Here is a 72,089-nt window from a genome sequence, read left to right on the forward strand (position 1 = left end):
GTGAGAGCTTCATGATGAACTATAACATATCAAGGATGGATACAATGATCCTTGAGTGATTCGTAATGTTTGACAATGCGAAAGTAGAAATCAAGAAGGAGCATCAATTGTTGATGGTTAGTAAAACCACTAACTTTCAAGAAAGGCAAGGGCTAGAAGGGATACTTCGTGAAACGGCAAAACAATTGCTGTACTAATGAAGAGACCCAAGATTAAACCCAAGCCCGAGACTAAGTGCTTTTGTTATGAGGGGAACGGTCACTGAGGCGGAGCAACTCTAGATACTTGGTAGATAAGAAGGCTGGCAAAGTCGAAAGAAGTATATTTGATATACATGATGCTCATGTGTACTTTACTAGTACTCCTAGTAGCGCGTGGGTATTGGATACCGGTTCGGTTGCTAAGTGATTAGTAACACGAAATTAAAGCTACGGTATAAACGGAGACTAGCTAAAGGCGAGGTGACGATAAGTGTTGGAAGTGTTTCCAAGGTTGACGTGATCAAACGTCGCATGCTCCCTCTATCATCGGAATTGGCGGTAAAACCTAAATAATTGTTATTTGGTGTTCGAGTTGAGCAAGAATATGATTGGATCGTGTTTATTACAACACGATTATTCATTTGAAGAGAATAATAGTTGTTCTATTTTCTTGAATAATTACCCTCAATGGTTTATTGAATCTCGATCGTAGTGTTACACATGTTCATGATGTTAGTGCCAGAGATACAAAGTAATAATGGTAGTACCACTTAGTTGTGGCACTGCCACTTAAGTCATGTTGGTATAAAATGCATGTAGAAGCTCCATGTTGATGGATCTTTGTACTCACTCATTTTTGAAATGTTTGGGACATGCAAACCATACCTGTTGGTATAAATGCATGGATCGTTTGGACTCACTTGATTTTGAATCACTTGAGACATGCAAAACATGCCACATGAAACAAGAGAGTAACTTGTTGGAAATAATACATGTTTGATGTGTGCAGTCCAATGAGTGCTAAGGCACGCAGTGGATATCGTTATGTTCTTACTTCACTGACAATTTGAGTAGATACAGGAGTATTTACTTGATGAATCACAAAATCTAAAATATTGAAAAGTTCAATTCTGTTTCAGAGTGAAGTTCGTCGTAACAAGAGGATAATCTGTCTACGATGTGATCATAGAAATGAATATCTGAGTTACGAGTTTTGGTACGCAGTTAGGACAATGTGGAAATTGTTTCGCAGTTCATGCCACCTGGAACACCATAGTATGATGATGTGTCTGAACGTCATAGCCACGCCCTATTTGATATGGTGCATATACTATGATGTCTCTTATTGAATTACCACTATCATTTATGAGTTATGCATTAGAGACAACCGCATTCACTTTGAATAAGGCACCGCGTATTTCCGTTGAGATGACACAGTATAGACCGAGGTTTAGAGAAATCTAAGCTGTCGTTTCTTGAAAGTTTGGGGCTGCGATGCTTATGTGAAAAAGGTTTCAGTCTGATAATCTCGAACCCAAAGCGGATGAAAGCATCTTCATAGGATATCCAAAACAGTTGGATACATCTCCTATCTCAGATCCGGAAGCAAAGTGTTTGTTTCTAGAAACAGATCCTTTCTCGAGGAAAGGTTTCTCTAGAAAGAATTGAGTGGGAGGGTGGTAGAACTTGATGAGGTTATTGAACCATCACTTCAACCAGTGTGTAGCAGGGGGCAGGAAGTTGTTCATGTGGCGCCTACACTAATTGAAGTGGAAGCTGATGATGGTGATCATTAAGCATTAGATCAAGTTACTACAAACCTCGTAGGTCGACAAAGGTCGTGTACTGCTACAGAGTGGTACGGTAACCCTGTCTTGGAGGTCATGTTGTTGAGCAACAATGAACCTACGAGTTATGGAGAAGCAATGGTGGCCCCGGATTCCGACAAATGGCTGGAGGCCATGAAATCCGAGAGAGAATCCATGTGTGAGAACAAAGTGTAGACTTTGGAAGAACTGCTTAATGGTAGTAAGACTATTAAGTAAAGATGGATCTTTAAAAGGAAGACAGACGATGATGGTGATGAGTCACTATTAAGAAAAGCTCGACTTGTCGCAAAGATGTTTCCGACAAGATCAAATAGTTGACTATGATGAGATTTTCTCACTCGTAGCGATGCTAAAAATCTATTAGAATTATGTTAGTAGTTGTTGCATTATTTATGAAATATTGCACATAGGATGTCAAACATTGTTTCCTCGACGATTTCCTTGAGGGAAGATTGTATGTGATACAACCAGAAGGTTTTGTCGTCCTAAAGATACTAACAAATATGCAAGCTCCAGCGATCCTTCAATGACTGGTGCAAGCATCTCGGAGTTGGAATATACACTTTGATGAGATCATCAAATATTTTGGGTTTGTACAAGGTTTATGAGAAACTTGTATTTCCAAATAAGTGAGTGGGAGCGCTATAGAATTTCTGATAAGTATATGTGTTTGACATATTGTGGATCAGAAGAAATGTAGGATTTCTGTAAAGCATAAAAGGTTGTTTGAAAGGAGTTTTTCAAAGGAATACCTGGATTGAGCTACTTGAACGTTTAGCATCAAGATCCATGGAGATAGATCGAAACGCTTAATAGAAGTTTCAACAAGATGCATGCCTTGACAAGTTTTTGAAGGAGTTCAAAATAGATCAGCAAAGAAGGAGTTCTTGACTCTGTTGTAAGGTGTGAATTTGAGTAAGACTCAAAACCCGACCACGGCAGAATAAAGAGAATAGACGAAGGTCGTATTCTATGCCTTAGCCGTAGACTCTAAAGTATGCCATGCTGAGTACCGCACCTGATGCGTGCCTTGCCTCAAGTCTGTTAAGAGGTACAGAGAGTGATCCAGGATTGAATCACTAAACAGCGGTCAAAGTTATCCTTAGTAACTAATGGACTAAGGAATTTTTCTCGATTATGGAGGTGGTTAAAAGAGTTCGTCGTAAAAGGTTACGTCGATGCAAGCTTTGACACTAATCCGAATAACTATGAGTAGTGAAACGGATTCGTATAATAGAGTAGATATTTGGAGTATTTCCGAATAGCACGTAGTAGCAGCATCTATAAGATGACATAAAGATTTGTAAAGAACACACGGATCTGAAAGTTTTTAGAACCGCTGATTAAAACCTCTCTCACGAGCAAGACGTGATCAGACCCCAGAACTATATGGGTGTTGGATTCGCTAGAATCACATGGTGACGTGAACTAGATTATTCACTCTAGTGCAAGTGGGAGACTGTTGGAAATATGCCCTAGAGGCAATAATAAATTAGTTTTTATTATATTTTTTTGTTCATGATAATCGTTTATTATCCATGCTATAATTGTATTGATTGGAAACACAATACTTGTGTGGATACATAGACAAAACACTGTCCCTAGTAAGCCTCTAGTTAACTAGCTCGTTGATCAAAGATGGTCAAGGTTTCCTGACCATAGGCAAGTGTTGTTACTTGATAACGGGATCACATCATTAGGAGAATCATATGATGGACAAGACACAAACTATGAACGTAGCATGTGATCGTGTCATTTTGTTGCTATTGTTTTCTGCGTGTCAAGTATTTGTTCCTATAACCATGAGATCATATAACTCACTGGCACCGGAGGAATACCTTGTGTGTATCAAACGTCACAACGTAACTGGGTGACTATAAAGATACTCTACAGGTATCTCCGAAGGTGTCCGTTGAGTTAGTATGGATCAAGAATGGGATTTGTCACTCCGTGTGACGGAGAGGTATCTCGGGGCCCACTCGGTAATACAACATCACACACAAGCCTTGCAAGCAATGTGACTTAGTGTAAGTTACAAGATCTTGTATTACGGAACGAGTAAAGAGACTTGCCGGTAAACGAGATTGAAATAGGTATGCGGATACTGACGATCGAATCTCGGGCAAGTAACATACCGAAGGACAAAGGGAATGACATACGGGATTATATGAATCCTTGGCACTGAGGTTCAAACGATAAGTTCTTCGTAGAATATGTAGGATCCAATATGGGCATCCAGGTCCCGCTATTGTATATTGACCGAGGAGTCCCTCGGGTCATGTCTACATAGTTCTCGAACCCGCAGGGTCTGCACACTTAAGGTTCAACATTGTTTTATGCGTATTTGAGTTATATGGTTGGTTACCGAATGTTGATTCAGAGTCCCGGATGAGCTCACGGACGTCACGAGGGTTTCCGGAATGGTCCGGAGATGAAGATTGATATATAGGATGACCTCCCTTGATTACCGGAAGGTTTTCGGAATTACCGGGAATGTACCGGGAATGACGAATGGGTTCCAGATGTTCACCGGGGGGGCAGCCCACCCCGGGGAAGCCCATAGGCCTTAGGGGTGCCGCACCAGCCCTTAGTGGGCTGGTGGGCAAGCCCAAGGAGGCCCCTGCGCAGGGAGATAAGGAAATCAAAGAGAAAGAAAAAAAAGGGAAGTGGGAAGGAAGGGAAGGACTCCACCTTCCAATCCTAGTTGGACTAGGATTGGAAGGAGGACTCCTCCCCCCTTCGGCCGAACCCCTTGGGGCTCCTTGAGCCCCAAGGCAAGGCCCCTCCCCTCCCACCTATATATACAGAGGTTTTAGGGCTGATTTGAGACAACTTTTCCACGGCAGCCCGACCACACACCTCCATGGTTTTTCCTCTAGATCGCGTTTCTGCGGAGCTCGGGCGGAGCCCTGCTGAGATTAGATCACCACCAACCTCTGGAGCGTCGTCATGCTACCGGAGAACTCATCTACCTCTCCGTCTCTCTTGCTGGATCAAGAAGGCCGAGATCATCGGCGAGTTGTACGTGTGCTGAACGCGGAGGTGTCGTCCGTTCGGCACTAGATCGGAGCGGATCGTGGGACGGATCGCGGGATGGTTCATGGGACGGTTCATGGGGCGGATCGATGGACGTGAGGACGTTCCACTACATCAACCGCGTTTCTTAACGCTTCTCCTGTGCGATCTACAAGGGTACGTAGATCGGAAATCCCCTCTCGTAGATGGACATCACCATGATAGGTCTTCGTGCGCGTAGGAAAATTTTTGTTTCCCATGCGACGTTCACCAACACTCAGAAGAATCCAGCGCACTGCCGGCCAGCACAAGCTCTCATCCCCATGGGAGAGACCCTTCATCATCAGTAGGGCGTTGCACAACAATGCTTACTACTTGATCGATGCCCAAAAGCCAAGGAAGCGCAAGAGGGACGACTCCGGCCAGGAGACGAAACGTCCATGGAACGCGGCGCTACTTCGCCCGTTCTACTGCTAGAAGGCAAGTATCAGACACGGAAAGAGCATGCGCAAATGTATTTTTCACTCTCTTCAGGGATCCTCGATGAATACAAGGAAAAGAGCATGCTTCATGCTTCTTTTTAAAAAATTCATATATAGAGTGTTCACTCTGCGACGCCCCTTGCTGGCTCTGATAAGCTCGGGGGCTCGCTAGCCGCTCGGACACCTTCCTTGTGTTGCAGAAGAACACATAGTGTAAGCCGGACCGATCCCTGGTCACCTCGTATCAGCTTGCAGACCGGCTCCAGCCGTCCGGCTTGTGAGGCGACGCCACGTAAGGCCGGATGCATGCAAAGTTCGACTACAAAAAGGTTGCCGACTCGGGTTGGCTCGATCAATTTTACGATCTAATTCAGGCCGGCCTCTGCTGGTTTATGTCTTAATTTTTAAGTCTTGATGGCTTCAAAAAATCTAAGTCTTGTGTTCTAAGGCCAGAAACCTCGACCCAGTCACAGACCGGCTCCCGGCTGTCGGGTTGGCGGGGTGGAAACTTGGGAGTACAGGGATTGGAGAAAAAGAAGTCAACCAGGAATCAAAAGATAAAGATATAAAACGGCATGCATGGCAATACGAATATAATGCTGAATACATACATTCAAAATGCATTGGCCCACGGCCGAGGTTCATTACACCACCCAGTGGGTGGAACTGTTGGACTGACAAGAAAATTGCAGACAACAAACAGGACACCGGCTACGGGGTTGCGGCCTCATCGGTCGCCCCGGCTGCTGCTCCTGAAGTGGTGGCTTCACCATCCCCGACTGCTCCCGAGGCGGTTGCGTCGTCTCCTTTGCGAGGGCTCCCGGCTCCATCCGCACCGGAGTCGGCGTACGCCGCACCGCTGGAGGCGGCATCAGAATCCACACCGTGGGTCGTCTCACTGGAGCTGCCATCGGGGTCATAGGGCTGAAGGCCGTGTAGATCTTCAGGGATCACACCGCCATCTTCACCCCGCTCCAAAACGAGCTCGTCCCAAGCGGCGTACTCAGGGATGCCGCTGGCCCTCACGCGCAGCACCTCCTCCACGGCCTGCAGCTCCGCCTCCGAGCCGTCGCGCTGAGCGACGAGCTTGCCCAAGTCCATGTTTCAATACCAAGACTTGGCCAAGCGCAGGGCCATGTAGTCTCTAGCGCGCGGGGCCGAGGCGCGCCAGGCATCAAGGCGATCCTCGCCAGCTGCAAGCCAGTGGGCGAGTCGGCTCATCGACGCCGGCTCCAAGCCAGCCGGCCACAGGGCCGCCACCATTGACGAGCCTGCGACCTGGAGCCGAGCCACAGACTCGCCCAGGGCGTACAGGCGGGCCCGGTGACCCACTCCTATATCCTCCATGCTCCAACCGGAGGTAGCATCTACCTCCTGCCCAGCCGCGCGGCGCTCCTCACAGCTCACCTCGTCGGCCGTGTCGGCCGAGCCCTGGGTCTCAGGAAAGAGGCCTGAGACAGGATAAGAGGCGCGGAAGCAAGTAAGAAGAGGAGACGGCCAAGAAAGTTCAAGAAAAATCCAAATAAGAAAGATACTCACGATGGAAGGCGCCATCGATCTCATGGACGCTCTCGGGGACCTCGCGCTCCCGCACCTTGCTCGCTTGAGTAAGGCGGGCAACTTCCTCCTGGAGAGCCTTCGCAGACTCCAGGGCCTTGACTAGTTGCGCATGCTTCTGGACAAGGGCCTCCTCCTTCTCCCTCAAGGCGGTGTCCTTGAGCTCCATCTCCTTGATATGAACTGACACAAGGCGTTCCACGTCGGCAGAATAGGAGGCTTCCTTCTCCTGCAGCGTGCCGCACAACTGCTCCAGCTCGACCCGGCTGGCCGCCTCGAGCTCCTTCTTCTCCATCTGGAGAAGAGTCAGTTGCTCCTGGAGCTGGTCGCCAACGCCTCGCAAAGTGTCCCGCTCCATGGCGACTTCACCCAACTAGATTTCGAGCCCGGCAATCTGGCCATCAGCAGCCTGGTGCTGAGTTCGCAGCTCATTGTAAGCCTGCGCCTGGGCATCATAAAGCTCCTGTGAAAAGCAAAGAAGAAGCAGGAGTAAGATTCGGCCTGGTTAAGTCATAATCAGCCCGATTCTCGGGGGCTACACCCAGTGGGTGTGCTAGCGCGCCCCCACTAAAGGAGCAAAACAAGAAAAGAGACTCAAAGAGATTCGGCCCGGCCGATGATCGGCCAACCCGATTCTCGGGGGCTACACCCAGTGGGTGCGCTGTCACGCCCCCACTGACGCAACAAGAAGAAAGAGAAAAAATTCAAAACCAAGATGAGGCACTTACCCTGGTGCGGGCTTCCAGGCGCTCCAAATCGCCGCCCACCACGCGGGCCGACTGCTCCACCTTGGACCGGCTGCTGGAAAACAGCGACACCAGCTCCGGGACACCGGTGAGCGCAGTGCCGGCGGGCAGTCGCGTGCGCGCCAAATTGGCCGGCCGCCACGACTTCATGGGCCGGCTCCCGACACGGCCTCTAGCTCCCGGCGCAGCTGGACCGTGGTGGGGGACGATGATGGCGTCGGCTCCAGGTACCGGCTCGGCAGCCGGTTCCGCCAATATCCCGGCCGGCGCTGCCTCCTCAATGGGAGGTGGATGGGCCGCATCCAGCGCATCCATGGCCACCCCTCGCGCATCAGGGGCTGCGTCCGGCACGTCCAGGATCAGATCCTGCGCGACGGTTGCCCTGGCCCTTTGACGTCAACCCCGCGTCAGCGGCGGACTGGTAACCTCCTCCACCCCATCGTAGTCTTCGTCGAAGGATGCATTAGAGAGGAATGAGGGAGTCTCCTTGTCATCCGTCCAGTCTGCGACAGAGGGCCGTGGGTACTCACCAGACGGCTCTGGCCCTTCCGACTCCAACGTGTTCTCCGAGCCCGCGGAGGAGTCCGAGCGGGACTCGATCATGCCCTCGTCCTCGATCTCCGAGGCGTCGAACGTGGCCACGTCGGGAGCGGGCGGGCGGAGAGACGCCTGCAGCTTCTCGAACATCTACGAAAAAGGATTCGACAGCCGGCTCAGCGAGTCGGCCAGTCACAAGACAAACATCAAATAACAAAGAAACCACATACCACCGGAGGCGGGCAGGACATGTTGAAGGGGTCATCCCCCAAGACCAGTTCCAGTTGTCGTCCATGTGGGCAGTGAAGATCAGGTTCACCCTTCGCGCTACCGCGCTTGGGGTGAACCTCTTCGTGGACATCCGGCAGGGGTCATGCCCGCCGCTCATCTGGCAGACCAGATGCAGCTGCCTTTACAGCAGCAGGATCCTGCGGGTCACCATGGTGGTGAGCAGGTCGCGGCCAAGGAGGCCGCTCTTCTCCATGATCTCGAGGTAAGTGATGTCCCACAAGTGTATGGGATCGCAGCAGTTTTAGAGGGTAGAGTATTCACCCCAAATTTATTGATTCGGTCACAAGGGGAAGCTAAAGGATATTCTCAAGTATTAGCAGTTGAGTTGTCAATTCAACCACACCTGAAAGATTAGTGTCTGCAAGCAAAGTATCAGTAGCAAGGTAGTATGATAGCAACGGCACCACAAAAAGCTTTGACAATCCCCACCAACGGCGCCAGAAAAAGCCTTGTTGACCGGATGTTAGCGCCAACAAAGTCTTGCAACAAGTAACAGCGGAGTAGCAAGGAACAGTAGTAACAGCAACAACAAAGTAACAAGTAACATCAGTAGCAGCAGCAGCAAAGTAACAGCAGTAGTGACAGCAGCAAAGTGGCCCAATCCCTCTTGTAGCAAGGGACAAGCCTAGGCAAAGTAACGTAGCGAGGACCAGTAGTAAAATACTCGTAGGCAGTGGATCGGTGATTGATGAGTGTGACGGATGTGATTCATCATGTAACAGCTAAAACACGGAGAGATATGTGGCTAGCTCCCGTTCGTCAATCTAATGTAGGCATCTATTCCGTATGTAGTCATACGTGCTTAGGGAAAAGAACTTGCATGACATCTATTGTCCATCCCTCCCGTGGCAGCGGGTTCCTAATGGAAACTACGGGATATTAAGGTTCTCCTTTTAATAAAGAACCGGACCAACACATTAACACGCGGTGAATACATGAACTCCTCATACTATGGTCATCTCCGGGAGTGGTTCCGGCTATTGTCTCTCCGGGGTTGCCGGGTCATAACACATAGTAGGTGACTACAACTTACAAGATAGGATCTAAAACACACATATATTGGTGACAACATAATAGGTTCAGATCTGAAATCATGGCACTCGGGCCTAGTGACAAGCATTAAGCATAGCCAAGTAGTAGCAACATCAATCTAGAACATAGTGGATACTACGGATCAATCCCCATCAAGAACTAACTCGATTACATGATAGATCTCATCCAACTCATCACCGTCCAGCAAGCCTACGATGAGATTACTCACGAATGATGAAGAGCATCATGGAATTGTCGATGGAGAGAGGTTGATGATGACGATGGCGCCGATTTCCCCTCTCCGGAGCCCGAAACGGACTCCAGATCTGCCCTCCAAATGAAGAACAGTATGTGGTGGCGCCTCCGTATCGCAAAACGCGATGAAACCTTCTCTTTGATTTTTTTTCCAAGCGAAACAGAAGATATAGGACTGATATTGGGGGCGGTGGTGCCACGTGGGCCCCACAAGCCCTCATGGCGCGGCCATAGGGGGTGGTCGCGGCCCAGGGGCTTGTGGCCCACTGGCACGCCCCCTCATGTGGATCTTTGCGCAAGTATTTTTCTTTTATTCCAGAAAAAATCTCCGTAAATTTTCAGGACGTCCCGAGAACTTTCATTTCTGCACAAAAACAACACCATGGCAATTCTGCTGAAAACAGCGTCAGTCCGGTTAGTTCCATTCAAATCATGCAAATTAGAATCCAAAACAAGGGCAAAAGAGTTCGGAAAAGTAGATACGACGGAGACGTATCAACTCCCCCAAGCTTAAAGCCTTGCTTGTCCTCAAGCAACTCAGTTGACAAACTGAGAGAGACAAAAGAAAAACTTTGATGAACTCTATTTGATCTTGTTGTTGCAACTATGTCTAACTCACAACCAGAATTTCAGCAACATCACAAGCAAACTACATAAGCAAATGTCATCTAGGTCTCACGGTAAACTCATATCAATGGCATAATCAGCTAGCGAGCAAATAATAATAAGCCTCAAACGTCAACACTTCAATCAAAACAACATGAAGCAGTACGAATAGATGGTATCTCGCTAGCTATTTCTCAGACCGCAAAACATAAACGCAGAGCACCTTCAAAGACCAAGGGCTGACTAAACATTGTAATTCATGGCAATGAAGATCTAGTTATAGTCACACTCAACACAGTTAAAAGCAAAGCATAAAAATAACAGAGGTGCTCTCTAATTGGTACTTTTGTAAGAGGAGGATGGCTCAACAGGAACATAAATAGACAGGCCCTTCGCAGAGGGAAGCATTGATTTGCAGAGGTACCAGAGCTCAAGCTTTTAAAACAGAGATAATAATTTTGGGTGGCATGCTCTCATTGTCAACACAATGACTAAGAGTTCTCAACATCTTCCACGCTACACATTCTATACGCGGTTCCCAAACAGAAAAGTAAAGTTTTGACTCCCCCACCACCAATCAATCACACTCCAGGCTAGCCGAATCCTCGGGTACCGTCCATACCAACACCAATCCTGGGGGAGTTTTGTTTGCAATTATCTTTTCGATTTGAGCATGGAACTGGGAATTCCAATTACCGGCCCCTTTCTCGTGAATGATAGTGAATAAACACATATCGAGGATAACACGCCTAGCATGGAAGATACCAATAGCCCCCTGTCACCACATGAGCGATTCGGGCATGCAAAACAGATTATTTCTTGAAGGTTTAGAGAGTGGCACATGCAAATTTACTTGGAACGGCAGGTAGATACCGCACATAGGTAGGTATGGTGGACTCATATGGCACAACTTCGGGTTTATGGGAGTGGATGCACAAGCAGTATTCCCGCTTAGTACAAGTGAAGGCTAGCAAAAGACTGGGAAGCGACCAATTAGAAAGCGACAACAGTCATCAAAATGCATTGAGATTAACTAACATTGAGTTCAAGCATGAGTAGGACATAAATCACCATGAACATGAACATCATAGAGGCTATGTAGATTTTGTTTCAACTACATGCGTGAACATGCGCCAAGTCAAGCCACTTGAAACATTCAAAGGAGGATACCATCCTATCATACTACATCATAGTCATCTCAACATTCATGTTGGCAACCAAGACAAACCATTATAAGCTCCTAGCTAATTAACCATGGCATAAGCAACTATGATCTCTAAGTTGTCATTGCAAACATGTTTCTCTCGCAACAAAGCTGAATCAGGCAAGATGAGCTAGTCATATTTACAAAAACAAAATAGATCGAGTTCATACCAGCTTTTCCAGGCTCAGTCACTTCATCATATATCGTCATTATTGCCTTTCACTTGCACGACCAAACGATGTGAACAATAATAAGCGTGCTCGTGCATTGGACTAAAGCTGGAACCTACAGGCAGACACAAAGGAGAAGACAAAGTAATATGGCTCTTTGAAAGCTAAACAGGTATGCATGCAAGAGCCACTAAACATTGTAACAAATATCTTCTACCTTGACCCAAAGAAAAAGAAAACTATCTACACGGGAAAGCTCCCAACAAGCAAAAGAAGAAAAACAAAATCTTTTTGGTTTTTCTCAAACTACACAGACACACGAAAACAAAATGAGAAAAAGAAAATAAACTAACATGGATGATACAGTGGCTACGTGTGAACACCGGCTAACAAAGTGAAAGCATAAGCAAGAATGTAAAGTCGGTGAGAACACGTACTCCCCCAAGCTTAGGCTTTTGGCCTAAGTTGGTCTACTCCCATGGAGGGAAATAACCAGCTCCACGGTACTCCGGAGTGGACTGAGGATGCCACTGCTGTGTGAGCTCCTATGGCTCCCACTGATAAACTGACGTATGGTACTCGACTGGCGGCTCGGGCACGGGCACCTGTGGTTGGGCCAAGCCCCAATATGCGTAGAGGTCCGAGGGCATAATAGTGTACTTGCCTGCATGAAGATTGAACAAAGAAGGAGGAGCCAAAGTAATAGTCTCACGAGTACCCTGACTAAATACCAGGTTATAAATCATCCTCCCACCTATTTCTCTATCAAGAAAGTCATGGCGAACCATGCTATCGTAATTTAGATATCTCTCGCGAAGAAGCATCTCTTCTTCTTCCTCCAGTCTAATAGGTATCTCAAAGTGTCTAGAAAGACGAGTAGCGTAGATACCTCCTTAGACAACACCTTTAGAACGGTTCAGGTTCAACCGTTGAGCTATTATGGCGCCCAAGCTATAAGTTTTATCGTTATAAAGGGCTTCGCGCAAGACCGCAAGATCTGGGGAACTAAGTGACCCAGCTTTCCCACGACCAATCAAACATTTTCCCACAAATAGTGAGAAGTACCGAAGCACGGGAAAATGAATGCTAGCAGCTCTAGCGCAAGACACTCCTCTCTCCTCTCCTACAGCAATAGTACCGATAAAAGCTTCCAAGTCCCGTGGACGAGGTTCATGAATATCCCCTATGTAAGGTAATTTGCAAACATTGCGAAAATCCTAGAGTGACATGCGCTGGGGGACATCATAAAGTTTAAACTCAACCATAGGAGGATTCTTCCTCGGATAGAAGTTAAAGCTTTGTACGAAGATATTAGTGAGGAGGAGGTATTGCGAACACTTATCTTCAACGAAGGCGGTAAGGCCTGTGTTCTCCACCAAATGATAAAAGTCCTCATAAATTCCAGCAGCGCGTAAGAACACGTCACTTGGTCACTCGCACGCTTGAACTTCCATGACTCGAGGGAGCGGATACTTGGGCTTCTTCTCACTCCCATCATCCTTGGGGTCACGGCTTGACGAGCCTCTCAAGAACCTCCTCATCTTTTCCCTTTTCTATCTCTGAAATTTTCAGAAATTTTTAGTGATTCTAAGGAAAAGTGAATAAGGCTCAACAAAACTCGTAGCAACTACTTCCACAAGTGCCTAGAGACCATATTATGCATCAAAACTACTTGGGACCATCTAGAATCAGCATGCAAAGCTCAAGAACAAGGTCACCAAGGCACCAAAAATACGCGGAGTATAAGGCACTAGAGCAAAAATTAATTGGACCAATGGAGGAGTCACTTACCAAGGAGTAATTTCCCCAAAACAGTTTGGAGAACGGTGATTTGAGCAAAGAGATCGAAAATCCCAACAAGAGGAGCAAGAACACGGGTTTGAGTTGCGAAACAATTTTTTCTGGAGGTAGGAGAAGCAGATGGGAGCAAGAATGAGTGGAGGGGTGCCTGTGGGCCCCACAAGCCTGGGTGGCGCAGCCAGGGGGGTGCCCGCGCCCCTAGGGCTTGTGGCCCACTGGTGTGGCCCCCAGACAGACTCTTTGTCCCAGTATTTTTCAAATATTCCAGAAAAAATCATACTAGATTTTCACAGCGTTTGGAGAACTTTTATTTTCGGGGTACTTTTCTACCGGACGCTAAGACAGAAAACAGGGAAAACTAAACTAAATCTATCATTTTACTTCTAAGCAACCTAAAGTGAAATCTTGGAACAGAGGTTTGTGACTCCTTGATTCATTCATCTCATGATCATTGAAAGAAATCCGTCAGTGGGGTTGATCAAATCCCCTCGACAAAACTTTCTCGAATCGCAAAAGAGAACGGAGAATTTTCGAATAGTCACTAAGTCACCTCAATGGGGATGTGTATTTCCCCAACAAGAAAATCATACTTCGTCTTGACACGAGGAATAGGACATTCAAAGCTCCCAATAAGAATTGATGAAGTTTTTTCGATAGCATTGATGCAATGTACTTGATATTGTTTCTTCGGAAAGTGCACCGTATGCTCATTACCGTTGACATGGAAAGTGACATTGCATTTGTTCCAATCTATAACAGCCCCAACAGTGTTTAAAAAGGGTCTTCCGAGGATGACAGCCATGGCATCGTCCTCGGGAATATCCAAGATAACAAAGTCTGTTAAGATAGTGGTGTTAGCAACCACAACAGGCACATCCTCGCAAATGCCGATAGGGAAAGCAGTTGATTTCTCGGCCATTTGCAGAGAGATTTTAGTGGGTGTCAACTTATCCAGTTCAAGTCTACAATAAAGAGAGAGAGGCATAACACTAACACCGGCTCCAAGGTCGCATAACGCAGTTCTAACGTAGTTGCCTTTAATGGAGCAAGGTATAGTGGGCACACCGGGATCACCTAGTTTCTTAGGAGTTCCACCCTTGAAGGTAAAGTTAGCAAGCATGGCGGAGATCTCAAGATCATGTATCCTCCTCTTATTAGTCAGAATATCTTTCATGTACTTAGCATACAGAGACATTTTCAGCATATCTGTTAAACGCATCTGCAGAAAGACAGGTCTGATCATTTCAACGAATCGCTCAAAATCCTCATCATCCTTTTTCTTGGATGGTTTGGGAGGAAAGGGCATGGGTTTTTGAACCCATGGTTCCCTTTCTTTACCATGCTTCCTAGCAGCAAAGTCATTCTTATCGTATCTCTTAGTCTTAGGTTGTGGGTTATCAAGATCAACGGGTTCAATCTCCACATCCTTTTCATTGCTAGGTTGAGCATCTTCATGAACATCACTATTGATATTATCATTAGGCTCATGTTCATCACCAGATTGTGTTTCACCATCAGAGATAGAGGCATCGTTTGGACTCTCAGGTGTAGCAGCAACAGGGTTGCTAGCGTGCAGGTTCCTATCATCTTTCTTCTTCTTTCTAGGATGACTAGGTGCATCAGTGCTAACTCCTTGAGAATCTTGTTTAAATCTCTTCGGATGACCCTCGGGATACAAAGGTTCCTGGGTCATTCTACCGCCTCTAGTAACGACTCTGACAAAATTTTCATTCAACTCATTGAGCAAGTCATTCTAAGCTTTAAGTACTTGTTCTACTTGAGTAGTCACCACAGAGGCATGTTTACTCAGAAGCTTAAGATCATTGACATTTCTGTCCACACAAGCACATAAATGACTAAGCATACGAGCATTTTGTTCCAATTGTCTACTAACATAATCATTGAAACTTTGTTGTTTGGCAACGAAGTTATCAAAGTCCTCCATGCATAAGCTAGCGGATTTATCAAAAGGAATATCACTCTCATCAAACCTACGCAGAGAATTTACTTCTACTACCTATATCGGGTTATCGAGACCATGGACCTCTTCGAAAGGTGGTAGATTTTTGACTTTCCCTCGCATAGATTTATTGGCTTCTTGCCTATCTTCGGGACTGAGGAATAGAATACCTCTTTTCTCCGGAGTTGACTTACGAGGTGGTTCGGGAATAGACCAAGCATTCTCATTGCACAAGATGTTATTCAGTAGAATCTCAGCTTGTTCTATAGTTCATTCCCTAAAAACTCTAACGGCACAACTATCTAGGTGGTCTTTAGAAGCATCGGTAAGTCCATTATAGAAGATATCAAGTATCTCATTCTTCTCAAGAGGGTGATCAGGCAAAGCATTCAGTAGCTGGATAAGCCTCCCCCAAGCTTGTGGGAGACTCTCTTCTTCAGCTTGAGCAAAGTTTTATATTTCCTGCAAGGCAGCTTGCTTCTTATGGGCAGGGAAATATTTTTCAGAGAAGTAGTAGACCATATCCTGAGGGCTACGCACACAACCAGGAGCAAGAGAAGTGAACCGGGTCTTAGCATCATCCTTTAGCGAGAAAGTAAACAACTTGAGCATGTAGTAGTGGCGGATAATTTCCTCACTAGTGAATAGGGTGGCTATATCGTGCAGCTTGGTGAGATGGGCTACAACTGTTTCAGATTCATAACCATGAAAAGGATCAGATTCGACTAGAGTGATTAACTCAGGGTCGACAGAGAATTCATAACCCTTATCGGTCACAAAGATAGGTGAAGTGCCAAACTTCGGGTCGCATTTCATCCTAGCGTTCAGAGATTTTTCTTTCCACTTGCGCAGAAGTTTCTCAACATCATAGCTATCCTTACACGCAAGAAAGTCCTCAACTATCTCTCCCTCCATAACATAGCGCGTATCAGGCATAACAGGCAATTCAGGCATAGTAGCAGGTTCTACTTCAATAGTATCAGCAGTTTCAGAAGTATCATCACATCTAGCAGCAGCTCTAGCAATATGTGCATCAAGGGCACCAAGTCGCAAAGCAGTATCACGCACAGCAGGCATAGTATCAAGCATAGGATCATCAGGCATAGTATCAAAAATAGCATCATGAGGCACAGTATCAAGCATAGCATCATCAGGCATAATATCTAGCATAGCATCATAAGCAGCAGAAGTAGCATCATCAAGCACAATAGTATCAAGCATAGCATCATCAGGCACACGCGACATATCAAGATTTCTAGCAGGAGGCGAAGTCGCAAACTTACACAAAACTGAAGGTGAATCAAGTGCAGAGCTAGATGGCAATTCCTTACCTCTCCTCGTAGTGGAAGGTAGGATTTTAGTTCTTGGATCTTTCGGATTCCTCATTGTGATCAGCAGACGTCAATCCCAACTGACTCAGAGAATATAGTTGTGCCTCCCCGGCAACGGCGCCAGAAAAAGCCTTGATGTCCCACAAGCGTATGGGATCGCAGCAGTTTTAGAGGGTAGAGTATTCAACCCAAATTTATTGATTCGCTCACAAGGGGAAGCTAAAGGATATTCTCAAGTATTAGCAGTTGAGTTGTCAATTCAACCACACCTGAAAGATTAGTGTCTGCAAGCAAAGTATCAGTAGCAAGGTAGTATGATAGCAACGGCACCACAAAAAGCTTTGACAATCCCCGCCAATGGCGCCAGAAAAAGCCTTGTTGATGGGATGTTAGCGCCAACAAAGTCTTGCAACAAGTAACAATGGAGTAACAAGTTACAACAGTAGCAACAGCAGCAAAGTAACAAGTAACAGCAGTAGTAGCAACAGCAAAGTAACAACAGTAGTGACAGCAGCAAAGTGGCCCAATCCCTCTTGTAGCAAGGGACAAGCCTAGGCAAAGTAACGTAGCGAGGACCAGTAGTAAAAGACTCGTACGCAGTAGATCGGTGATGGATGAGTGTGACGGATGTGATTCATCATGTAACAGCTATAACACGGAGAGATATGTGTCTAGCTCCCGTTCGGCAATCTAATGTAGGCATGTATTCCGTATGTAGTCATACGTGCTTAGGGAAAAGAACTTGCATGACATCTATTCTCCATCCCTCCCGTGGCAGCGGGGTCCTAATGGAAACTACGGGATATTAAGGTTCTCCTTTTAATAAAGAACCGGACCAACGCATTAACACGCGGTGAATACATGAACTCCTCATACTATGGTCATCTCCGGGAGTGGTTCCGGCTATTGTCACTCCGGGATTGCCGGGTCATAACACATAGTAGGTGACTACAACTTGCAAGATAGGATCTAAAACACACATATATTGGCGACAACATAATAGGTTCAGATCTGAAATCATGGCACTCGGGCCCTAGTGACAAGCATTAAGCATAGCCAAGTAGTAGCAACATCAATCTAGAACATAGTGGATACTAGGGATCAATCCCCGTCAAGAACTAACTCGATTACATGATAGATCTCATCCAACTCATCACCGTCCAGTAATCCTACGATGATATTACTCACGAACGATGAAGAGCATCATGGAATTGTCGATGGAGAAAGGTTGATCATGATGATGGCGATGATTTCCCCTCTCCGGAGCCCGAAACGGACTCCAGATCTGCCCTCTAGATGAAGAACAGGATGTGGCGGCGCCTCCGTATCGCAAAACGCGATGAAACCTTCTCTCTGATTTTTTTCTAGGAGAAACGGAAGATATAGGACTGAGATTGGGGGCGGTGGTGCCACGTGGGAACCACAAGCCCTCATGGCACGGCCATAGGGGGTGGCCGCAGCCCAAGGGCTTGTGGCCCACTGGCACGCCCCCTCACGTAGTTCTTTGCGCATGTATTTTTCTTTTATTCTAGAAAAAATCTCCGTAAATTTCCAGGACGTTCCGAGAACTTTCATTTCTGCACAAAAACAACACCATGGCAATTATGCTGAAAACAGTGCCAGACCGGGTTAGTTCCATTCAAATCATGCAAATTATAGTCCAAAACAAGGGAAAAGAGTTCGAAAAAGTAGATACGACGGAGATGTATCAGTGAGCGCAGATCTGCGCCACCTCGGGAATCGGCTTGGGGGTCCTCGCCGCCCAGTTCAACTTGGTCGGCGGGTCGATGTTGAACGGGGGCATGTTGAGGGCGTCCTGGGCGGGGTCGGCGTTCTTCACGTAGAAGAAGCCCCTCTGCCACTGCTTGATGGGCTCCTGCAGCGGCAGTTGGGGGAAGCCGGACTTCGAGCGGTGATGCACCAGTGCGGCTCCACACGACGTCATCGGGCGCGGTCCGGCGAGCTTCTCCACCTCGGACTTCTCCATTGCGATGGACTGCTGCTTGAACAAGAACAAGCTGCACCACAGATCGACGCGGGGCTCGATCCCCACAAAGCCCTCGCACAGAACCACAAAGGCCGAAAGCTGCAATATGGCGTTCGGCGCCAGGTGGTGCGGCTGCACGCCGAAGAAGTGGAGCCACTCGGAGAAGAAGATGCTCACCGGGAGCCTGAAGCCCCGGTAGAAGTGCTCGTTGAAGACCACGACCTCTCCCACGGCAGGTGTGGGAGCGGTCTCGGCGTCTCGGATTCGCACCAGCACCTGGGAGGCTGGGGGCAGTAGCCGGTGATGGCGAAGCGCCTCGATGTGGCCTTCGCACATCTCGCTGCCCAGCCAGGCTCCCTGCAACGAGGACTTCCGCGACAAGGACTTTTTTGAGGTAGAGCCGCCGGCCATGGCTGCAGGCGGCTAAAGCTCGAATGGGTTGGTGGCTCCGCGGCGACGAAAGCGATGAAGACAAAGAGGACGGTCTCTTTCTCTCTGGGCTCAGGGAGCAAGAGAGCGTCGATGCGGGGCGAGAATGGGGGGCGAATGGCCTCCTCGGAACCCCCGCATCCCATTTAAACCCCACGAAGCGTCGTGGGGAGGGGATCCGGTGCATGTAGGACCCCCACTAACCCCGTGTATTACGAGCGGTAGCGCTTCCCTAAACCCAACCGTCGTGGAGTAAATCCGTAGATGATCTCTCGCGCGGAGGCCGAGGGGGCGTCATGGCGGGACCCAGGGCCCAGGCCCGGTCCCGTCACCGGTAATCACCATCATTACGTCAGGCGGGGCCTGGCACGTGGTGCCTTCTGAGCGACCTACGACGAAGCCGAGGTGTCGCTTCGAGGCCAGCCGGTTTCAGAGCCGGCGCTCCCCATCACGAATGGCGGCAGAAATACCAAGGAAAATCATCAAGCCGGTGAGGCCGCCCGTCCGCAGACGGCATGTCTCTCCAGCTTCGGGGACTACTATCGGGGGGATAACCCCGGGGTAGGCTCATCAAGCCTGCTCCTTCATTTCATGCCCAAAGGATATGAACAAATACAGTTTCCCAAGGCCCAAATCTTCTGGCCGGCTAGGTTGCACCTACCGGCTGGAGGACGAGGCGGCCAACTCTTTGGCCGGCCAGGCAATCCCTGCCGGCTAGAGTCGAGACGGCTACCTCTTCCTGACCGGCCTGGTCAAGCTAGCCGGCTAGGAACGAGGCGGCCGTGCCCAAGACGGCTAGCCAAGCAGGCTAGGCGGCCAGGGATCACAAGTCACATCAGATCGTAGGTCAGGAGGAGACCTTACGATTAAAGGTAGCTACGCGATAGCAAAGGTACTGGATCGGAGTGTCCGGCAGGTACGAGCGTCGGCGGCCACGCCGCTGACCTACCCCGCCTCTGATCCATCACCTAGCATAGTGTCGGACTGTCACACTCCCACTCCATTACTGCACTCAGTGTGGGGAACAGTGGAGGCAGTCGTACTACCTGCCCATAACGCATCTCGCTGGACGACACTCGACGTACAGCGCGTGCTCGGCGTCAACCTTACGCGAGAGCTTCATTGGTCAGACGGTGGGTCCCAAAGCCAAAAGAGACCATGCAGCCGGCGGGCTCCTCAAGCGACAAGACAAGACTCTCGTGGTCCCCTGGTCAGCCAGCGAGGCTGCTAGCCGGGTCGCACTCTTGTACCATTTATCCATATTGTAGGCCGGCGGGTTCATCTATAAAACCCCCCGGTCACCCTCCATGCAGGAGGACGGTCGAACAACACTTCACATCCACCAACCACATAGAGAGAGGCAGTGACGAGCCAGCTGCTCCCCTCTTCCTCCTCCCAACACAGCTCGAGGAGCAACCTTGTAATCTATTCATACACATTAAACACTCCGGCAGGACTAGGGGTCTTATCTCTACGGAGAGCCCTGAACCTGGGTACATCATGTGTTCCATGTTTGTACCAACCTCGTTCCCAGCGCCCTCCTTTGTCCCTTCGGTTCTCACCGACTTTAGCCTACCTATGCCATATGTTGTGAGTATTCACCGACAATATGTGTGTTCTTGATCCTATCTTGCAAGTTGTAGTCACCTACTATGTGTTATGACCCGGCAACCCCGGAGTGACAATAGCCGGAACCACTCCCGGAGATAACCATAGTATGAGGAGTTCATGTATTCACTAAGTGCTAATGCTTTGTTCCAGTTCTCTATTAAAAGCAGACCTTAATATCCCTTAGTTTCCATTAGCACCCCGCTGCCACGGGAGGGATGGACAATAGATGTCATGCAAGTTCTTTTCCATAAGCACGTATGACTATATACGGAATACATGCTTACATTACATTGACGGACTGGAGCTAGTTACAAATCACCCCATGTTATAACTGTTACATGATGAATATGATCCGACATAATTATCCATCACCGATCCAATGCCTACGAGTCTTTTCTTACTGGTCCTTGCTATGTTACTGTTATCGCTACTTTTGTCACTGCTAAGTTACTTTACCGCTACTGTTGTCACTACTGCTACTGTTGTCGCTACTGCTGTCACTGCTAAGTTACTTTACCGCTACTGTTGTCACTACTGCTACTGTTACTCCTACTGCTATCAGTACTTTGCTACTGAAACTTTGTTGCAGATACTAAGTCTTTCAGGTGTGGTTGAATTGACAACTCAACTACTAATACTCGAGAATATTCTTTGGCTTCCCCTTGTGTCGAATCAACAAATTTGGGTTGAATACTTGCTGCCTCTTGAGCTTGCGTTGGTTTTTCCCTTGAAGAGGAAAGGGTGATGCAGCACAGAAGCAGTAAGTATTTCCCTCAGTTTTGAGAACCAAGGTGTCAATCAAGTAGGAGAATCAAGCCAAGTGTCCAAAGTACCTGCGCAAACACAAACAAGATTGCACCCAACGCTATAAAGGAGTTGTCAATCCCTTCAAGATTGATTGCAAAGTGAGATCTGAAGGCGGAAAGTGTAACGAAGTAAAAGTGTAAGGTTGAAAATATGATGTCAAGTAGACCCGGGGGCCATAGTGTTCACTAGAGGCTTCTCTCAAAATAGCAAATATTACGGTGGGTGAACAAATTACTGTCAAGCAATTCGTAGAACCGCGCAAAGTCATGACGATATCTAAGGCAATGATCATACATATAGGCATCACGTCCGAGACAAGTAGACCGATACTTTCTGCATCTACTACTATTACTACACACATTGACCGATATCCAGCATGCATCTAGTGTATTGAGTTCATGTAGAGGGATAAACTCAAACCGATGATGTAAACCCCATCTTTTTACCCTTGATGGCAACAACACGATGCGTGCCTGATAACCCACAAGTGTAGGGGATCACTACAGTTTTCGAGGGTAGAGTATTCAACCCAAATTTGTTGATTCGCCACAAGGGGAAGCGAAAGAATATTCTCAAGTATTAGGAGCTGAGTTTGTCAAATTCAACCACACTTGAAAGATTAGTGTCTGCAAGCAAAGTATCAGTAGCAAAGTAGTATGATAGCAACGGTGCCAGAAACAGATCTGTTGACGGCAGACTATTCCTAACTGTTGTATCAATGGCGCCAGTAAGTTGCACGTGGACGGGGAACTATTCTTCCCTGCCAACGGTGACGAAAAAGGATCTTGCGACAAGTAACAATGAAGTAGCAAGGAACAGCAGTAGCAGCAGCAGCAGACTAACAACAGTAGCAACAGTAGTAGCAAAGTGACAGCAGTAGCAGCAAAGTGACCCAATCCCTTTTGTAGCAAGGGACAAGCCTAGATAAAGTAACGTAGCAAGGACCAGTAGTAAAAGACTCGTAGGCAGTGGATCGGTGATGGATGAGTATGACGGATGTGATTCATCATGTAACAGCTATAACACGGAGAGATAGGTAACTAGCTCCCGTTCGTCAATCTAATGTAGGCATGTATTCCGTATGTAGTAATACGTGCTTAGGGAAAAGAACTTGCATGAAATATATTGTCCATCCCTCCCGTGGCAGCGGGGTCCTAATGGAAACTACGGGATATTAAGGTTCTCCTTTTAATACAGAACCGGACCAACGCATTAACACTCGGTGAATACAGGACAGAAAAGAAATAGAGTTTCTAAGTGTCTTGGGTGGATAATGCAGATATAAAAAAATACAACATAGAATATGAATTATATTTCACTAAGAAACAACAATGCTTATTTTATATATAATATGGTCATCTATGTTGTCATGTTCAATATAACTTATGTTTTGTTTTTATTAAATAATTCTATTTTCAAAATCTATGAGAGTTGTTTCCATTGTAAGATCGTAAAGCATATACATTTTCCATTGTTACTTATATTGTACTGAAGTGTCGCTTCACAACTCTATCTAGGAAAAAAACTGGTAAATTTTTGGATGGTGCAATAAGTCACATTTCATTCAAGAAGGCAATCCTACTTTGTTTTAGAAAAGTCAAACCAAAGATGTTTTGGTAGTGTATTTCTTTGAAATCAGAGATGACGTAGATGCACTTCACACCCTATGTGTGCATGTGTACACAAATGAGAAGTGGGGGGATTATAGCACTATTATTGATATATAAATAATCATCATGGTTCACATTGTATGAACATACATCATATCTTACATGTCTTTGTTAAGATGTACAATAGACGACTACAAATAGAAATATATACAAAGAGCATTTTGCCTTCACCAAGATACACAAAGGATCCACACTCTACTATCGTTGAAGTAACTAATGCATAAACAATGACATAGTCGTCCATCATCCCATGAATAATAGAAACATCATTGCCCAATCAACTTTATGAGGCGCGGTAGGGACCCTCCTTCGAAGACAATATCAAATTCATCGGTACAACCACATTAACTATTTTATGACTATTTTTTAACTACGATAAGCCATTGATCTTTGCAATGGACCAAGTATTTTTTAGTAGTCAATTATGGCCGATGAAAATTATATAAACAAGTCATAAATAGTATGAATTTGTAAATTATATACACAAAATAGATTCTATGTATCAAAAATTAAAATGAACTATTACTGGGCTATTGTTATGTTAAACTATCATTCTGTAATTTGGATCATTGCAACTAAATTGTCAGAACAATTAGTATCATGTTTTGAGATTGACATCACTATTCACCCCTAAATTAAGCATTAAAAAAAATGTTTTTCACACACACTTTATTCTTAAACGTAGAATAAATATTCAGGGTGCTTGCTGGATTGAAATCTTTGAAGGCATACAATATAAATTAAAAGTTTATAAGCTACACATTTCTTTATAATACACACCCGATACACTAAAGAAGATGCCCTCGCATTTGCGAGGGCCACTAGGCTAGTTGTGGAGAAAACAGACCCTGTGAACAGTTGCTCTATATATGTAAAAATTGCTTTAAGCTTCACAATCGGTAAGTCCACAAGAGTGTGGTCCTTTCTTCATGCACACACATAAAAGCCTAGCAATGAGCAGCTATATCGGCATAACCTAGCCTTTCAAAGTAAAGAGCTATAAGTACATACTAAAGATAGTCGCCATCATATCATTTATATTTTTTAGAAGGGCAGAGAGAGTTCCCTCATAGTTTCAAGTTTGCCCGCAGTTTTTTCAGTACGTTTCAGAAGGGCTGATTTTTCTTCTTCAAAGGTATTCATGTCTTGATCAAAAGGATCTTGCACCTGACGTGCATATTCTTCACAACGAGCCACCATGTGCTCGTCTTCAGCCTTCAGCTTTATTTCTTCTTTCAAACACGTGTGTAGTTTTACAGCCACGGATTCAGCATCTTCTACATATTTTTGACAGATATACAAAGGTTTATGAATAGCTATTTAAAAAAAAAATTACAACCCGCCATACAAAGAGACGACTTGAGTATGGGGGCTACAGTGCCAAACTTCGTTTCTCTCTCATCAAAAGTCCCGTATGGATTGTAATCATTCCATACGACACTTGGGGGCTAATGTGTCCAATTTTTAAATTCAATAAAGACCCAGCTGTTTCGAATAAACAAGCCGACCCTTGGGGTCTACACGACTTCGAGTTCATCTAAATGGATGGTGACTTCTTGTAAGGAAGATCCAGCTCACTCTCTGAAATAAGACGACCCTTGGGGGCTATAGCCACAGTTTTTAGATACCTACTTTTGAAGAACCAGCTTATTATTATCATACTAAGCCTGTCCTTGGGGGCTAGAAGTACAGTTTTCCATGCTTATTGTGAAGAACCGACTTACCATTTTCATAATAAACCGGTCCTTGGGGGCTATAAGCAGTATAAAAAGATAGAAAGGCTAAAGAAGGAAATATTACTTCATATTTTCCCTAAGGACGTTTATCATATTGGTTTCAATCTCCCGATTCTCAGACAGACGGGTCAAGTGGTGAATTTCTTCAACACTAAACATTGACATATTTGGGAGCTCCAATTGGGTTTTTCTTGTATCCAAATTCACCATTTATTCCTTGGCCAAAATATTAACTAGAGAGGTGGAAACAATAGGAGCTTGGAAGCTTTCTTTGACAATAGAAACATCCGCAGTGCTCTGGTCAGCCGCTGGAATAGGGTCATCCACATGAGTCGTCATATTAGAATGACGAGCCGGCCTTGATGGATGAGCAGAAGGAACAACTGAAGTGCATGTAATCTCTATTGGTGTGTCCATTAAAAGCAACTCATCTGATTTAGGCCCCTCAACAATGGTTGTTGGTTCAATTGCAACATCCGGAATGTTCACTTCAGAATGGTCAACTTTAGTGGCTGACTTTTCCGTTTGAGGGTTCAAAGTGTCTTTGTTTTCAGCACCAGGAAATGACCCGGCAGCGCGACTAGACAAAGTAGCTTTCACCCTACAAAGATCAGAAGTCAAATGGTATGCTAAGAAAGGTAAACATATGCAATCAGGTCATGACCAGAAACCTACCCGCGGTTGATGTTAAAGGTGGGGAGTTGCGTTGCTGATGAAGCACTCAAAGATGGAGGGGAGTCCTGATAAAGTGAGTTTCAAGGGCTAAGAGGTTATTTAAAAAGACTAGCCTTAGGACAAGAACCAATAAAGCTATATGGCACCTTAACACGTGGCTTATGAGCCGGCAGAGCATGAGACAAGCGAGGGTATAACTCGCCCAAATCACTTCAGGTCTTGCATTTTGATGGACCGGCAAATTGTATTTTCTTTAAAAATAAAATCGGGAGATAAATGAGCGTCTTGATTTGATATCTTAACCTTCCGGACGGCTTGCCTTGTTTTTCTTGAAACAAACATTTCTGAGGAACTGGAAGAGATTGTAAATACCTCAATATCTCCGACTTGGCTCGATCCAGAGTCGCCCTGAGAGGAAGGCGTGTCAGCGGGTTTAGCAAAAACGGCCAAGTGAGTCGGCTTCTACCTCAGACAGTTTTCATAAAGATGAGCCAGGGGTCGGGTCATCATGAGACGGATCATTTCCTTGGCCCGAGGAAGAAATATGGATCTGAGGTGTGACTTTCCAAAAGCTAGAATCCTCCGGCAAATGAAGGAGCATGATAAGGATGACAGTTAGAATGAAATCAACAAAGCAACAGGGTATACTTGGTGGACAAAGATCAATATCGATGGCGGAGGATTTAGCACATAAAATGGACCTAAACCAGTAATGCCACACTTCTCCTTTGAGTCGTAGAAAAACCTCTTTGTCTCTTTATTAAGGGCATCTTCGGTTAAGTCTTGCATGGAGAAGCGTTGAGCATCGGACGAGTCGCCCGAGTAGTCGCACATTAAGCGAGTCCTCACACTGACAGGCTGGATGCGCCAGTTTAGCCAGCAATAGATAAAGTCGATCCCGATTAGGCCATGAGCAACCAAGCCTCTAAATTTTGTATGAATAGGAGCCATCATATCCCTATGCTCATCCGTCTGCCAACCCAGGAATTCTACTTTGTTGTTGATCCTCTCAGGTTTATAACCCGGCAACGGATTTTCTTCCGTGGGGGGAGTATTTTTGTAATAGAACCAGGTCTTGTACCATCCCTTCGAATGACTCGCCAATTTAGATTGAGGAAATAGATTGTTCTTCCTTTTCTGGAAGGAGATTCCGCCAAGTTCACAAGAAGGGCCATTCTTGACTTCAGTCACTGATGGATCAATATGGAGATAAACTTTGCATAAAACATGAAATTGGCATATGTTGGTCATAGAATTGGGACCAATATCGAGGCCCAGGTTTGAAGAAGTGCACAAGGTACCTGAAGAAATGAACTGGGCGGTCAAAAACCTCTGCCTAAATGATTAGTGAAAATAACAACTTCTCCCTGTCGAGGCTGCAGGAAAGGCTCTTCTTTGGGATCTCGCTAGTTTACCTCCTTTCGAGCCGAGAAGAATCCTTGACTCACAAGATTTTCCAAAGTGAGTTTGGACTCCTAGGACGTGGCCCAGTTACAAGCCTTGGACTTTTTAGGGGTCATTAGGTAGTATGGAATAGCTACAAGGATGGTAAAATAAAATAAGTTGATGCATAATACCAGCAGTTGACTACGGTCATCATTCAAGGGGTGTTTAAGCCGCCAAAACTATTACAGAACAGTGTTCTAAGCTGGCCAGTACTACAGCAAGGTGTTTGAAGCCGGCAACAACAAGTAAAGGACTTTTAAAGGCAAATTACACCTCCATGGAAGACTTACAAAAAATCTACACAAATAGGTTGTTACAAATGACATCTCTTGTGATGGATCTAAAAAATGCGTGAAAAAGAATATGTGTTAAACACCGGAGGAATATCCAAAGCTCAAGACATTTGCACAGGGTCTCCTAAAAGCTGTCTTATTTAAGATCTATGTGCAGAAGATACCAAGTGGATGTCGCGGCAAACCTATGGATGCACAAGGGATGAGAAACTTGTGGATCTGCAAAGCGGCTCTTTGGTGAACTTGATGAACACAGTTTGAATGCCGACAAAACCTACTAATGAATCTACAAACCCCAGTAAGGAGGAATGCATAGTTGATTCGTTTGAGGTGAAAGGTGATGGTTGCGTGCACCCCGAAAAGTCCGAGGGAGATCGAGTAACACAGACGGCGCGGTCGAGGATGTACGGTCGGCATCCTCGGAGCTCTCGCATGCGCAGTAATGGGGAAGAACAAGGAGGAGAAGAGGAAAGGAAAAGATATTGCACAGGTTCACCCTGCCTATTTATAAGGAAGGGGGATTGAAACGAAACGGTCACATGAAATTAGTGGCTAAGATTATGCCTAGATTTTTGTGCCAATCCGGATTTAGTGCTATTTTTTAAAGATTTACTATGATGGCTCCGGAGAACAACAGTTGTCACGATGACATCAGAAGGATATTGCCTGAAAAGATACTATGTCTCAAATAAGAAGAAATGAACCGGCGTAGTCTTGACCCAGATTTAAGTTTTGATTCACAAATAAAACGAGAAGTATTGTCGGCTCATAGTTTGGCCTTTAAACCTCAATATTTCCAAACATGTTCAAGATGGAGTTTAGCATGGATGAATCCAAACTAAACTAGTGGCTAATGTCTGGGATATACCCTACAGGTATGACCCGCCCAAAATTTTGACCCAAGCTCCATGAAGACGGTCCAGACAGAAGGTGATCATGAGAAGGCAAAGGCCCAGAAGTCTGTCTTGTTATGCGGGCCAGTTTAAAGATATCATCGGATGACCGGTTCAAGGATGAAGACACAAGGGACTCTTTCTTTTCCTTGAGGAGCAAGGAAAGTAGGAGTTAGATTATATCACAAGCATTTAATTGACCCGGATTTTGTTGTAAACTCGAGTCCTTCACCTATATAAAGGGGAGCCCTCAAGCCGAAAAAGTCGGGCAAGAAACTCCCGAAAGTTAGGTTAGCTATTTTGCATCCTTGTAATCTAGAGCACTATCAATATAGACACAAAAGTAGGACATGGGCTTTTACCTCCATTGGAGGGGCCGAGCCTGGGTAAATCCGTCTCAAGTTCCCGATCAATCTCTTTGAGCCGCCACACAGCGACGATGGCCTCACACCAAAGTCCTTACACGAGGACATCTGTCATGACAGAACCACGACACTGTCAGAGGGGGGATGAATCACGGACAGACTTTCAGCAACCTTGCTGCCCTAATGATGATCTGTGAGTAGTTCACCATAGACCTACGGGTCCATAGCTAGTACCTAGATGGCAATATCTCTCTCTCTTGATCTTACATACAATGGTCATCGCTTCTTCGCTTTGATCCACATGATGTAATTCCTTTTGTGCGGTGCATTTGTTGAGATCCGATGAATTGTTGGGTTTACGTTCAGATTATTCATGATAAATATTTGAGTCTTCTCTGAATATAATATGATTCTTATATGCATGATTATGATAGCTTCGTGATTCACTCCGATTTATTTAAATAGTTTGGCCAACTAGATTGATATTTCTTCGGTGAGAGAGGTGCATTGTAGTAGGTTCAATCTGGTGAATTTCTATATCCCATTGACAGAAGGGGACAGGATGTGTCTTCGTGTTGCTGCTACTAAGGAGAAAATGATGTGGTTTATTCATATTGCTTGAGTTTACTTTGTCTACATCATGTCATTGTTCTTCATGCATTACTATGTTTTACTTAATACTCTTGATGCATGTTGGATAGCGATCGATGAGTGGAGTAATAGTAATAGGTGCAGGCAGGAGTCGGCCTATTTCTTTATAGACATGATGCCTATATACACATGATCACTGCCATGAATATAACATAATTATCTCATTTTCTATCAATTGCCCAACAATAATTTGTTTACCCATCGTATGTTGTTTTTCATGAGAGATGCCATTAGGAAAAACTATGGCCCCAGGGTCTATTCACCATATATTTACAAAACCTTCAATATCTTGTTGTCATTCACTTTTTCTTAATTTATTTTGTATTTTACAATTATCTATGCACCTCACCCACTTGCAAATAACAAGATCAAGAGTATTAACAACCGTCTTTCCCGCGTTGGGTGCAAGTTGTTTGTTCATTTCTGTGTAGACGCTGAAGACGGTTGTGGTTGATATTCCTATTGGTTTGATAAACCTTGGGTTCATAACTGAGGGAAATACTTACCCACATTGTGCTACGATAATCTGGTCCTCTTCACGGAAAACCCAATACAGGTCACAATTATCAAGGCTCAACAAGAACTCAAACATAAGGACAAAAAGTAACTATAACAATAATCTATGAAAAACAGGACAATTTGTAAAGATGTAGATGAAACCTATACTTTTGTCACTCATAAAATTCTAAAAAATTAGGATGTGGTAAAGATTTTGCGTAATAGTACTTTGTAATAATTTTAGAATTTTTTAACATTCCAGTAAAATAGGAAAAAAAACAAACACTACAACCAAAGTTTTTGTTTTTGCACAACATATATAAAACAAGCAATTTAAACATCCTAAAGGTAAATCTTGGCACATTATTTCATAATACAATGGACTTTTACAAGGGGATAATTATTTTCATTGAAATTTTTCTGTAATCAAGATTCACAAACTTTCCACGGGCATGAACAAAGTTCAAGGCTAAGCCCCATCAACGGTTCTCATCCTTCTCACTTTCACTTCTATTTTTGAAAAAGTTATAGGTTCCCCACTTTATTTTATGTTTTTAATAATTTTAAAAGCGCACAACAGAATGAAATGACTATCTAAAACTTTCGGGTTGTCTGCATGGCAGCGCTTTCTTTAAAGCCATTAAGCTAGGCATATAGTGCTCAAGTAATTGGTCCATACGGGTCCCAAGGTATATCAAAGCCAATTGTCATTAACAATGATTTGTAATTAAGTAGTGATCACAAAGTGATATATCCATGTGAAAATGAAGTCTAACTCTTTTCCTATGCATTGGCATTTCATAAAAGAACAATTCATTCACACAAAGTAAAGGCCAATGCATATTATATTCGTCAGAATCATCATATGTGGGTGAAATAGCAACAATTTCATTCTTACCATAAGGAACTACAGTAAGTTCATCTCCATAAGCATAACTCATATTGGCATCATGGCCACAAGCGTAGATAGCATCAAATTCATCAAAAAGGGATATTTCAAATGAATCCAAGCGATCATAGCATTCATCCTTCGGTAAGCACAAAGGAAAATTAAACAATGTATGAGCTAAAGAGTTACTCTCCATAGAAGGTGCGCACGGGTATCTAATCCGCTCTTCCTCCCATTGTTCTTTGCTCTCCACCTCATCTTTTTCATCTAATGAGCTCATAGTTTCAACAACTTATTCTTCCATAAATTCCTACAAAATATTATTCTCTTCCAAGGCAGCACACATCCTCTCAATAAATTCGTCAATATAGGCATTGTATTCATAATTCTCATAGCAATATTTAAGTATGGCAAAATTTTCAGATTTGTAAAGAATAGTATCATACTTTTCAATCAAAGATGAAATTTCATAAGCACTCTTAAAAGCAAGGAATTCTTCTATTTGTTCCACATCATAGTAATCATAAACACCATTAGCATAAGAAGCCAATGTTTCATTATCATTAAATTCACATTGAAGGGAAGGTGTGGAGACTCCATCCTAGAGCAATAAGTATAGTCACATATCAAGCATAAATTCCAAGCATACCAATGCAACATTTTAATTTGATCCCATAAGTGTTTCCCTTTTTGAGTCAAGCGATAATCCCTAAAGTACTCACGTTGATCCAACGTGTCTCCCATTATCAACTTGAATGGGGATTTCAGAGGATTATTGAAGTAGTATATAATGTTTTTCAGATAACCATCATCGGAGGTTTTAGGAGGTTCCCCATCCCCATGAGTAGCAAGTACAACTATTTTTTGTTGTTTAGTGTTCCATATCCATAACTAAAGATATAAAACAAATTATAACTAAAAATAAAATTACTTAGTGATAAATCAAACAAGCACACACAAGAATATCAACCGATATGCTATTGCTCCCCAGCAACGGTGCCAGAACAAGGTCTTGATAACCCAGAAGTGTAGGGGGATCATTTGTAACCTTTTTTGATAAGAGTGTTGAACCCAACAAAGAGCTAAAGGTAGAATTAATATTCCCTCACGTTCTCACGACCACCGATACAACTCTACGCACTCTAAAGATTACTTTACTTAGAACAAGTATGAAACTATTTTATGGGAATAAAACTAGAAGTACTTAGTAGATATAATAGATAGTTTCACAAGAAAATAAAGAACAAATGAATAAAAGTTAGGGGTTGTTTAGATAAAGATTAATTGATTTAGTTATTTAGTAGAAAGCTTTTTGTAACACAAGAGAAAGATTTGCTCCTAGGCAATCGATAACTAGATCGGTAATAATTATTGCAGTTTCATATGAGGGAGAGGCGTACGCTAACATACTTTCCAGACTTGCATCATATGAACTTATGGTTGGACCTCTAGCAAGAATCCGCAACTACTAGAGACCATTAAGGTAAACCCAACTATATCATTAACACTTGAAGTCTCCTTTACTCCCATATGCAACAACCCCCTTAATCGGGTGTAAGCTTCTGTCCCTCTAGTCGTCCACTATAAGCGAGTCATGAGCATATTGCAACACCCTACAACGAGAATCCTCCATGTGTGCATGGCATGGAAGGCACCATAGGGCAACACCAAAATAAAACATAAAACTCAAACGAATCACGATCACCAATCAACCCATAGGACAAAAGAAATCTACTCAAACATCATAGGATAGCCACACATCATTGGATAATAATATATAGCATTAAGAACCATTTTTAAGTAGATATTAGAACGGGTGAAAGATATTTTACACTGCTGCAAAGAGGAGGAGAGAGTTGGTGATCACGGTGGCGAAGTTATTGGTGTAGATCGTCGTCACGATGGTTGCTCGGGCGGCACTCCAGCGCCACCGGAAGATAGGGGAGAGACCCCCTCCTTCTTCTTCCTTGGTCTCCCTCTCAGATGGGAGGAGAGTTTCCCTCTGGTCCATGGATGCCATAGCTCCCGGAGGGCAAGAGCACCTCAGAGATTGGATCTCTCTCTGTTTCTCTCATGATTTTGTGACTTTTTTCTGACCCCTTCACCATTTCTTAAATATGTGGAGATCCGTAACTTCAATTGGAATGAAATTTTGAGGTGATTTTTATGGGTAAATTATCTATGTTGCTGTGAAAGAATGGCTCTAACCGACTTAAGGGGTGGCCCAAAGCCATCACGGTGCAACCACCCCCTGGTCGGACCTTGATGGCTTGGGAGCACCACGGGCACCGGGTGTTGTTTATTCTTCTTTCCAAAATTCACATATATTAAAAAAAACTTAAAATTATATCGCATTTGGACTCTGTTTGATATGATTTTTTTGCAAAACAAATACACACACAAAACAGGAACGGGCAGTGGGCAGTGGATAAGTAAGTTAGTCCAAAAATAGTATAAAATGTCTCCAAAAGTATATGAAAGTCGTGGAATATTGGCAAATTAAAGATACGACAAAGTTGTATCAACGAGCTCACCACACGCGCCCCTGAGGAGGATATGGATGTCCGGCTTGCGCACCGCCACTCCCGGGAGGCGGTCACCCTTCGGCAGCACTCTCACTTCCAGCAGCAGGAATCCATTGCACTGCATAGTCGGTGCGTGGATCCACCGTCAGTGCCTCACCATAGGAATTATAGTTCGTCTGGTGTCTGAACAACATGGCGGACGCGCAACCCCTTCGTTGGCGCGCCGAGGAGGCACCTTGGGCGTCCTTGAACGCTAACATGGCCCGATGTGCCCGCCGTGCGAGGCAACGGGTGCGGCAGACGGTGGAGGCCCTCGCGAAAGTGGGCATTGGAGAGGTGGAGTCACACTCTACGACGCTCCGTATAATACACGGGTGTGGGCGCCACAACCGTGTCGTGGTCGACGTCGTCTCCTTCCATGAAGTATTCGTCATCTATTGACTTCCACCGGCACCGTCGAGGTCAAGGGCTCCGACAAAGAAGAATAGGATTTGGGAAACGGCTAGTGTCCCATGTCCTATTCTACCTCGCCGGTGACTGGACCGACACTACGAGGGGTGCAGCCGGGCATCGTACATGGGCACGACGGAGCTCGACGAGCTTAGTTCGTATTACGTTTATGTTACTTGTGATAATATGGATTTGAGGTTTCTAATTTAAGATGTTCGGTTGTAGAATGCATTATTTTAGGCGTGACCGATCAGTGTCCGCGGACGCGCCCGGCGTTTGCGGGGTTGAATTTGTGGTTTTAGATGCTTTAAAGGCAAATTTATCCATATGGTGATCAGAAAAAAAAAGCACAATCAAAAATATGTACCCGGTAGTACAAACCTATATCCTCCCAAGGAAATACGAAGTACTATTATAGCCGGACTATCCCAATTCGCTGGAAAACGGTTGATTTTGGACTCTAACAAGGCTTTTCTTTATTCCTCGCGAAGAAAGAAAGGGCGTCATGGCGCAACCATGATACGTCTCGAACGTATCTATAATTTTTGGTTGTTCCATGCTATTATATTATATGTTTTGGATGTTTTATATGCATTAATATGATATTTTATATTATTTTTGGGACTAACCTATTAATCTAGAGCCTAGTGTGAGTTTATGTTTTTCCTTGTTTTTGAGTATTGCAGATAAGGAATATTAAACGGGGTCCAGATGGAATAAAATCTTTGAAATGATTTTTCTTGGACCAGAAGAAACCTGCCATACTTGGAGCGGGGGGGGGGGGGGGGGGGGGGGGCAGGAGACCTGCCGGGAGACGACAAGCCTGCAGGGTGCGCCCTAGGGGGGCGGCCCCCTAGCTTGTGGCCCCCCTGCAGGCCTCCTAACCCTAATCATTAGCCTGTAAATTCCCAAATATTCCGTGCATACCATAGAGAGCGAAAAAATACTTTTCCGCATCTCGAAGCCTCTGTTTCCGTGAGATCCAATCTTGGAGCCTTTTCCGGTAATCTGCAAGAAGGGGAAGCAATCACGGAGGGCATCTACATCAACTCCGTTGCCCCTCCGATGATGCATGAGTAGTTCACCACACACCTTCGGGTCTATAGCTAGTAGCTAGATGGCTTCTTCTCTCTCTTTGCTCCCCCATACCATGTTCTTCATGATCTTCATGAAGATCTATCCGATGTAATACTTTTTTGCGGTGTATTTGTCGAGATCCGACGAATTGTGGGTTTATGTTCAGATTATTTGTGAATATTATTTGAACCTTCTCTGAATTCTTATATGCATGATTTCATATCTTTCCAAGTCTCTTCGAGTTATTGATTGGCTTGGCCAACTAGATTTGTAATTCTTGCAATGGGAGAAGTGCTTAGTTTTGGGTTCAATCTTGCGATGTCCTCGCCTAGTGACAAAGTAGGGGTAGCGAGGCACGTATTTGCATTGTTACCATCGAGGATAAAAATATGTGGTTTTTATCATATTGCTTGAGTTTATCCCTCTGCATCATGTCATCTTACCTAATGTGTTACTCTGTTCTTCATGAAATTATTACTCTAGATGCAGGTAGGAGTCGGTCGATGTGTGGAGTAATAGTAGTAGATGCATAACCGTTTCGGTCTACTTGACACGGACGTGATGCCTATATGCATAATCATTGCCTTGGATATCTTCACAATTATTCGCTTTTTTATCAATTGCTCGACAGTAATTTTTTCATCCAACGTATTATTTTCCGTCATGAAAGAAGCCTCTAGTGAAACGTATGGCCCCCGGGTCTATTTTCCATATTATACTTTCAGATCTATAAACCAAAAATACCAAAAATATATTGCTGCAATTTATTTACTTTTGTTTTACTTTTTGTTTCAGTAATATTTTATATCTATCTCTATCAGATGTCATCCTTGCAAGTAACCATGAAGGGATTGACAACCCTTTTTTAGCGTTGGGTGCAAGTGTTTGATTGTTTGTGTAGGCGCGAAGATTGGGGCCTTGCTTGTTCCTCCTACTGAAGTGATACCTTGGTTCTCAACAAACCGAGGGAAATACTTATCTACTTTGTTGCATCACCCTTTCCTCTTCAAGGGAAAACCAACGCAACCTCAAGAAGTAGCAACAAGGATTTCTGGCGCTGTTGCCGGGGAGGATACATAGCAAGATCAAGTCTACCAAGTACTGATCACAAACTCATTTCTTGCATTTACATTATTTGCCTCTCGTTTTCCTCTCCCCCACTTCACAAGAATTTGTCATTCTATTTCCTCTCTTTTTCCATTTACCTCTTTGCTTGTGTTACCATGTGCCTTCTATTTGCTTGCATCTTTTCTTGCAAAAAACCTATTGATATGGATCCTCATCCACTTGCTAATCTTTTCAAGAGACCCAATTATGATGAACCAATTGCTAGTGAGTTGAGTGTACTTGATTATCTCTATGAAGTTTTGCTTGAGATTCATGAATCTGAAAATTGTGATGAAGTGATTCACGATGTTTCCTTGAATGAAAAGCATGATTGCAATGATATTGCTATAAATTCTGTTAATATCAATTGTGCTAATGATATGCAAACCCACAAGCTTGGGGATGCTATATTTGATGAGTTTCTCGTGACCACTACTTATTGCAATGATCATGATTGGGGTGATCTTGATAAAAAAATAATACTCTTGATGAATATGATATTGAAAGTGGGTTTGGAAGAGTAAACACTTTTGGCATTATTGATCCCACTATGTTGGAGAGTGTTCAAACTTATGATATTTTTTATAGAAGTGGGTTTGGAGAGGTCATGACCTTAGTTAATGATAATCCCACTATATTGGAAGAGTATCAACTTTGCATGCATGTGGACCATGAAGAGAAAATTTTATATGATAGTCATATTGTTGAATTCCTTCATGATGCTACTAAAATTATTATGAGGGAGGAACATATGCTTGTAGGGATTGCAATAATATCAAGTCTCCTCTCTATGTGTTTAAAGTTTTGAAGTTATGCTTGTTTTGCCTTCCTATGCTAGTTGATTCTTGTTCCCATAAATTGTTTGCTCACAAAATACCTATGCATAGGAAGTGGGTTAGACTTAAATATGTACTTCATTCTATTCATGATGCTCTTTTTCATATCTTAATTACTACTTTTTATGTGAGCATCATTGAAATTGTTATGTCTAGCTAGGGGCGTTAAACAATAGCGCTTGTTGGGAGGCAACCCAAATTTATTTTTATGCTTTTGTTTTTTGCTTCTGTTTTTGATTTCTGCGCACATTATTACCTTTGTAGTAATTTTTTTTTCTTGTTTTAATTAGTGTTTGAGCCAAGTAAGACCTTTGGGATGGTCTACGGTGTTTGTGATTTGATTTTGCTAAAAAAACAGAAAATTTCGCCCTCATTCCAGGAATTTTGTAAATTCATAGGAACGTGCTTTTGATCTGAATGTTTTACACAAGATTGATATATAAATTTCCGTGATTGTCCTAAGTTTTCAGATTTTTTGAGTTACAGAAGTATTCCAAGTAGATAGATTGCTACAGACTGTTCTGTTTTTGACAGATTCTCTTTTTTGTGTTGTTTGCTTATTTCGATGTATCTATGGGTTGTATCGAGGGGTATGAACCATGGAGAAGTTGGAATATAGTAAATATTACACCAATATAAATAAAGAATGAGTTCCCAACAGTACCTAAAGTGGTAATTTATTTTTCTTATACTAACGAATCTCATGAGTTTTCTATTGAGTTTTATGTTGTGAAGTTTTCAAGTTTTGGGTAAAGATTTGATGGACTATGGAATAAGGAGTGGCAAGAGCCTAAGCTTGGGGATGCCCAAGGCACCCCAAGCCATATTCAAGGATACCAAAGAGCCTAAGCTTTGGGATGCCCCGGAAGGCATCCCCTCTTTCGTCTTCAATCCGTCGGTAAATTTACTTAAGGCTATATTTTTATTCACCACATGATATGTGTTTTGCTTGGAGTGTCTTGTATGATATGAGTCTTTGCTTTTTAGTTTGCCACAATCATCCTTGCTGCACACATCTTTTGAGAGAGGCAAGCTGAATCGTGAATTTATTAGAATACTCTATGTGCTTCACTTATATCTTTTGAGCTAGACAATGTTGCTCTAGTACTTTACTTATATCCTTTTAGAGCACGGTGGTGTTTTATTTTATAGAAATTATTGAACTCTTGTACCTCACTTATATTATTTTTAGAGTCTTAAAACAGCATGGTAATTGGTTTAGGTTAAGAATTTAGTCCTAATATAATGGGAATCCAAGAGGGATATAATAAAAACTTTCATGTTAAGTGCATTGAATACGATGATAAGTTTGATTCCTTGCATGTAGTTTTGAGATATGAAGATGGTAATATGAGATTCATGCTAGCAAGTAATTGTGAATTAGAATAAATACTTGTGTTAAAGTTTGTGATTCCTGTAGCATGCACGTATGGTGAACCGTTATGTGATGAAGTCGGAGCATGATTTGTTTAATGATTGTGAACCTTTGTGTGGAGGTCGGGATCGCACGATGGTTAACTCCTACCAACCCTTCCCCTAGTACCATGCGTCTAATACTTTGCTTCAATAACTAATAAACTTTTGTAATAAGTATGTGAGTTCTTTATGACTAATATTGAGTCTATGCATTATACACACTCTCACCCTTCCACCTTTGCTAGCCTCTCTAGTACCGCACAACTTTCGCCGGTGCATTAAACCCACCCTCCTCAAATAAACCATCATATACCTTCCTGAAAACCGCCACCATACCTACCTGTTAAGGCATTTCCATAGCCATTCCGAGATATATTGCCATGCAACTACCACCGTTCCGTTTTTATGACATGCAACATCACTTCCATATTGCATATAGAGTCATATTTTGTTCTAGGAATCGAGTTGTAATTTTTGAGTTGTAAGTAAATAAAAGTGTGATGATTTGCATTATTAGAGCATTGTCCCGTGAGAGAAAAGGATGATGGAAAGACTATGACTCCCTCACAAGTTGGGATGAGTCTCCGAACTTTACAAAAAATAAAAGAGGCCAGCGAAGCCCAAATAGAAAAAGAGAGGCTAAAGATGCCCACCAAAAAATGAGAGAAAGAGAGAAGGGACAATGCTACTACGTTTTTCCACAATTGTGCTTCAAAGTAGCACCATGTTCTTCATGGTAGAGAGTCTCCTATTTTGTCACTTTCATATAACTAGTGGAATTTTTCATCTTTTGCACAACCACTTAGTTTTATTTTTGAGCTTTCATACACTTTTAGCTTGAGTGCATTCGTTGCATGGCAATCCCTACTCACTCACATTGATATCTATTGATGGCATCTCCATAGCCTGTTGATACGCCTAGTCGATGTGAGACTATCTTCTCCTTTTTCCTTGCAACCTCCACCATATTCTATTCCACCTATAGTGCTATATCCATGGCTCACGCTCATGTATTGTGTGAAAGTTGAAAAGGTTTGAGAACATAAAAGGTGTGAAACAATTGCTTGACTTACATCGGGGTTGTGCATTGATGTCATTTGTTCTTCGACTTGCAATAGCACCAGAAGAATGCTGCTAGCACTCTCCGACAATCAAAACTAGAAGAATGTTGCTGACGGCCCACCAGCGCGTGGGATCGTAGCAGTTTTCGAGGGTAGAGTATTCGACCCAAATTTGTTGATCGCCAAAACAGGAGGTGAGAGAATACTCTCGAGTATTAGCAGTTGAATTTGTCAGATTCAACCACACCTGAAAGATTAGTATCTGCAAGCAAAGTAGCAACAGCAAAGTAGCGAGTAACGACAGTGGCAAGGAACAGTTAGTAGTGAGAGCAGTAGCAAGTAGCAACAGTAGCAAGCCACAGTAGTAGCAACAGTAGCAGTAGAGCAAGACAAGTAACAGCAGTAGCAACAGTAGTAACAGCAGCAGAGCAAGACAAGTAACAACAGCAGTAGGACAAACTCGTAGGCAATGGGTCGGTGATTTGTTTGGATGATATTCATCATGCAACAGTTATAACACGGAGAGATATGTGGCTAGCTCCCGTTCGTCAATGTGATGTACGCATGCATTCCGTGTGTCGTCATACGTGCTTAGGTAAAAGAACTTGCATGACATCTATTGTCCATCCCTCCCATGGCAGCGGGGTCCAGAAGGAAAATACAGGATATTAAGGTTCTCCTTTTAATAAAGAACCGGATCAACGCATTAGCACTTGGTGAACACATGAACTCCTCAAACTACGGTCATCACCGAGAGTGGTTCCGGTTATTGTCACTCCGGGGTTGCCGGATCATAACACATAGTAGGTAACTACAACTTGCAAGATGGAGACGTATCAACTCCCTTCTCCGGAGCCCAAGACGGACTCCGGATCTGCCCTCCAAATGATGAACAGGTGGTGGCGGCGACTCCATATCGCAAACGCGACGAAAAACTTCTCTTTTCATTTTTTCTGGGACGAAAGGGAACTTATAGAGCTGGAATTGGGGGCGGCAGAGCCGTGTGGGCCCCACAAGCCTGCCCACCGCCACCAGGGGGGTGGTGGCGGAGCCAGGGCTTGTGGCCCACTGGCCCACCCCCTCAGGTGGAACTTGGCGCAGATATTTTTCATATTTTCCATAAATGATCTCCGTAAATTTTCAGGAAGTTTGGAGAACTTTCATTTCTGCACAAAAATAACACCAAGGCAATCTGCTGAAAACAGCGTCAGTCCAGGTTAGTTCCATTCAAATCATGCAAATTAGAGTCCAAAACAAGGGCAAAAGAGTTTGGAAAAGTAGATACGATGGAGACGTATCAACTCCCCCAAGCTTAAAACCTTGATTGTCCTCAAGCAACTCAGTTGACAAACTGAGAGAGAAAGAAAAACTTTGACAAACTCTGTTTGATCTTGTTGTTGCAACTATGTCTAACTCATAACCAGAATTTCACCAAGATCACAAGTTAACCACATAAGCAAATGACACAAAGGTCTCACGGTAAACTAATATCAATGGCATAATCAGCTAACGAGCAAATAATAATTAGTTTCAAATACCAACACTTCAATCAAAACAAGCATGAAGCAATATGAATAGGTGGTATCTCGCTAGCTCTTTCCGAGACCGCAAAACATAAATGCAGAGCACTTTCAAAGATCAAGGGCTGACTAAACATTGTAATTCATAGCAACGAAGATCCAGTCATAGTCATACTCAATATCAATCAACAGCAAAGCATAAAAATGACAGAGGTGCTCTCTAATTGGTTCTTATATAAGAGGAGGATGACTCAACAAGAAAATAAATAGACAGGCCCTTCGCAGAGGGAAGCATTGATTTGCAGAGGTGTCAGAGCTCAAGCTTTGAAAACAGAGATAATAATTTTGGGTGGCATGCTTTCATTGTCAACGCAATGACTAAGAGTTCTCAATATCTTCCATGCTACTCATGCTATAGGCGGCCCCCAAACAGAAAAGTAAAGTTTTAACTCCCCCACCACCAATCAATCACACTCCACGGCTAGCCGAATCCTCGGGTACCGTCCATACTAACATCAATCCGGGGGGAGTCTTGTTTTACAGTTATGTTTTCGATTTAAGCGTGGAACTGGGCATTCCAATTACCGGTCCCTTTCTCGTGAATGACAGTGAATAAACACATGTCGAGGATAACACTCCTAGCATGGAAGATACCAATAGCCCCCTGTCACCACATGAGCAGTTCGGGCATGCAAAACAGATTATTTCTTGAAGGTTTAGAGAGTGGCACATGCAAATTTACTTGGAACGGCAGGTAGATACCGCAAATAGGTAGGTATGGTGGACTCTTATGGAAAAACTTTTGGGTTTATGGAAGTGGATGCACAAGCAGTATTCCGCTTAGTACAAGTGAAGGCTAGCAAAAGACTAGGAAGCGACCAACTAGAGAGCGACAACAGTCATCAAGATGCAATGAGTTTGACTAACATTGAATGCAAGCATGAACAGGATATAAATCACCATGAACATGAACATCATAGAGGCTATGTTGATTTTGTTTCAACTACATGCATGAACATGCGCCAAGTCAAGCCACTTGAAACATTCAAAGGAGAATACCATCCTATCATACTACATCATAGTCATCTCAAAATCTATGTTGGCATTCAAGAAAAACCATTATAAGCTCTCAGCTAATTAAGCATGGCATCAGAAACTATGATCTCTAAGTTGTCATTGCAAACATGGTTCTCTCACAACAAAGCTGAATCTAGGTCGATAAGCTAGCCATATTTACAAAAAAAAATAGATAGAGTTCATACCAGCTTTTCAGTCTCAGTCACTTCATCATATATCATCATTATTGCCTTCCATTTGCACGATCGAACGATGTGAACAATAGTAAGCGCATTGGACTAAGCTGAATCTGCAGGCAAACACAAAGGAGAAGAAAAAGTAATATGTCTCTTTGAAAGCTAAACAGGTAAGCATGCAAGAACCACTAAACATTGAAACCAATATCTTCTACCTTGACCCAATGAAAAAGAAAAGTATTTACACGGGAAAGCTCCCAACAAGCAAAAGAAGAAAGAAAAATCTTTTTGGGTTTTCTCAAAAGGACACAAAACAAGAAAACAAGAAAACAAAAATAAACTAGCATGGATAATACAGTGGCAAAGTGTGAACACCGGCTAACAAAGTGAAAGCATAAGCATGAATGTAAAGTCGGTGAGAACACGTACTCCCCCAAGCTTAGGCTTTTGGCCTAGCTTGGTCTACTCCCATGGATGATCCTCGCGAAATCCAAAGTCATAATGGGTGTTATACGGGAGTGCTGCAGCCACTGCCTGAATAGCTGCCTCACGAAGTCAAGCAGCCGTCGCCTCCCTCTCATACTCCTCTGCCTCTCCTATGGTTATGTAGTATCTTCGTTTTACCTGAAAGTCAAAGAAAGAAGGAGCAGGAAGGGTAATATGGAAAACATGTTGTCGGTTAAATATCAAGCGGTATAGGAGGGATCCATGATCTCTCTCAAGGAACTGGTAGCGTGTTAGAGCAACACGATCAAGGTAGGCTGTACGGAGAGGAGGGTCTTCTGGACGGATGGATACTCCAAGAAAATTTGCTAAGCGTGTAGCATAAACTCCATCAAAGAAATCCCCCTCACTGGCATTTTTATTCAGCCTCCTTGCTATTATAGCTCACATATTGAAGCTCCTGTCACCTGTTACTGCGCTCTTAAGGATACTAAGGTCGAAAGCGCATAGGTGACAATGTGCACCCTTGCCGTTAATGCACCTACCTATGAAGAGGGCAAGGTAGTTCAAGGCAGGGAAATGGATGCTTCCTATGGTGGCTTGCGTGATATATCTGGTTTCTCCAACAGTTATACTGGAGAAAAAGTCTCTGACTGAAGACTTAGAAGGATCATTAATACTACCCCCATCGGGTATCTTGCAAATCCTATTGAAATCCTCCAAATCCACGGTATAGGATTTATCGTACAGATCAAACAGTATGGATGAGTCACGGCCAACCGAAAATTTAAATCTACGCACGAAAGAGGCAGTGAGCATAGCATACTGTTCACATTTATCCGAGAGGAATTCTTCTAACCCGGCATTGCGGACAAGTGTATCAAACTCATCCTTGAAACCTGCTTCGATCATGAACTCATTGGAAGGCCATTCACATGGTTGTACCGGTGCGTCCCTTAGTTGAAAAGGTTCGGGCTCCCGAAAATAAAGACGAGGACCGTTCTTACTTGAGGAACCACCATGAAAATTCCTCCTGAACATAATTTTCTTTTGCTGAAATTTTTGAAGTTCAAGAGAAAAGTGAATGAAGACCCACCACACCTTATAGCAGCTACTCCTACTAGTGCCTAGAGACCGTATCATGCGCAAAAACTACTTGGGACCAGCTAAAATCAACATTTCTAGCTCAAGAACAGGGTCACCAAGGTAGCAAGAATACGTGAAAGATAAAGCACTAGAGCAAAAACTAATTGGACCAATGGAGGACTCACTTACCAAGGAGTAATTTCCCTAAAACGGTTCAGAGAATGGTGCTTTGAGCAAGGAGATCGAAAATCATAGCCAAATGAGCAAGAACACGGGTTTGAGCTGTGAAACATTTTTTTCTGGAGGTGGAAGAAGAGGCTGGGAGCTAGAATGAGTGGAGGGGGTCCCTGTGGGCCCCACAAGCTTGCACTCCGCCACCACGGGGTGGCGGTGGCAGGGCTTGTGGCCCACTGGTCTGGCCCCCAGGCCAGCTCTTAGGCCAAGTAATTTTCAAAAATTCCAGAAAAAATCATACTAAATTTTTAGGACCATCGGAGAACTTTTATTTTCGAGGTATTTTTCTCCGGGATGCTAAAACAGAAAAAAGGAAAAACTAAACTAATTCTATCATTTTTCTTCTAAGAAAAAGAAAATGTAAGCTTAAAACAGAGGTATGTGACTCTTTGATTCATCCGTTTCATGGTCATCGAAAGAAATATGTCAATGGGGTTGATCAAGTCCTCATGACAAAACCTTCTCGAATCGCAAGAGAGAACGGAGAATTTTCTAATAGCCACTAAGTCACCTCAATGGGGATGTGTATCTCCCCAATAAGCAAATCATACTTCATCTTGACACGAGGAATAGGGCATTCAAAGCTCCCAATGAGAATCGATGAAGTCTTTTCGATAGCATTGATGCAATGTACTTGATATCATTTCTTCGGAAAGTGCACGCTGTGCTCATTACCGTTGACATGGAAAGTGAAATTGCCTTCGTTGCAATCTATAACAGCCCCCACAGTGTTTAAAAAGGGTCTTCCGAGGATGACAGCCATGGCATCGTCCTCGGGAATATCCAAGATAACAAAGTCTGTTAAGATAGTGCTGTTAGCAACCACAACACGCACATCCTCGCAAATGCTGATAGGGAAAACAGTTGATTTGTCGGCCATTTGCAGAAAAATTTTAGTGGGTGTCAACTTATCCAACTCAAGTCTACGATAAAGAGAGAGTGGCATAACACTAACACCGGCTCCAAGGTCACATAACGCAATTGTTACGTAGTTTCCTTTAATGGAGCAAGGTATAGTGGGCACTCCGGGATAACCAAGTTTCTTAGGAGTTCGACCTTTGAAAGTGTAGTTGGCTAGCATGGTGGAGATCTCAAGATCTGGTATCTTCCGTTTATTAGTCACGATATCTTTCATGTACTTGGCATACGGAGACATCTTGAGCATATCAGTTAACCGCATCTGCAGAAAGATGGGTCTTATCATCTCAACGAAGCGCTCAAAATCATCATCATCCTTCTTCTTGGATGGCTTAGGAGGGAAGGGCATAGGTCTCTGAACACATGGCTCCCTTTCTTTACCATGCTTCCTAGCAGTGAAGTCATTCTTATCGTATTTCTTAGGTTGTGGGTTATCAGGATTAACTGAAGGTTCAATCTCCACATCCTCATCATTGCTAGGTTGAGCATTATTATGAACATCACTGTCCATATTGTCACCAGGTTCATGTTCATCACCAGATTGTATTTCTGCATCAGACGCAGAAATATCATTAGGTTCTTCCGGTGTGACAGTATTTGGTGAACTGGCGTGTAGGTTTCTATCATCCTTATTCTTCTCCTTAGGATGACTGGGTGCATCAGCATTGATTCCTTGAGAATCTTGATCAATTCTCTTAGGATGACCTTCAGGATACAAAGGTTCCTGAGTCATTTTGCCTCCTCTAGTAATGACTCTACAGAGTTGTCATTTAACTCATTGAGCAAGTCATTCTGAACTTTAAGTACTTGTTCTACCTGAGTAGTAATCATAGAGGCATGTTTACTCAGAAGCTTCAGATCATTGACATTTCTGTCTACACAAGCACTTAAATGGCTAAGCATACGAGTACTTTGTTCCAAATGTCTGCTAACATAATCATTGAAACTCTGTTGTTTGGCAAGAAAGTTGTCAAATTCATCAAAGCATAGACTAGCAGGTTTGTCAAAAGGAATATCACTCGCATCAAACCTACGCAGAGAATTCACTTCTACTACGTGTATCGGGTTATCGAGACCATGGATCTCTTCGATAGGTGGTAGATTTTTGACATCTTCAGATCTAATGCCTTTCTCTTGCATAGATTTCTTGGCTTCTTGCATATCTTCGGGACTGAGGAATAGAATACCTCTTTTCTTAGGAGTTGGCTTAGGAGGTGGTTCGGGAATATTCCAAGCATTATCATTCATCAAGATGTTATTCAGTAGGGTCTCAGCTTCTTCTACAGTTTGTTCCCTAAAAACACAACCGGCACAACTATCTAGGTGGTCTCTAGAGGCATCGGTGAGTCCGTTATAGATGATATCAAGTATCTCGTTCTTCTTAAGAGGGTGATCATGCAAAGCATTCTGTAGCTGGACGAGCCTCCCCCAAGCTTGTGGAAGACTCTCTTCTTGGAGTTGAGCAAAGTTGTATATTTCCTGCAAGGCAGCTTGCTTCTTATGGGCAGGGAAATATTTCTCACAGAAGTAATAGACCATCTCCTGGGGACTACTCACACATCCAGGAGCAAGAGAGGTGAACCAGGCTTTAGCGTCATCCTTTAGAGAGAAAGGAAACAACTTAAGGATATAGTAGTGGCGGATCTTCTCCTCATTAGTGAAAAGGGTGGCTATATCGTGTAGTTTGGCAAGATGGGCTACGACCGTCTCAGACTCATAACTGTGAAAAGGATCGGATTCGACTTGAGAGATTATCTCAAGATCGACAGTGAATTCATAATCCTTATCGGTGATAAAGATAGGTGAAGTGGCAAACTTCGGGTCATATTTCATCTTAGCTTTCAGAGATTTTTCCTTCCACTTGAGAAGTAATTTTCCCTTCGCCGATGACCTCAATCACTTATGGTGAGGGGTCCTCGGATCCATGCGTATGTATTGTTTAGACCCTTGTAGGTTAGGTTTTTAGGCTGTTCATTGTTTTGGTTTAAGCGGCAATGATGACAACGATAAATAAAGAATCTTCGAATCATTCCTCGATGAGGTGATAGATCCTATGCTTAGGGATGGATTTAGAAAGCAGTATGTGATACGTCCATTTTTCATCATGCTTTCATGTTGATATTTATTGTTTTTTGGGCTGTTATTTGCTGATGCAACAAAAGACCTTCCAACGGCGCCAGAAACAAGCGTGCTGACGGGAGACTATTCTTGTCTTGATACTCCTCAGCAACGGCACCAGGAATCCTTCTACTATGGCTACGCCTTTAGGGACTTCCTTGGTAAATATGCAAAGGATTCCCCCGTGGCCTTGGAGCCTTGCGTTGGTGTTCCCTCGGAGCGGAAAGGGTGATGTAGCACAGCGGTGGTAAGTATTTCCCTCAGTTTTGAGAACCAAGGTATCAATCCAGTGAAGGAATATCACAAGTACCTGCACAAACACAAAGAGCTTGCACCCAACGCTATGAAGGGGTTGTCAATCCCTTATAGATTGTTTGCCAAGTGAGAACTGAAAGCAACAAAGAAACAAAGCAAAGTAAAAGCGAAAGTGGAAACGATAGGTGTAAATAGACCCGGGGGCCATAGTGTTCACTAGTGGGTTCTCTCATGAAAGCTAGTAGACGATGGGTGAAGGAATTACTGTCGAGCAATTGATAGAACCGCGCAAAGTCATGACGTTATCTATGGCAATGATTATATCTATAGGCATCACGTCCAAAACAAGTAGACCGATACTTTCTGCATCTACTACTATTACTCCACACATCGACCGCTATCCAGCATGCATCTAGTGTATTAAGTTCAAGAGAACAGAGTAACGCCTTAAGCAAGATGACATGATGTAGATGGACAATCTCATATCTACGATAAAATCCCATCTTGTTACCCTTGATGGCAACAACATGATGTGTGCCTTGCTACCACTTCTGTCACTGGGAAAGGTCACCACACGGTATGAACCCAAAACCAAGCACTTCTCCCATTGCAAGAATCATAGATCTAGTTGGCCAAACAAAACCCAAGACTCGGAGAGACTTACAAGGATATCAAATCATGCATATAAGAAATCAGCAAAGACTCAAATATATATCATAGATAATATGATCACAAATCCACAATTCATCGGATCTCTACAAACACACCGCCAAAGAGGATCACATCGGATAGATCTCCATGGAGAACTTTGTATTGAAGATCCAAGAGAGAGAAGAAGCCATTTAGCTACTAACTACAGACCAGTAGATCTGAAGTGAACTACTCATGAGTCATTGGAGGGGCGATGATGTTGATGAAGAAGCCCTCTGACTCAAAAGTCCCCTCTGGCAGGGCGCCGGGAAGGGTCTCCAGATGAGATCTCGCGGAAACGGAAACTTGCGGCAGCGGAAAAGTGTTTTCGTGGATGCCCTGATTTTTTCTGGATTTTTAGGGAATTTATAGGCCAAAGACCTAGGGCACGGGAGCGCCAGGGGGGCCACAAGCTTGGTTGCCGCGGCCTCCCCCTGGCCGCGGCAACAAGGGGGGCCCACTTGCTTGGCCCTCAAGCCTCTCGATCTTCTTTCGTTCTGGAAAAATTTATTTCGGGGATTTTATTCCGTTTCGACTCCGTTCCAAAGTCAGATCTAAAAAGAGTCAAAAACACAGAAAAAACAGGAACTGGCACTTGGCACTGAATTAATTAGTTAGTCCCAAAAAAGATATAAAAGGTAAACAAAACATCCAAAGTTGACAAGATAACAGCGTGAAACAATCAAAAATTATAGATACGTTTGAGACGTATCAAGCATCCCCAAGCTTAACTCCTGCTCGTCCTCGAGTAGGGAAGTGATAAAGAATGAATTTTTGATGCTTTCATGCTACCTAGCATAGATGTCCTTTGTAACACCTCTTATGTGACATGAATGTTCAGATCCATTAGATTCAAAACAATAGTTTTCTATTGACATGGAGACAATAATAATTCAAGCAAACTAGCAAGGTAATCATGAACTTTCAAAATAACAAGGCCAAATGAAAGTTATCCCTACAAAATCATATAGTCTGGCTATGCTCTATCATCATTGCTCAACGAATTTAAATCATGCACAACCCCAGTATTGGCCAAGTAATTGTTTTCACACCTTTACTTTCTCAAACTTTTTCAACTCTCACGCAATACATGAGCGTGAGCCATGGTTTTAGCACTATAAGTGGTGTGGAGTGTGGTGGAGGTTGCAAGAAAAACAAGGAAAAGATGGTCACATTAACTAGGCATATCAATGAGCTATGGAGACGCTCATCAATAGATATAAATGTGAATGAGTAGGGATTGCCATACAAATGATGCACTAGAGCTAACAGTGTGTGAAAGCTCTTAAAAAACTAGTGGGTGTGCAACAAAAGACCTTCCAACGGCGCCAGAAACAAGCATGCTGATGGGAGACTATCCTTGTCTTCATAATCCTCAGCAATGGCACCAGGAATCCTTCTGCTACGGCTACGCCTTTAGGGACTTCCTTGGCAAATATGCAAAGGATTCCCCCGTGGCCTTGGAGCCTTGTGTTGGTGTTCCCTCGAAGCGGAAAGGGTGATGTAGCACAGCGGTGGTAAGTATTTCCCTCAGTTTTGAGAACCAAGGTATCGATCCAGTGAAGGAATATCACAAGTACCTGCACAAACACAAAGAGCTTGCACCCAACGCTATGAAGGGGTTGTCAATCCCTTATAGATTGTTTGCCAAGTGAGAACTGAAAGCAACAAAGAAACAAAGCAAAGTAAAAGCGAAAGTGGAAACGATAGGTGTGAATAGACCCGGGGGCCGTAGTGTTCACTAGTGGTTTCTCTCATGAAAGCAAGTAGACGGTGGGTCAACGAATTACTGTCGAGCAATTGATAGAACCGTGCAAAGTCGTGACATTATCTATGGCAATGATTATATCTATAGGCAGCACGTCCAAAACAAGTAGACCGATACTTTCCGCATCTACTACTATTACTCCACACGTCGACTGCTATCCAGCATGCATCTAGTGTATTATGTTCAAGAGAACAGAGTAACGCCTTAAGCAAGATGACATGATGTAAATGGACAATCTCATATCTACGATAAAAGCCCGTCGTGTTACCCTTGATGGCAACAACACGATGCATGCCTTGTTGTCCCTTCTGTCACTGGGAAAGGTCACCACACGGTATGAACCCAAAACCAAGCACTTCTCCCATTGCCAGAATCATAGATCTAGTTGGCCAAACAAAACCCAAGACTCGGAGAGACTTACAAGGATATCAAATCATGCATATAATAAATCAGCAAAGACTCAAATATATATCATAGATAATCTGATCACAAATCCACAATTCATTGGATCTCGACAAACACACCGCCAAAGAAGATTACATCGGATAGATCTCCATGAAGATCATGGAGAACTTTGTATTGAAGATCCAAGAGAGAGAAGAAGCCATCTACCTACTAACTACGGACCCGTAGGTCTGAAGTGAACTACTCACGAGTCATTGGAGGGGCGATGATGTTGATGAAGAAGCCCTCCAACTCCAAAGTCCCCTCCGGCAGGGCACCGGGAAGGGCTCCAGATGAGATCTCACGGAAACGGAAGCTTGCAGCGGCGGAAAAGTGTTTTCGTGGATGCCCTGATTTGTTCTGGATTTTTAGGGAATTTATAGGCCAAAGACCTAGAGCAGGGGAGCGCCAGGGGGGCCACAAGCTTGGTTGTCGCGGCCTCCCCCCTGGTCGCGGAAACAGGGCTTGTGGGCCCCGTGTGGGCCCACTTGCTTGGCCCTCAAGCCTCCCGATCTTCTTCCGTTCTAGAAAATTTTATTTCGGGGATTTTATTCCGTTTGGACTCCGTTCCAAAATCAGATCTGAAAAGAGTCAAAAACACAGAAAAAACAGGAACTGGCACTTGGCACTGAATTAATAAGTTAGTCCCAAAAAAGATATAAAAGGTAAACAAAACATCCAAAGTTGACAAGATAACAGCGTGAAACCATCAAAAATTATAGATACGTTTGAGATGTATCATTATTTCACTTCAAGGTACAATACTTATTCCTTTTCTCTCTTATTTTGCAAGGTTTACATGAAGAGCGAGAATGCCGGCACCTGGAGTTCTGGCCTGAAAAGGGAACAAGTTTGAGATACCTATTCTACTCAACTCCAAACGCGGTGAAAATCAACGAGGATTTTTTCGGGATTTATAAAAAATACTGGGCCGAAGAAGTGCCAGAGGGGCGCCAGCAGGTGGCCACAAGCCTGCTAGGCACGACCACCCCCTAGTCGCGCCTAGGGGGCTTGTGGGCTCCCTGCTGGCCCACTGTCCCTCCTCTTTTGCTACAAGAAGGGTTTCAGTCTGAAAAAAATCTGGAGGAGGATTTTCGGAGGATTCGCCGCCGCCACGAGGCGGAACTTGAGCAGAACCAATCTAGAGCTCCGGCAGGACAATCCTGTCGGGGAAACTTCCCTCTCGGAGGGGGAAATCGTCGCCATCGTCATCACCAACACTCCTCTCATCGGAGGGGACTCATCACCATCAACATCTTCATCAGCACCATCTCATCTCCAAACCCTGGCTCATCACTTGTAACCAATCTTCGTCTCGCGACTCCGGTTGGTACTTGTAAGGTTGCTAGTAGTGCTAATTACTCTTTGTAGTTGATGCTAGTTGGATTACTTGGTGGAAGAGTTTATGTTCAGATCTTTGATGCTGCTCATTACCTCTCTGGTCATGAATATGATTATGCTTTTTGAGTAATTACTTTTGTTCTTGCGGAGATAAGTCATGCTATAAGTAGTCATGTGAATTTCGTATTTGCTCGATATTTTGATGTGTTGTATGTTGTTTTTCCTCTAGTGGTGTTATGTGAACGTCGACTACATAACACTTCACCATTATTTGGGCCTAGAGGAAGGCATTGGGAAGTAGTAAGTAGATGATGGGTTGCTAGAGTGACAGAAGCTTAAACCCTAGTTTATGTGTTGCTTCGTAAGGGGCTGATTTGGATCCACTAGTTTAATGTCATGGTTAGAGTTTGTCTTAATTCTTCTTTCGTAGTTCCGGATACTTGCCAGAGGGGTTAATAATAAGTGGGATGCTTTTCCAAGTAAGGGTAGTACCCAAGCGCCGGTCCACCCACATATCAAACTATCAAAGTAACAAACGCGAATCATATGAACATGATGAAAACTAGCATGACAGATTCCCGTGTGTCCTCGGGAGCGTTTTTTCTCCTATAAGACTTTGTCCAGGCTTGTCCCTTGCTACAAAAGGGATTGGGACACTTTGCTGCACCGTGGTTACTTTTGTTACTTGCTACGAATCATCTCACCACACAACTACTTGTTACCGATAATTTTAGTGCTTGCAGATTTTACCTTGCTGAAAACCACTTGTCAGATCCTTCTGCTCCTCGTTGGGTTCGACACTCTTACTTATCGAAAGGACAAGATAGATCCCCTATACTTGTGGGTCATCAATACTCTTTTCTGGCGCCGTTGCCGGGGAGTGAAGCGCCTTTGGTAAGTGGAAATTGGTAAGGAAACATTCATATAGTGTGCTGAAATTTATTGTCACTTGCCACTATGGAAACTAATCCTTTGACGGGCTTGTTCGGGGTATTTTCACCTCGAACGGAAAAACAAAGAGTTGCTCCTCAACCTGCTGCACCTACTGAAAATATTTGCTTTGAATTTCCTTCGGGTATGCTTGAGAAACTGCTGGCTAATCCTTTTACGGGAGATGGAACATCACATCCAGACTTGCATCTAATCTATGTAGATGAAGTTTGTGGTTTATTTAAGCTTGCAGGTTTGCCCGAGGATGAGGCCAAGAAGAAGGTCTTTCCCTTATCTTTGAGGGATAAGGCGTTGATATGGTATATGCTATGTGATGATAGTGGATCATGGGACTACAATGGGTTGAAATTGGAATTTCATCAAAAGTTTTATCCTATGCATTTAGTACATCGTGATCGGAATTATATTTATAATTTTTGGCCTCGTGACAGAGAAAGCATCACTCAAGCTTGGGGGAGGCTTAAATCAATGTTATATTCATGCCCCAATCATGAGCTCTCGACAGAAATTATCATTCAGAACTTCTATGCTCGACTTTCTCATGATGATCGCACCATGCTTGACATTTCTTGTACCGGTTCTTTTATGAAGAGAGATATTGACTTCAAATGGAATTTATTGGAGAGAATTAAACGCAACTCTGAAGATTGGGAGTTTGATGAAGGTAAGGAGTCAGGTATGAATTTCAAGTTTGATTGCGTTAAATCCTTTGTCGAAACAAATACTTTTTGTGACTTTAGCGCTAAGTATGGACTTGATTCTGAGATAGTAGTTTCATTCTATGAATATTTTGCTGCTCATATTGATCTCCCCAAAGAGAATTGGTTTAAATATCATCCTCCTTTAGAAGTCAATGTAGTTAAACCCAATCCAGTTGAAGAGAGAGTCATTGCCTATAATGATCCTGTTGTTCCCAGTGCTTACATTGAGAAACCACCTTTCCCTGTTAGGATAAAGGATCATTCTAAAGCTTCAACTGTCATACGTAGAGGCTACATTAGAATACCTACACCCCCTGAGCAAATTAGAGTTGAACCTAGCATTGCTATTATCAAAGATCTCCTGTCCGACGATGTTGAGGGACATAATATTCACTTCTCTGAAGATGCTGCTAGAATTGCTAAACCTCATGCTAGAGACAAACATAGGCATGTTGTTGGCACGCCTGTTGTTTCTGTTAAGATAGGAGATCATTGTTATCATGGTTTATGTGATGTGGGTGCTAGTGTTAGTGCAATACCTCAATCATTATATGATGAAATCAAAGATTAGATTGCACTTATTGAGATAGAGCCTATTGATGCACTATTCAGCTTGCCAATAGAGATACTATCTGCCCCGTGGGAATTGTTAGGGATGTTGAAGTCTTGTGTGGTAAACGAAGTATCCTGCTGATTTCCTCGTTCTTGCTACCACCCAAGATAGCTTTTGTCCCATCATATTTGGCAGACCTTTTCTCAATACTGGCAATGCTCATATTGACTGTGAGAAGCAAACTGTCACTATTGGCTTCGAAGGTGTGTCACATGAGTTCAATTTCTCCAAGTTTGGTAGACAACCTCATGAAAAAGAGTTGCCTAGTAGGGATGAAACTATTGCCTTAGCTTCTATTGTCGTGCCTCCTACTGATCCCTTAGAGCAATACTTGCTTGAGCATGAAAATGATATGCACATGGATGAAAGGGATGAGATAGATAGAGTTGTCTTAGAACAATATCATATCCTTAAGAATAATCTGCCTATTGAACTGCTTGGGGATCCACCCCCACCAAAGGGTGATCCTGTGTTCGAGCTTAAACAGTTGCCTGATACTCTTAAGTATGCTTATCTTGATGAAAAAGAGATATATCATGTTATAATTAGTGCTAGCCTCCCAGAGCATGAAGAAAAGAAGTTACTAAAAACTCTGAGGAAGCACCGTGCTACTATTGGATATACTCTTGATGATCTTAAGGGCATTAGTCCCACTCTATGCCAGCACAAGATTAAAACCGATCCTGATTCCAAACTAGTTGCTGGTCATCAAAGGAGATCAAATCCTAAGATGAAAGAGGTAGTAAGAAAATAAATACTAATTGGGAGGTTTTCATGGATGACTTCTCCGTTTACGGGTCTTCTTTTGATGATTGCCTTAGCAACCTTGATCGAGTCTTGCGGAGATGTAAAGACACCAATCTTGTCTTGATTTGGGAGAAGTGCCACTTTATGGTTAATGAAGGCGTCGTCTTAGGACATAAAATTTCTGAAAGAGGTATTGAAGTCGATAAGGCTAAGGTTGATGCAATCGAGAAAATGCCATACCCCCACAGATATCAAAGGTACAAGAAGTTTCCTTGGTCATGCTCGTTTCTATAGAAGGTTCATTAAAGACTTCTCTAAGATTTCTAGGCCTCTTACCAATCTCTTGCAAAAGGATATTCCTTTTGTTTTTGACGACGATTGTGAGGAAGCATTCGAAATAATTAAGAAGGCTTTGATAACTGCACCTATTGTTCAACCACCTGATTGGAACTTACCTTTTGAAATCATGTGTGATGCTAGTGATTATGTTGTTGGTGTTGTCCTAGGGCAAAGAGTTGATAAGAAGTTGAATGTTATTCACTATGCTAGTAAAACTCTAGACAGTGCCCAAAGAAACTATGCTACTACGGAAAAGGAATTTTTAGCAGTCGTGTTTGCATGTGAAAAGTTCAGGTCTTACATAGTTGATTCCAAAGTCACTATTCACACTGATCACGCTGCTATTAAGTACCTCATGGATAAGAAAGAAGCTAAACCTAGAATCATCAGATGGGTTCTCTCGCTACAAGTATGTGATTTGCACGTTGTCGACAGGAAGGGTATTGATAACCCAGTAGCAGATAACTTGTCTAGGTTGGAGGACGTTCTTGATGACCCACAACCTATTGATGATAGCTTTCCCGGTGAGCAACTGAATGTCATCAATGCTTCACGTAGTGCACCGTGGTATGCTGATTATGCAAACTATATCGTTGCCAAATATATACCACCTAGTTTCACATACCAGCAAAAGAAGAAATTCTTCTTTGACTTGAGACATTACTTTTGGGATGATCCTCACCTTTATAAGGAAGGAGTAGATGGTGTTATTAGACGTTGTGTACCTGAACATGAACAGGGACAGATCCTACAGAAGTGTCAGTCCGAGGCCTACGGAGGACACCATGCGGGAGATAGAACTGCACACAAGGTGACGGGGATATAGCCCTAGGGTAGGGTCATATGTCTGACCAATACGTCCTACCCAAGGACACCTCATTATTAGTTTAAGGGTTACAAGGGAAATTCCTACTGGATCGTGACAACATCTAATCCACTCGGTATGGATCCACTCAGACAAGTACATTCCATCCACTCGGATGACAGTCAACCACTCGGCCGTATGACTCACTCGGTCATGCAAATACCAACAGTCGGCAAGACATCTGTAGTGGGCTGACATTATGGCATCAATGCCCCATATTGTAACATAAGAGGTGAGGAGGTGGCGCACTCTATATAAGCCACCCCCCTCCACATAGCTTGGTACATCTTCTTCTTCTCCTCCTTCGGGCTCATTCTTTCCCTGGATCTCTGGCTCTCTCTCTACACCATGTAACTCATGTCCATGACAGATAAAACAAAGCCTCTCTGGAGCACGAGACGTAGGGTTGTTATCTCCACTGTGAGAGGCCCGAACTCGCTAAAACCACCGTGTCACCCATGTGCATATTGATAGATCATGCTCCGTTATCCTACCCCCTTTCTATTGTCGGAATCATTACCACGACATTTGGCGCCCACCGTGGGGCGTGGCGTCTATCGAGCCATGATGCATATGGTTATTTCTTCAGCCATCGGCGGCAGATCGATTCCCGCTGGTGCCCTCTATTCAGTTTCATCTTCATGATTTAACACCTTTGTTTTGTACTGTTCATCTCCAAGATAAACGAAGCATCAGGGAAACAAACATCCATTCATTCACGTAGCGTCAGCCCTCATCGACACCGGGAGTCGAGACCCATCGAAGCGCCTTCCGCCACCTAGCACAGCACACCACCACCATCACATGGCGCCCTAGGCCATTGCCATCCACGGCGGCGCGGGTGTGGACCCGAACCTACCGGAGCACAGGCAGGAGGAGGCCAAGCGGGTGCTTGCCCGCTGCCTGCAGGTCGGCGTCGACCTGCTGCGCGCCGGCGCCATCGCGCTGGACGTGGTGGAGGCCGTGGTGCGGGAGCTGGAGACGGACCCCTACTTCAACTTGGGCCGCGGCTCCACGCTCACCCGCGCCGGCACTGTTGAGATGGAGGCCAGCATCATGGACGGCTGTGGCCGCCATTGCGGCGCCGTCTCCGGTGTCTCCACCGTTCGCAACCCCGTCTCCCTCGCCCGCCGCGTCATGGACAAGTCCCCGCACTCCTACCTCGCCTTCCACGGTGCCGAGGATTTCGCGTGCCAGCAGGTAGCCACCTCCTCGAGACATAACTGCCTGCAGGAAATAAGGAAATCGGAGGACGGCTCCCGCCAGTGGGAAACTCCGCAGACACCGCTTTGTCGAGGTATAATCGCCTCGTTAAGTGCCATCAATTAAACATTTTTCGCATCAGTTAACTGTGCATGCATGCATGCATAACCGCCCGTCATCATAGGTATGCCTTAATTATCCGTCATCATGCATAACCAGGTTATGTGTGGTCCGTAATCCCAAAAATAGAATCGATTAGAAACAAAAATATTTGTAGCTATGCTTGCTACTAACTTACATGACACCGCTTTGTCGAGATGAATTTTGCATACAGATGACCAACATGCAGTGTCTCGGTCGTCCTACATGATGTCGCTCGGTCGGACGCGTCGTCATCACTCGGCCGCTCTGCGCACCGTCGCTCAGTCGGACACGCGTCGTCAGCACTCGACCGCCCCGTGCGCCGTCACTCAGTCGGACGCATGGTCATCATTCGGCGGCCCTACATATCATCGCTCGGACGGACGCGTCTTCATCACTCGGCTGCTCTGCGCACCGTCTCTCAGTCGGACACGCATCGTCCGCACTCGGCCGCCCCACGCGTCGTCACTCAGTCGGACGCGTCGTCATCACTCGGCCGCCCTGCATGCTGTCACTCAGTTGGACGCGTCGTCCGCGCTCGGCTGCCCTGCGCGCCGTCCCTCACTTGGATCCGTCGTCAGCACTCGGTAGCTTCGCGCATCGTCAGTCAGCAAGACAAGCCATCCTCACTCGGCTGGAGACTCCTTCGTCACTCGACAGCTCCGCGTGCCGCCACTCGATTGGACGCTCCTTCGTCACTCAACAGCTTCCGGTGTTGTCACTCGGCTGGAGGCTCCTTCGTCACCTGGTTGCTCTGCGCGTCGTCACTCGGCCGCCCCGCGTGTCGCCACTCAGCTAGACGCGTCTTCATCGCTTCACCGCCCGACACGTCGCCACTCAGCCGGACGTGTCTACTTCGCTCGACCGCCCCGCACATCGTCAGGCAGCTAAGTCATTTTTTCACAGACTGCATTCTATTAAATAATCGTTTCTACATTACCGAGTGTCGACGAAGTCGCACATGACGTTCACTCGGAGGCCACGCCACTGAGTGTACCTCTGCACTCAGTTGTTTATTTTTATGTGGGAACACTTCACTTCCGCTTCGTTTTGGTCCAGTACTCAAACGAGTTCAGTCGAATCCTTCACTTGCATAAGTATAGTCGGATCCTGCACAAGTACAACCACCTGGCACACCCAGTGGGTGTCTATGGGTGTTATTTACACAAACTATTTCAGAAAAGATCATATTACTTTGATAATTTTTTATGCTGGCTTGTGCTATTTTTCATACACAGGTTACTCGACGCATCCGTGCGCCATCCTCGTCGCTGCTCAGGCTCACTCGCCGCAATGATCATTCATCCGTATTCACGTGTTCGGAAGCCCCTTCAATGACGTAGTGGACACGGCCGCCCCGCGGGCCGTCAGTGGGTCGGATGCCTCCTCGACATACATCACTTGGTCGCCCCGCGCGTTGCCACTCAGCCTGAATCGTCTACCTCACTCGGATGCCATGCGCATCGCCACTCCATGTGGCACCTCTTCATCATTCGGCTGCCCCGCGCGCCACCGCTCAACTTAGTAGTGATTCTATATCGCCTAAGTTAAAAACAACTTTGAGTGCGGACATGCTCCACACTCAGGGGCTTAGCTGTGATTCTGTATCGCCTAAGTTAAAAACAACTCTGAGTGCAGACATGCTCCACACTCGGGGACTTAGTTGCGACTCCGTATCGCCTAAGTTAAAAACAACTCCGAGTGCGGACATGCTCCACACTCGGGGGCTTAGCTGCGACTCCGTATCGCCTAAGTTAAAAACAACTCCGAGTGCGGACATGCTCCACACTCGGGGGCTTAGCTGCGACTCTGTATCGCCTAAGTTAAAAACAACTCCGAGTGCGGACATGCTCCACACTCGGGGACTTAGCTGCGACTCCGTATCGCCTAAGTTAAAAACAAGTCCGAGTGCGGACATGCTCCACACTCGGGGACTTAGCTGCGACTCCGTCTCGCCTAAGTTAAAAACAACTCCGAGTGCGGACATGCTCCACACTCGGGGGCTTACCTGCGACTCCGTATCGCCTAAGTTAAAAACAACTCCGAGTGGGGACATGCTCCACACTCGGGGACTTAGCTGCGACTCCGTATCACCTAAGTTAAAAACAACTCCGAGTGCGGACATGCTCCACACTTGAGGACTTAGTTGCGACTCCGTATCGCCTAAGTTAAAAACAACTCTGAGTGCGGACATGCTCCGCACTCGGAGGCTTAGCTGCGACTCTGTATCGCCTAAGTTAAAAACAACTCCGAGTGCGGACATGCTCCACACTCGGGGACTTAGCTGCGACTCTGTATCGCCTAAGTTAAAAACAACTCCGAGTGCGGACATGCTCCACACTCGGGGGCTTAGTTGCGACTCCGTATCGCCTAAGTTAAAAACAACTCCGAGTGCGGACATGCTCCGCACTCGGGGACTTAGGTGCGACTTCGTATCGCCTAACTTAAAAACAACTCCGAGTGCGGACATGCTCCACACTCGGGGGCTTAGCTGCGACTCCGTATCGCCTAAGTTAAAAACAACTCCGAGTGCGGACATGCTCCAAACTCGGGGGCTTAGCTGCGACTCCGTATCGCCTAAGTTAAAACAACTCCGAGTGCGGACATGCTCCACACTCGGGGAGTTAGCTGCGACTCTGTATCGCCTAAGTTAAAAACAACTCCGAGTGCGGACTTGCTCCACACTTGAGGACTTAGTTGCGACTCCGTATCGCCTAAGTTAAGAGCAACTCTGAGTGTGGACATGCTCCGCACTCGGAGGCTTAACTGCGACTCTGTATCGCCTAAGTTAAAAAAAACTCCGAGTATGGACACGCTCCACACTCGGGGGCTTAGCTGCGGCTCCATATCGCCTAAGTTAAAAACTACTCCGAGTACAGACACGCTCCACACTCGGGAACTTAGCTGCGACCCCGTATCGCCTAAGTTAAAAACAACCCTTAGAGACTTGACTTTGATCTAGAAATCATATAATGCAGATACAACAAACATTCAACATGACGAGCATTGGATGACTTAAACCCTCTACCGGACTCATCTAGTCCGACAGAGGCTTGGGGACTACACCCAGTGGGTGCACTTAGCGTGCCCCCACTAAAAGAGAAAAACAAATAAGAAACATTCTGCTTGGTCAGGTCCACCAACAACATCCAAGTTCAACAGATTCAACAGATTCCAACCGACTACCAGCAGTCAGTCAGAGTCTCAAGATCCTGTTGGTCACTCGGATCTACTTCAATTCTTAAGTTCACTCGAACGTACTACTCAGCGGAATCGATCAGGGCGAATGATGAAGACTTCAATCAACGCATAATTTTGCAAGGCCCTGAAGCACGTTCAAGTTTGGTCTGCTGCTACAAGATTTACATCGACACCTTCACCACTCGGACCCTGATCCATTCGAGGGCTAATGACGGGGATATAGCCCTAGGGTAGGGTCATAGGTCTGACCAATACGTCCTACCCAAGGGCACCTCATTATTAGTTTAAGGGTTACAAGGGAAATTCCTACTGGATCGTGACAACATCTAATCCACTCGATACGGATCCACTCAGACAAGTACATTCCATCCACTTGGATGACAGTCAACCACTCGGCCGTATGACTCACTCGGTCATGCAAATACCAACAGTCGGCAAGACATCTGTAGTGGGCTGACATTATGGCGTCAATGCCCCATCTTGTAACATAAGAGGTGAGGAGGTGGCACACTCTATATAAGCCACCCCCCTCCACATAGCTAGGGACATCTTCTTCTTATCCTCCTTCGGGCTCATTCTTTCCCTGGAGCTCTGGCTCTCTCTCTACACCATGTAACTCATGTCCATGACAGATAAAACAAAGCCTCTCCGAAGCACGAGACGTAGGGTTGTTATCTCCACTTTGAGAGGCCCGAACTCGCTAAAACCACTGTGTCACCCATGTGCATCTTGATAGATCATGCTCCGTTATCCTACCCCCTTTCTATTGTTGGAATCGTTACCACGACACAAGGTATTGCGATCAGGTTTCTATTAGCCCACTCTTTTCAAGGATGCTCGTAAGTTTGTCTTGTCTTGTGACGAATGTCAAAGAATAGGTAATATTAGTAAATGTTAGGAATGCCTATGAACTATTCACTTGTCATTGAACCATTTGATGTCTAGGGCTTTGATTATATGGGACCTTTTCCAAAATCCAACGGGTATACTCATATCCTAGTTGTTGTTGATTACGTCACTAAGTGGGTAGAAGCTATCCCCACTAGTAGTGTTGATCACAACACCTCTATCAGGATGCTTAAAGAAGTTATTTTCCCTAGATTTGGAGTCCCTAGATATCTAATGACCGACGGTGGTTCACATTTCATTCATGGTGCTTTCCGTAAGACGCTTGCTAAGTACGATGTCAACCATTGCGTCTCCCTATCACCCTCAGCCCAGTGGTCAAGTAGAGCTAAGCAATAGAGATATTAAACTGATTCTGCAAAAGACTATCAATAGGTCTAGAAAGAATTGGTCTAAGAAGCTCGATGATGCACTGTGGGCTTATAGAACTGCCTATAAGAATCCCATGGGCATGTCTCCGTACAAAATGGTGTACGGTAAAGCATGTCATTTACCTCTTGAGCTAGAGCATAAAGCTTATTGGGCAATCAAAGAGCTCAACTTTGATTTCAAACTTGCTGGTGAGAAGAGGTTATTTGACATTAGCTCGCTTGATGAATGGAGAACTCGGGCATATGAGAATGCCAAGTTGTTCAAATAAAAGGTTAAGAGGTGGCACGATAAAAGGATACAGAAACATGAGTTCAATGTAGGTGATTATGTCTTGCTATATAATTCTCGTTTAAGATTTTTTGCAGGCAAGCTTCTCTCTAAATGGGAAGGTCCCTATATTGTTGAGGAAGTATATCGTTACGGTACTATCAAGATCAACAACATGGAAGGTAATTGTCCGAGAGTGGTAAATGGGCAGAGAATCAAGCATTATATCTTAGGTACTCCCATAAATGTTGAGAGCAATATTATCAATACCATAACTCCGGAAGAATACCTAAGGGATATTTATCAGCGTGTTTCGGACTCCGAAAACGAAGAGGTATGTGATTCGGTAAGAAAACAGACTCCAAAACTTTTCGAGTAGGAATTTTTCTCCGTTTTGGAATATTTGAAAAAATAGAAAAATTGGAAGTAGTCCGGAAAGCGCGCGAGGAGGCGACAAGCCTGCCAGGCGCGGGCCCACCACCTGGCCGCCTCTGGGGGGCTTGTGGCCACCTTGTGTGCCTCCTGGACTCCGTTTTTGTGTGGAGTACTCCTTCTGGTCTGGAAAAAATCATTATATATTCTCCCGAAAGGTCTGACACTCGTATCACACAGATTTCCACTGTTTTCGTTTCGAGCCTATTTTCTGCCGTAGATTTAGGGCAAGATGCCTTCTCAAGATTCATAGGGGGAGAGCTATGTGGTAGATTACCTTGCTGACCCCAAGGTCTATGGGGACTTGGATCCTTATGGCTGGACCACTAATGAGGAAGAAGATTATGATCCCAATGGGAAGGAACAAACAAGTTCCGATGAAGAGGAGGCTCCTCTACCTCAACCTGGACACACGCATGTGGAGTTCAAGAAGTCGAGCCTCCCTGACTCACGGAAGAAGCCTAATACTTTGTTTATCCCTTCTCGTTTCTTGCAGGAGAGTAAGCAGGAATTATGCCAAAGGGTGTTGAGGCTTGAAGAGGAAAATGATGATCTGAGGGAGCAGAATTTTATGCTCAAGTGGAAATTAAACAAGCTCAAGACCTCTGCAACAACTCCACCACCATCACCTCCAAAGGAAGACAACTAAGCATGGGTATGGGAAATCCCCTTGGCTTGTGCCAAGCTTGGGGGAGTTTCCAAGGTATCGTATCACCATCACATATTTTGTCTTTACCTTTGTTTTAGTTTGTTTCTTTTCAGTTTTCTCTTTCTCTAGTAGAATAAAGGTCTTAGTGTTTTAGGCTTGAGTTTTGCATTGTGTCACTCCTGATGTATTCGAGCTCGTGAGCCATATAATAAAGAGTGTCTTAGTTGAGGGCTTTGCCTCTTGTCATGATCAAAAGATTGAGAAAAGAACAAAAGCATGAAAGATCATGTAATGATCTTATGGGAAGTGATGGCTTCACATATAAAAAGAATGATGATTGAAATTTGTTGAGGGTAGACAAACGTAGACCTTGGTCATTGTTGCAATTAATAGGAAGTGATAAAGAAGGAGAGGTTCACATATAAATATATCATCTTTGACACCATCTATGGTTGTGAACACTCACTAAACTATTACATGCCTAGAAGTAGATGTTGGACAAGGAAGAAAACATAATTAATTGTGTTTGCTTGGTTCCGAACAATGTTATATGTTTAGAGATCCCTTAGCATGTGACGATTGCTTCCACCTCATATTAGCCAAAACTCTCGCACCAAGTAGAGATACTACTTGTGCATCCATAAACCTTCAACCCAGTTTTGCCATGAGAGTCCACCATACCTACTTATGGATTGAATAAGATCCCTCAAGTAAGTTGTCATCGGTGCAAGCAATAAAAATTTCTCCCTAATATGTATGATCTATTAGTGTGTGGAAAATAAGCTTTGTATGAACCTGTGATGAGGAAGACATAAATGCGACAGACTGCATAATAAAGTTCTTTATCATAGGAAGCAATATAAACTAACATTCCTCCGCACTAAAAGGACACGCATCCAAACCTCAAAAGCGCATGACAACCTCTGCTTCCCTCTGTGAAGCGCCTATCTTGTACCTTTACTTTTTTCCCTTGAAAGAGTCATGGTGATCTTCACCAATTCCTTATTTCACCTTTATCTTGGCTAACGTCATATGCTTGGGAAAGATCTATATTCATATGTCAACTTGGAAGTAAGTATTCATGAATTATTATTGTTGACATTACCCTTGAGGTAAGCAGTTGGGAGGCAAAACTATAAGCCCCTATCTTTCTCTATGTCCAGCTGAAACTTTGATCTCATGAGTACGACGTGAGTTGTAGCAATTGTAGAGAAGGAAAGGATGATTGAGTATGTGATTTGCTTTACAAGCTCTTATTTGACTCTTTCTTATGTTGTGATAAATTGCAATTGCTTCAATGATTAAAGGCTATCGGTTGTTACTTCTCGGTAAGGTTCTTGATCCATACTTTACTTTGTGAAGGAATTGTCACTTTAGCATGAGAGATTATATGTTGGTATTGTTGTTCTAATCATGATCATGATGCCTGCATGTTCGTATCTTGTTTTGTCGACACCTCTCTCTCTAAACATGTGGGCATGTTTATTGATCTAGGCTTTCGCTTGAGGACAAGCGAGGACTAAGCTTGGGGGAGTTGATACGTCCATTTTGCATCATGCTTTCATATTGATATTTATTGCTTTTTGGGCTGTTATTTCACTTCAAGGTACAATACTTATGCCTTTTCTCTCTTATTTTGCAAGGTTTACATGAAGAGGGAGAATGCAGGCAGCTGGAGTTCTGGCCTGAAAAGGGAGCAAGTTTGAGATACCTATTCTGCGCAACTCCAAACGCCGTGAAAATCAACGAGGATTTTTTTCGGGATTTATAAAAAATATTGGGCCGAAGAAGTGCCAGAGGGGCGCCAGCAGGTGGACACAAGCCTACTAGGTGCGGCCACCCCCCTGGCCGCGCCTAGGGGGCTTGTGGGCTCCCTGCTGGCCCACGGGTCCCCCTCTTTTGCTACAAGAAGGGTTTCGCTCTGAAAAAAATCAAGGGGAGGCTTTTCGGAGGCTTCACCGCTGCCACGAGGCGGAACTTGAGCCGAACCAATCTAGAGCTCCGGCAGGACAATCCTGTCGAGGAAACTTCCCTCCCGGAGGGGGAAATCGTCGCCATCGTCATCACCAACACTCCTCTCATTGGAGGGGACTCATCACCATCAACATCTTCATCAGCACCATCTCATCTCCAAACCCTAGTTCATCACTTGTAATCAATCTCCGTCTCGCGACTTCGATTGGTACTTGTAAGGTTGCTAGTAGTGTTAATTACTCTTTGTGGTTGATGCTAGTTGGATTACTTGGTGGAAGAGTTTATGTTCAGATATTTGATGCTAATCATTACCTCTCTGGTCATGAATATGATTATGCTTTGTGAGTAGTTACTTTTCTTCCTCGGGACATGGGATAAGTCATGCTATAAGTAGTCATGTGAATTTGGTATTCGTTCGGTAATTTGATGTGTTGTATGTTGTTTTTCCTCTAGTGGTTTTATGTGAATGTCCATTACATAACACTTCACCATTATTTGGGACTAGAGGAAGGCATTGGGAAGTAGTAAGTAGATGATGGGTTGCTAGAGTGACAGAAGCTTAAACCCTAGTTTATGCGTTGCTTCGTAAGGGGCTGATTTGGATCCACTATTTTGATGCTATGGTTAGACTTTGTCTTAATTCTTCTTTCGTAGTTGTGGATGCTTGCGAGAAGGGTTAATCATAAGTGGGATGCTTGTCCAAGTAAGGGCAGTACCCAAGCGCCGGTCCACCCACATATCAAACTATCAAAGTAACAAACGTGAATCATATGAACATGATGAAAACTAGCATGACAGAAATTCCCATCTGTCCTTGGGAGCGTTTTACCTCCTATAAGACTTTGACCAGGCTTGTCCCTTGCTACAAAAGGGATTGGTCCACTTTGTTGCACCGTTGCTACTTTTGTTACTTGCTACTTGCTACGAATCATCTTTCCACACAACTACTTGTTACCGATAATTTCAGTGCTTGCAGATATTACCTTGCTGAAAACCACTTGTCAGATCCTTCTGCTCCTCGTTGGGTTCGACACTCTTACTTATCGAAAGGACTACGATACATCCCCTATACTTGTGGGTCATCATCACTACTTTCCTTGACCCTTTTTTTCTTTGTGGATACTCTCCCCTTCTTTGACAAAGATGTCTTTGAGAGTGAGTGATTTGTTGTTCTTGTTCTTCCTTTTCCTCTTGTACTTGGGTAGGAGTCCAAGTCCTTCCTTTCCCGCAAGTTCCTTTTGATTACTCAAAAGGTCATTAAGGTTCTTCTCGCCTTGGATGCATGATAGAAGGCCCTTCTCAAGTTGTTCTTTCAACTTAGCATTTTCCTCCACAAGGTGCATATGCTCACAACAAGGGTTAGTAGCACAAGCATTATCAATTAGAACAAAAGGAGGACAAGTGGAAATCTCCTTGGTTAGTTTTACTTGGATTTGATCATGAGACTCCTTAAGAGAGGCATGAGCACTTTTCAAGACCTTGTGGGCCTTGTCGAGCGTGTCAAACTCCTCCTTGAGTCTATCATGGTAAACCCTAAGTGCAACCTTTTCAGATTTAAGTACACGGGAAAGCACAATAGCATGATCAAGCTCTTTTTGTAATTTAGCACCTCAAGAGCCAAACGGAGACTACACTGTTTCTCTAGAGCGATAGATAATTCGGTAATCTCATCTGCATAGTCACGACTATGCCCTTGCATCTCGAAAATACTATCGTCATGAGTCTCATTGAGATCATTTGCCTCACAAAGTTGTTCCAATAAAGGAACAAAGTGCTTCTTGGATTCACCCTTGATTTTGCACAAGAATTTGTAAAGTTCATGCTCATCAAGCTCCACTACATCACTATCATCAACACAATCTAACAATGAAGGAGTAGTAGTGATAGTGGTCTTGATGTTGGGTGTTACCTGATTGATACCTTTAGCCATAAGGCACTTGGCAACACGGTTCTCGTTGGCGGCGCTGAAGAGTGACACCTTGGGAGAGGAGGTGACAATGGCCACAGTAGCCGTTGCCATCCCTTCACGACTTGTGTCATCCTCGTCATCATCAGAGGGATTCTCTTCAAGCACAACCATACCCTTTGGATGAGGCTTCTTGGTGAAGTTGTTCTTGGGTGGGAAGGACTTGGCGTTGTCTTTGCGAATGAGCTTGCCACCATTGTATTCCCTTTTCTCATAAGGACAATCAGCCAAGAAGTGACTCACATTACCGCAATTATAGCTTGTCCTCACACGCTGCTCTGTCTTGGACCCACTTGAGTTGTTCTTGGAGAAGTTGGGCCTTGAGTTTCTCTTGTTTCCCCAGAATTGCCTTGATGCAAGAGCCATGTGCTCGTGATAGGCATACTTTGTATCTTCCGGGTAGCCATCCTCTTCTTCATGTGAGGCGGCCTTGGCTTTCAAAGCAAGGTTGGGTGATCCTGCCTTTGACCAAACACGAACAAGAGCATTATCAGCAGTCTTGTTCATGATATTCATTGCAATGAATTCATCCAACACTTCCTCGGAGGAGAAGGTGTGAAAATATGGCCTTTGACGAATGACCGATGACATGGCTTTGTTGAATGGCATGATGGCCTTGAGAAACTTGCGCTTGATCCACATGTCATCCACATCCTTGCTCTCGTGGTCTTGGAGAGCAACAACAAGAGCAGTCACCCTTCGATAGAGATCTTGAGGGTCCTCATCTTCCTTCATCACAAACTCATCGGCCTCATCAAGAATTACTTCAAAGTTGGACCGTTGAATGCTTGAGCTTCCCTTGTACAACACCATGATGTGCTCCCAACAGTCCTTGGCACGTGTGAAAGGATGCAAGTGAGGGAGATCTTCAGGAGGTGCCACGGACTGAAGAATGAACAATGCAGAATGATTATATTGATTGTCCGCTTCTTCTCTTGGAGTGAGGTTGCTTGGGTCGTGCGGATAGAAGCCTTGTTCAATGATCCTCCATAAATTTGTTAAGATGTGGTTCAAATGAGACTTTATGGAAAACACCTCGTTAGCAAAGTCACCCTTAACAAGCTTAGGAGGAGGACCAACGTTATTCATATGTGGTGTAGGAACCGGTCCTCCATAGACCAGGGGAGGAGGAACCGAGGCAAAGGTTCCTGTCCCATTTTTGTTGCTAGGGGAAGAAGTTTGAGTGCCTTTAGCCACTTCCTTGTCGTAATTGGCCTCCGAATCCGATGTGGTGGGCTTAACCACTAACACCGGATCGGGAGAATTCTTCAACCCCTCAAACAACTCTTTAACCATGGTTTTGACTTCGATCATCATAGACGTCTTGAGTGAGGCCATAGCCTCATTCAAGTCCTCCCGTGTGACCAAACTCATCGCCACAACCTCGGGTGGTCCACTCATACCACCTCCGTCGTCAACCATACTCTTTAGGTGATTAAACCCTTAATAAAGAGACGTAGCTCTCATACCAATTGAAAGGATCGATATGGTTGACTAGAGGGGGGTGAATAGGCAACTACCAAATTTTATCTTTACTTAACAAATTAGAGTAAGCAACAAAAGGTTCTCTAGATGAACAACTAGGTGAGCAACCTATGTGATGCAAACAAACGTAACAACTACGAGTAAGTAAAAGATACACCACAACACAAGTAAATACAAAGTAAAGGTAAGAGATAACCGCAAGTAGAACCGGTGGAGATGAGGATGTGTTACCGAAGTTCCTTCCCTTTGACAGGAAGTCGTCTCCATTGGAGCGGTGTGGAGGGACATGCTCCCCAATAAGCCACTAGGGCCAACTTATTCTCCTCACACCCTCACACAATGCGAGATGCCGTGCTTCCACTATTGGTGCCCTTGAAGGCGGCGACCTGACCTTTACAAACAAGGTTGGGGCTATATCCACACAATGCTCTGAGGCTCCCAACAAGACCACAGAGCTTCACCATAATGGATATGGCTCCGAGGTGACCTCAACCGTCTAGGGTTCTCAAACACCCAAGAGTAACAAGATCTGCAAGGTATTAGTGGGGGGAATCAAATATCTCTTGGTGGAAGTGTAGATCGGGGCTTTCTCAACAATCCCTAGAAAATCAACAAGTTTGATTGGCTAGGGAGAGAGATCGGACAAGAATGAGCTTTCGAGCAACAATGGAGCTTAGGAAGGTCAAAGGTAGGGTTCTTGGAATGGACTAACCCTTTATATAGTGAGGGGACAAATCCAACCGTTGCCCGTCACTTATTGCACTCCCAGCATGGTACTACCGCTCAGGAGTAGCGGTACTACCGCTGCCTCTAGCGGTACTACCGCTGGCGAGGAGCGGTACTACCGCTGGCGAGGAGCGGTACTACCGCTGCCCCTAGCGGTACTACTGTTTGGCTCGGAGCGGTACTACCGCAAGCCCCAGCGGTACCACCGCTAGGCCTGGAGCGGTACTACCGCTTGGCAGGTACACGGCCACGGTACTAAAAATACTACTACTGGGCCTACCACCGGTGAGAAAGTCTTCGCAAAAAGTCCGACGAAGTACAACCGCTCAGAGAGAGGTACTACCGTCCTGGAGCGGTACTACCGCTCACCCGGAGCGGTACTACCGTTGGAGCTTTTTGCAAAGAGAGAGATAGAAACATGGGGGAGCTCCATTGATGCAAGGGAAAGGAAGTGGAAAGAAAAAGTGCGTGTGTGAGTTGATTCCACCCAAGCCATTCCGACGCGGACCCCCCCCCCCCCCTTAATAGTACGGTGTTCCTACGACTCAAAACCACCAAAGAGAACCGTAGAAGCCACCGTGCTTCTAAACCACCGAGGGGCTCCGAATCGTCTTGTGCCTTGTCATGTATTATCTGAAATGCTCAATCCACACGATTAGTCCGCAGAGGTACTGTCATCAATCACCAATATCACTTAGCGATAAATATTCCCTAACATGTTGTGTACCATCTCTCCTTCGTTTGAGCAAACAAGTTCAGCGTACCATGCAACAACCGCCTTCGAATTTGGTCGCCTGAGCTAGTCTAACTACAGTTTCAAGATTGGGCCAATCTAATGACACTCTGATGTCCTCGAGGCCAGGATAGCTTCAAAATCCGTAGGCACGAACCAAACATATCACAGACAGGTCCTAGGAAAGTTGCATGCCAGGTTAGTTTGCTTCAGGACATGAAAAACATGCCCTAAACATGTATTGTGTTAAATTGCTTTTCAAAAAATGAATTGACAAAGTTTGTGTACCACTTCAATGATAGTAAAAGTAATAAGATACACGGGGAAGGGTAGCCATCATGATAACATGTACACTAGACAGTGTGATCATGTTAACCTAGGAGGAGAGAAATGGGCTACTCAGTCAAAAGACAAAAAACTATCTCTGTGGGAGCATTCTGGAGAACCCTTCGGCGCCAGCCTTACTCCACAAGCGTGCATCTTCCTAAATGGCTTGCATAATGCGAGTGAGAGATGATCGCTTCCCATTGAAGATGCACCCACTACGATGCTTCCAAATCAACTAGATGATGAGTAGAATGAGAGACGGGATACCCCCACGGTGCCCTCCAGGGGCGAGCTCACATGAGGTGGCCCACGCGTTTGATAAGGTGGTTGTCGAGCTCGACAAAGTGGTTGTGGATCGACATCAAGAGAGCACCTCATGCCACACATGGTGGGAGAAGGGGCACTCAGCGAGAAAGTGTTGCATCTCTTCCTGAATCCAATTGCAAAGGACGCATAACTCATCAGGAAGCCCACGACGGGCAAGGCAACCCACCATACAACACAAATCCTAAAGAACAAGCCATGTGAAGACCTTGATGCGCAGCGACGCCCAAGTCTTCTAGGAAAGGTGCCAAAATTGGTGTGAGTCGAGCCCTCAAAAAGGGGTCGATAGCACAAACTGACATAGTCAGTCCAACACCAACGCAGCTTGTCCATCTAAAAATTATGTGGACTATTAAAGAATTTGGGTTCGCTCGCCGATTATAAATAGCCACCTCCCTTCAACCATTTGCAGTTAGCTACTATGTGTGAAAACTGACAAGAGTTGTCTTAGCTACCCATTCTTCCAAAGAGATTGAGAATCTTATGTGACGAAAACCCATATAACATAAAACTACTAAGTAATTGACCATCACTCGAGAATGAAATCTGAACTAAGACTTTTCACTCTTGAGGGGAGCATCATTTAGACGGTTATGAGTCAAGTTCAAGAATATCCAGAGCATGGAATGTCCAAGAATGAGTTTGTGAAGGTCTCAAGATCACCTCAATATCCAGCACGAGTTATTGGGAGGGTTCCAAAAAACCCAGCTCCAGGAGAACAAGGCGAGGACTCTCATGTACTTAGAGTTGTGGCTCTGCATCTCCAACCAAACATAGATTTGCACCAACAACTTGAATTAGGTGAACACATCACATTGTCTTCTCTGAGAAAATTGGTTATATTTTTTTGCACTACTTTACTTTCAGTAACTTCTCCTTGCCTCGAAGTTTTCCCCCTTTTTTCTCTGAGATTGTTGTGAAGACTTTGCATGCGTCTATCTATTCTGCTTCATATCTTGACGCTTAGCTTTGTACTCTACCTAGCAATTCTCAAGTGCATTTGTTTGTTAGACTTGAGTATTTGTTCTATCAATTAGTTATTTTACTTGCTCGCGCTCTTATGCCCCTTTCACAAGAATTTTGAGCTGCATGCTAAGTTATCTGTATTGATTTTCCAGTTTAATTAGCCTATGTGTTTGATACATCTCAAACGTATCTATAATTTTTGATGGTTTCACGTTGTTATCTTGTCTTCTTTGGTTGTTTCTATGTACCTTTTATATCTTTTTTGGACTAACTTATTAATTCAGTGCCAAGTGCCAGTTCCTGTTTTTTCCGTGTTTTTGACTCTTTTCAGATCTGATTTTGGAACGGAGTCCAAACGGAAGAAAAACCCCGAAATGATTTTTTCCCAAACGGAAGAAGACCACGGGGCTTTTGGGCCAAACCAGGTGGGCTCCAGGGAGCCCACAAGCCCCCACTCCGCCACTAGGGGAGGCGGCGGTTGGCAGGCTTGTGGCCTCCCTAGCCGCCCCCTGACCTAGGTCTTTGGCCTATAAATTCCCAAATATTCCACAAAAAATCAGGGGAGCCTCGAAAATACTTTTCTGCCGCCGCAAGCTTCCGTTTCCGCGAGATCTCATCTGGAGACCCTTCCCGGCACCCTGCCGGAGGGGGCTTTGGAGTTGGAGGGCTTCTTCATCATCATCATCGCCCCTCCAATGACTCGTGAGTAGTTCACTTTAGACCTACGGGTTCGTAGTTAGTAGGTAGATGGCTTCTTCTCTCTCTTGAATCTTCAATACAAAGTTCTCCATGATCTTCATGGAGATCTATGCGATGTAATCTTCTTTGGCGTTGTGTTTGTCGAGATCCAATGAATTGTGGATTTGTGATCAGATTATCTATGGTACATATTTGAGTCTTTGCTGATTTCTT

The sequence above is a fragment of the Hordeum vulgare genome, chromosome 2H (genome assembly GCF_904849725.1).
Source record: "Hordeum vulgare subsp. vulgare chromosome 2H, MorexV3_pseudomolecules_assembly, whole genome shotgun sequence".
NCBI lineage: Eukaryota > Viridiplantae > Streptophyta > Magnoliopsida > Poales > Poaceae > Hordeum > Hordeum vulgare.